The following is a 72,089-nucleotide window of genomic DNA, read 5'->3' as shown; positions in this document are numbered from 1 at the left end:
CACAGTAGTTCAGAAGAACTGCCGGCCGGCCGCGGCTGAACTCCGGCTGCAGCGGAAAGGTGAGTATACATTTTTTTTTACTTTTTACACATTTCTGGATGATTTTCAGGGAAGGGCTTATATTTTTAAGCCCTTCCCGAAAATTCATCCCGCGCTCGCGGGCAGCCCATTGCGTTCAATGGTCAGTGCTCGTTTAATCGAGACAAGTACCGCGTAGTGCTCGTCTCGAGTAACGAGCATCTCGAGCACCCTAATACTCGAACGAGCATCAAACTCGGACGAGTATGCTCGCTCATCTCTAGTCAACATGTAAAAGCTGAAAAAGGCCTAGTTAGACTACTGTAGTTTCTGGCAAGGATGGCTTGAAGGGCAAAAAAAACCTATATATCAACTTACTTTTTTCTATTTGCAATAAATGTAGATGACAATAAAAGCTGATAGATCTCCAGGGTATTGAGTATAATTACAATATAGTCATATACAGCCACAAATAATATTTTCAATATAAAAAAAACCATGTATTACATAAATAAGCATACAATTAGATACAATTTCCAGCAACACCTGAATACATGAACACTGTAACACAGTCTTTGTGGATACTTTAGGTTTTCAGAATTTGCATCTGAGCCTTTAAGGAAGAACTGTCAGGCCTTTCCAAGGAATGATGGTAATAGGAGGAGAACAGTGATTTCGCTGAAAGGCCGTGGGCAAGAACCACCACTAACCTAAGAAGAAAGATGTGATTAAGCAAGAACCTTGTTAACCTAAGTAAGTCTGCAGTAGGGAGAGAATAGTCCTTATTAACCTGATATATACCTCATTTATTTCTACGCTACTTATATGGTATGCAAATGTAATCAAAGTCATGTGAATCCGGAGGCAAACCCTATGTTGTATAATAGCTATAATACTAGTAATTATAATAGGCATGCAGATGAATTACTACAAGAAAGTCTTGATGTACTATAGACCAATAGCGTGCTAAAGGTTACGGCACACGATGTCTATAGACAGCTACGGTTTGATTCGATACTTTAGTCTCCACAATTTTCAGAAACAAGATTCTTACCCTTTAAATGTCTGCCCATTAAAAAACTGCTAGAACAGTGTCTAATTTCAGTTCCAAATGTTCTCTTCTAGTCATATTACACATCTCACGATCTACATCTGCTGGACAGTAATTTGGTGGTACATCTAGATACCAGGTCTGGGCTACATTTAGAAACTTATATGCAAACGCCTGGTAGTTATGAAGATGGATCTTTCTTCCTCTTGGCACTGTTATTTTTTAATCATTTGTATTAACATGGTCTTCTCTGTAAGGCCTTAGTCAGACGGGCGTTTTTAGCTGCGATTTGCGCATGCGTCCGGCGATTTTATAAAACCATTGCTTTGCAATGGTATCGGACACATGAGCGCTTTTTATGCGCTCGTCTGATAAATTATGGAACAAAAAAATCGCAGATCGCACCTATCTGCGATCTGCGATTCCTGTTCTCTTCTGTATATGCGCTCAATGGGGCCGGCGGCAGCAGCGCCGACCCCATTGAGAACATATAGAAGACAAATCATTCTTCTCTGCCACAGCTGTAACAGCTGTGGCAGAGAAGAACGATGTTTGCCCATTGAATTCAATGGAGCCGGCAATACAGCCGCTCCATTGAAAGCAATGGGCTGCCGGCGTGCGCGGGGTGAATTGTCGGGAAGGGGTTAAATATATAAGCCCTTCCCTGCAATTCATCCTAAAATGTGTTAAAATAAAAATAAATTGTATACTCACCTTTCCGCTGCAGCCGGAGTCCAGCCGCGGCTGCTGTCAGTTCTCCTGAACTGCTTCTCGGCACTATTCAGCCGGCGGGGCTTTAAAATCCCCGCCTGCTGAATGATCTGCCTCTGATTGGTCACAGCCCTGACCAATCAGAGGCCGGTTTCACTCACACACCCATTCATGAATTCATGAATGGGTGAGTGACTGCTGCCTCTCAGCGCTGAGCCAATCAGGGGCAGGTCTGACTCACATCCATTCATGAATTCATGAATGGGTGTGAGTGAGGCATGCCTTTGATTGGCTCAGCGCTGAGCCAATCAGGGGGCAGGTCTGACTCACACCCCCTTCACACCCACTGCAGGATGGCCGCGCGGAGCTCCGGCTGCCGGGAGAAGGTGAGTATACAATTTTTTTTTATTTTAACACATTTTAGGATGAATTGCAGGGAAGGGCTTATATATTTAAGCCCTTACCGACAATTCATCCCGGGCTCGCCCGCAGCGCATTGCTTTAAATGGAGGCGGCTCTATTGCCGTCTCCATTGAATGCAATGCGCTGGACAGCTCCGGCCCGTTTCTAATGAAACGCGGCTAGGAGCAGATTTTCGGGCGATTTGCGGGCGACTTGCGCGCACCCGTCACGCGATTTGCGGATGCGCATCCGTCATGCGATCTGCAAATCGCGCGAAAAAACGCCCGTCTGACTAAGGCCTTACACTGTGTTACAATTATTTTTTTTTCTGGACAAATTTTTTGTGTTTTTTTTTTTACAGAGTTTTGGGTGCTGATTCCAAATTTGTGCTCAGATTTTGATGGTTGGGAACAGATTTACAGACAATTAGCCTTAAAGGGGTTGTCTCGTGAAATCAAGTGCAGTTATACACTTCTGTATGGCCATATTAATGCACTTTGTAATATACATCGTGCATTAATTATGAGCCATACAGAAGTTATTCACTTCTGCGGTGCATCGTGGGTGAAGATCCCGGCGGCCATCTCGGTAAAGGAAGAAAGAAGTTGCCGCAGTGCGGGGATTCGGGTAAGTAATAAACTTTTTTTTTTTTAACCCATCCCTTGGGTTTGTCTCGCGCCGAGACAACCCCTTTAAGGTCTCATGTCCACAGCTGTGACGGACTCCGCCAGCAGAATATCGCAGCGGAGTCTGCCACGGCACCCCTCTAAAACCCACATCTCGGATCCGCTGCATGAATTCAGTCTGCTGGTCTGGCACGCATGCGCAGTACAACGCATGTCATGCCGGCAGTGGCCGATGATGCGGCCAGCGGTGGGCAGAGATGCCTATTCACGCGATACTTCCGCTGCGCTCACAGCAGAAGTATAGCGTGACGGCTGGCATTCATTGACGACAATGGAAGCAGGCTGCATGTATTCCGGCGACAAATAGAGCATGCCGCGGTTTATTTCGGGCTGCAGAATTCCATGGTGGAATTCCAAAACATGAACATTGAGCTATTAGGTTCAATAGAACCTAATAGCTAAGGGGTAACGCTGTGGATTTCCGCCACGTAACAAGCAGCAGAAATCCATCCGTGGGCTTTAGCCCTAACTTGTAGAATAAAGAAGTGTAGATATAATTGCAACTAAATGTTCTATAACTGTACTTATAAACAGTAAAACCTGAATAGGGTAACATACAGTTATAAGCAGGACACAAGATCACCAGGTGGCAGATGTGTAATGACAAAGAACCTCCTTAAGGGCTCAGTCACACGGGCGTTTTTCCGCATGTAAGAAAAGACCACACTAGATTGAACCAATGCTTTTCAATGTGGTCACCTGTGCCAGTTTTACATGCGGAAAAACGCTGGCGGCAAAATTTCTAGGACACAGATTCAAAGAACGCATGTAACTGCGGCAAACCAGTGTTTTGTGTATGTGAAACCCCTGGATGCGAATTCATGAATGGGTGAGTGCTGCCTCTGATTGGCTGAGCGCGGGGACCAATTACAGGCATGTCATTCAATAGGCAGCTGCAGAGAGGTGAGTATACTTTTTTTTTTCTTTTTTTACACATTTTTGATTGATTTTCAGGGAAGGGCTTATATTTTAAGCCCTTCCCCGGAAATCACTGCAGGGCTTGCCGGCAGCCCATTGCTTTCAATGGAGCCGGCTGTATTGCCGGCTCCATTGAATTCAATGGGAGAACATCGTGCTCCTCTGCTACAGCTATGGAACAGCTGTCACAGCTGTGGCAGAGGATCGCAATCTTCACTATATGTTCTCAATAGGGTCGGCGCTGCTGCCGCAGGCCCCACTGACCACACGGTAAAACCCCTGGATGTAACAGCATCCAGGGGTTTCACATCCAAGGAATCCCCTGCTGCAGCTGTCACAGCCGCAGCAGGGGATAGCGGACTGCGCTCTTTTTGAGCGGATGAACGGTGCTAGGTGCGTTTTTTCCGCCTTGACGTCCGCTTCGGTCACACGAATTTTTGAACGCATCAGTTATGCGTACAAAAATTCACGCATCAAAACGCCCGTGTGATTGAGCCCTCAGAGGCTTGACAATATGGGAAGTTAGATGCAGTGTTTGCAAAAGTCACTTATTTCTTTTATGTAATCAGCCGGCGTTGCAGGCATCTACTTTTCCTTCATACTGGTTTTCTATTGCATGTATGGCCTGGTAAAATCTTTCACCATGCTCATCTGATAAGGCTGCTTGTCCACGGCCATGATGGAATATTGCTAGCGATATTCCGCTGCGGGGGAGGAGAGGGGAGCACTGTAAGGTCTCCGCGATGAGCCTATCTAATTGATAGGCTCACCGCAGAGAATCGCGGCATGCTGCCATTTTAATCACGCAATTGGAGAATCGCTATGATTCTCCACTCATGCACTCTTACTATATGCCCGAGAATCCTATTTGGTGTGCAGCCGATGGTTTCGGCAAGTGTCAGAGGTTTTTTCATTCGTTTTCTGTTTACTTCCTGCTTTAGGAGCGGAAAAGCCAAGTTCCGGCGTCTGATGATGTTTAGTGTCATTTTGGTTGACGCAACTTCCGCTTACTTTGGTGAAGCAAACCAGAAGTGATGGACCAGAAGGGACGCAGTCAACTTTGAATGCATTGTCTGCTGTTTTATTTTTAAGATTTATTCATTCATTCATTCATTCATTCAGCCCTTGTCTTTACCCAGCATTTTGCTGGGGTTAAGGGATTATATACCTTTGTAAAACTAATAATATGGATTAGGCAAAGGTCATATCTCGGAAGAGGCAGAGCTAAGACCTGTTTAGAGCCTATACTCCCATGTTGCCGTCTCCTTGTGATCTATCGATTAGTCTAGACTGTTTCCCCTATGTCCATATAGAGATAAACATTCCTTCCAAGAGGTGTCAGCCGGGGGCCCTGGTAACCATGAATCTGTGGGTAGAAAGGTAGTCTCAAAGAACAGATACCTTAGGTGCAGACAATTCAACATACCCCTCCAGGACTGTATGAATGCTCCTTATGCAGAGGGCGTCACATACGGGAACCAACTGGAGAACCCACAATTGAGAATGTTATATGGATGAAAGTTTTCTCCAAGAGTCAATGCAGGAGCTCAATGACTTCCATATGTCCAAGATGCAAGAAAAGATCTTTACCCAGATCTTTGTCTAATGAGGAGTTCCAGACACTGGACAAGACATATTCTTCTGCCTCTTAGAAAGATGAAGACATTGAGGGAAAATTATACTTTCCAGTGGACAAGATCCACAAACCTCTGAGATCCAACCAATCAAGGAACCTGAATATTGATTTGGAGGAAGCTTCGGAGTCCACCTCTAGGGGACCTAGGGTCTTCAAAGTGGAGGGTGCTTTAAACAAAGCAATGATTGCAGAATGGAAGCACCCAGAGAAGAGTCTGGTCCTTTCAAAACTTTATTCCCAATTAAGGGGGAGCAAATCAAAAGCTGGGGCCCACTCCCAAGGTAGACTTGGCAATTGCGAAGCTATCACATGCTACTGTGGTCCCAGTAGAGAAAGGATCAAAAAAGCCTGCAAGATCCAATGGATAGTCAGCCAAATTGTACCCTGAAAGGGTGCTATTCGGCATCATCTGCTTAGTGCACTGTAGCCTCCAATGAGGTAGCTCATTCCTTAAGAAGGACCTGGCTCAGGCCCAGTCCAATATAGATAAGGGGTATCCAGAGATGATATTCTCTCTGCCTTTAAAGCACCTACCCCTATGGATAAGTTTCTTTGTAATGCATGAGTGCATCAAAGCTTGCTGCCAAATATATGGGCCTTGCCACGGCGGTTAGGTGGGCTTTGTGGCTCCGGCCTTGGACGGCATATAACGCCTCAAAATATTACCTTTGTGGCCTAGCGTATGAATCGGGCAAGTTATGTACACATTTATTCCAGCTCCTCGTCACAGAGGATGTTGGTTATACTCTCATTATGATGGTATTTCTGATCTTGTTGGCAGCTTCTTGTCCAGTCCTGCATCACAGTTAGGATCAGTCTGTCTGGCTTTTCACTTGTTTTCTGGGTTGTTGAAACATATATTCACCTGAACATCTGTGATTTCTATACCCTTGTAGCATCTAACCTTTGCCAACCCCAGGTTCCTGACATGAGGTCGCTCTCAGTAGGGCGAATGCTCCGCTTTTTGGTAGGTTCTTTTCGCATCAGTGGGTTAGGGTCAGATTCCCCATTTTTATGTTTCTCTTTACTATTTTGTGGTATCCACAATTGTACTTTGTATTTTCTCGCCCTTTTAGGACATTATGATTGCGTTTGGGTCGGATGCAACACCTGCCCTCTAATGCATTCAATTCCTGACACTCCTTTTCTAAAAACAATGCTAATTAGTCTTCACTGAGTGAAGTTTTCCATTACCGTGTTTGTATATTGTTTCATTGACATGTATTTTCACAGCCCCATGAAGAAGTGCAGAATGTTTGACATTTGTTTTGCCTCCATGGACGCCTTTGCTACTCTCTAACGATGTGAGAATTCAAGAATGATTTCTTGGATATAAATCTGCCATTATTATGCTCCCATTTTTATGAAAAAGTCATTAGCAAGAGCCACATGTGTTCTCAAAGAAGTATGTATCGTAGAGGGAGCCAATGTAGCTATTAGGGGCCAACCTCAGATTGGCCCTTTTACCCTTTCTTATGGGCTGTGTAAACATCCTCTTTGCTAGATTGTTGAAATGTGATGACATGAACCAGCAGGGGGCGCTTCTACTCTGTGTATTCCCCTGGCTCTAATTAGATTGGCCATAGAACAGATGCATTTGGTGCATACTGCTCACATCCCATCACAGCTTGTATAATCTCACCTGTCAGGTCAAAATGTGCAGAGCGGTGTAGGTGCGACAACAGAAACAATCAATGCAGTGTCCTGTCATGGATATCACTTGCAATTTTCAGCCATTTATGCTGCACACTGAGCTGCAGCGCTTGTCTTGTAGTTATAGACATAAGTATAGTTATAAGAGTTATGGCGGTCTGCGGGTCAGCTCAGGTGCAGGTTTCTAGAGCGTCTCTATGGGTCACCTTTGTGCATAAGATCTGATATATAATTGCATTTCAAGTCATTTAAACTTAACCAGATATTCGGGGAGTATCCTTGACCGTGCTGTAGGGGCCGTTTGAATTCTCATTACACCCCTGCTTGTAACCTTTTACTTTTACCCCTGCATTTACTTTGTAGATTCTGTCATTTCCTTTTGACAAGTGTTAAAAGGAGCTATCCCACTAAATACATTTATTAAAGGGGTTTTCCCACAACTTAAAGGGGTTGTCCCGCGGCAGCAAGTGGGTCTATACACTTCTGTATGGCCATATTAATGCACTTTGTAATATACATTGTGCATTAATTATGAGCCATACAGAAGTTATAAGAAGTTTTTCACTTACCTGCTCCGTTGCTAGCATCCTTGTTTCCATGGAGCCGACTAATTTTCGGTGTCTAATGGCCAAATTAGCCACGCTTGCGCAGTCCGGGTCTTCTTCTTTTCTCAATGGGGCTCCGTGTAGCTCCGCCCCGTCACGTGCCGATTCCAGCCAATCAGGAGGCTGGAATCGGCAATGGACCGCACAGAAGCCCTGCGGTCCACCGAGGGAGAAGAATCCGGCGGCCATCTTCAACCGGTAAGTAAGAAGTCACCGGAGAGCGGGGATTCAGGTAAGCGCTGTGCGGTTTTTTTTTTAAGTCCCTGCATCGGGGTTGTCTCGCGCCGAACGGGGGGGGGGGGGGGGGTTGAAAAAAAAAAAACCAGTTTCGGCGCGGGACAACCCCTTTAAAATTGCTTCATATTCCTTCCGCCCTTCCTGGTTGCGGATGACCAGGACATGTGACTGCTGCAGCCAATCACTGCCTACAGCAGCGGCCTTCTAGAGCCGGTTATTGGCTGCAGCAGCCACATGTCCTGGTCAGCAGCAACCAGGAAGGGCCGAGTGCTTGTGAAGTAAATTTAAGTCATGGGAAAACTCATTTAACTATACAAAGGATAGGGAACAAATGTACGATTGCTGGGCAGGGATGTTTTAATGCCTGAGTGGGACCAGTGCATAAGAAGTAATATTTACCCCCCATCCGCCATTGCCCCGCCCCTTTCCATCATTTTTTTAGCAAAAAGGTAAAATAAACATTATCCAGCAGGCTACACTCTTTGTGCGGGTTCAGGAGACTGCAGGAACCTGAAGGAAGTGTGAAGTCAGAGTTGGAGTCATGAGTCAGTCAGTAGAAATGTACATATATAAAAATATATATATATTGAATTCATTATATTATATAATGGGGTCATTATTATTTCAATGCATCATTTGTCTCAGATTTTCTTTCATAGGAACTTTGGAAAGTTTTGAAATGTCCTATAAATATATATTCTTTTCATCTAAGCCCCTCAAAAACATTATTTTATCATAAGGGCTCAGTCAGACGAGCGTTTTTTCTGTGAAAACTAAATGCAAAACACATATATAAAAAACGTGCAAAGTGGCAGACGCATTTTTTATTCGCACTTGTTGTGTGGTCACACAATCCTAAAATCATTGAAAGCAATGGGAGCGGATCGCTATTCCCTGCTGCGGCTGTGACAGCTGCAGCAGGGGATTCCTTAAATGTAAAGCCCCTGGATGCTGTCACATCCAGGGGTTTCACCTTGCTATCAATTGGACTGGCAGCAGCAGAGCTGGCCCCATTGAAAACATAGGGAGAAGATTGTGCTCCTCTGCCACAGCTATGACAGCTGTGTCAGAGGATCGCGATGCTATCCCATTGCTTTCCATGGGGCCGGCGCTGCTGCCCGATTGAAAGCAATGGGATGAAGGGAACCCGGCAGGGATTTTTTTGTGGGGGGCTTGAAATATAAGCCCTACTCTGAAAATAAGCCCTAGCTGCTTGATAAAAAAAAACAAAAAAACATCACCTAGTAGTTGTGTCTGGGGCTCCGCTGCATCTTCCCCCTGGGTCCCCGGAACAGTTCTTTTTCATTTTCTTCTGGCCGGGGATTGAAAAATCCCTGCCTCCTGGAAGCGCTCCTCCTAATTGGCTGAGTGCTTTGACCAATCCCCGGCCAAAAGAAAATGAAGAAGAACACTGCAGCCGACCTGGGAAAAAGAAGTGCCAGACACCACTTCTAGGTGATGTATTTTTATTTTTTTTCCAGCATCTAGGGTTTATTTAAGAGCTTTGACAGTAGGATTTCCTACTGTCAAAGTTGCATCGATTGGCATGAAAACTGCGTTTTTGTGCAAATTGCAAAATGCTGTCCTATTTTTTGCAGACATGTGAACGCTTTCATTGGAAAGCATTGGTTCTAATAAAGCTGTTTTTTTGCACCTATACATGCGGAGGGGGGGGGGGAGGGGGGAACACTCGTCTGACTGAGCCCTAATGGTGATGAAAAGTCCAATGTTACCATTTGAATACAGTAAATATATCACTTAAAAACATGAGTCACATATGAAGGAGTCGGAGGCTGGGGAAATGGAGTAGTCAGAGATTTGGCTTGCCAACCTGACTGCCCTGGTCACATGGGATCTGCACGCTGTGACCCCCAGGGAGCACTAGAATGATGATACACAAGTTCCCCTTGTGAATGAGGTGGTAGTTCCCTAATTGGAAAAGTTGGCTTTTACCTCATTGAGTTTTTTTGCCTTCCTCTGGATCAACATTGGGGGTTAATAGGCTGAACTGGATTTCTTTTTTTTGGCCCTATATACTATGGTACATGTGCATGACCACAGTTTCATTAACTTCTGTAGGACTGATAGAGACAGCCGAGCACTGCACTCTACTATCCCCATAGGCAGTGAATGTAGCATTGGTCACACATGCACACCGCTAGTCCACTCACTAGGGTTACACAGGGGGCACTATTCTCGTGTTGAGCAATCAGGCCCCCAATGTTCATACATTTATGTCCCATGTTGTGGATAGGTGATCAATGTATCCAGTGGGGAAAAAAAAAACAATGAAAGCAGAAGAATCAGGATTAGAACTTTTGCGCAAGAAGACATTTAGCATCTTCCTCCTTTTACTGAGATCTGTTCCCAGTTTTAAACATACAGAAGGGAAGGCGGATCCTAAAATATGCTTCCCCATAAGAGAATAGTGGGAACACAAGAGAGTTCTAAAGTGCACGCTGACACCTGAGCATTGGCCCCCGGACAGAAAGAAGTCATCGCTACATTGCATGGAGCCGAGCAGCAGAACAAGGAGGGGAGGAGGAGATGTGCAGACTGTCAGGGAAAGAGAGGAACATTTAATGTGTCTTCTGAGCCGCGGGCAGGAGACGTCCACACGAGGGATAAATGAAGAGGCAGGAATGGTAGAGACAGAACGCGCCGCGTATACACATCACACACTTCATTATACGCCCATTTACCAAAGGCTCGGCCACCCGGTCTCTGCAATGAGCATCCCCGTCACACCGATTTCTAAGGCACGGCTCTACAGATGCGGAGGCTATCCAAGTGTGCACTTCTTATACAACAGCATTTCTCACAGTACTAGAAAGAATGTAGAACAGCAGATCTCATATCCAGCCTCAGCGACCCCGGCAGCTCATTGCATTAGGTGCAACTTATTTCATTGCTTTCATTGCATCAATAATTACAGCTACGAAATCCTCAAACTACGACCTGTTGGGGGTGTTGTTTATACCCTGTTTCCCTGAAAATAAGACCTACCCCAAAAATAAGCCCTAACATGATTTTTCAGGATGCTGAATGATTTTCTGGATTTTTGAGGATTCTTGAAATATAAGCCCTCCTCCAAAATTAAGCCCTAGTTAGAGTTAATAAAAAAGTCAATTTAAATAGTGTCCAGGCAGCTATACATGTAAAAATGTGAAATATTTTGGAGCAAAAAATTAATATAAGACACTGTCTTATTTTCGGAGAAACAAGTACTATAGTGTGTTGGAGACCACTCTACTGTCTGAGGGTGGTAATAATTCAGGCACTCTGAGGTTATATAGACATGTCACCTGTGTACGGTATGGTGGTATTATTTTTGTCCAGTATGGCAGATTTGCCTATGTATACTGTATGGTAACGTTACTGATTCACTCTTAGGTCCGACTCACATGAGCATAAGTGCAAAAATGCATGTGATAGCGCAACTTTTTGCATAGTGAAGGTCGTGGTATGGTGCTTTTGGTGCGCAAATTTATGCACCGAAATAGAGCATGCTGCGTCTTTTTTGGCACATGCGAAATGTGCATGCAAAAGCAAGAGTGTGGCCGCACCCATTGAAAACAAAGGGAAACAATGGGTTTTATTCTCTGTGCACAGCATGCACAAACATACCCCTAGGTCTTCTTCACACGAATGGTAGGTCACGTTATCGCACCCTTTACTGTATATTTTGCGCTGCCAGGGACTGTTCACATTGGTGCAGGAGACGCCTGCTCCCTGATTTTAATTAGTCCTGGGGGTGCTGTTTTCCCTGCAAAATTGCACAGTTCATTGCGCAATTGTACGGGTATCAGGTGCGCGAATTGAGAGAAAATAGAGCATGCCACAGTTTTTTTGCGGAAGCAAAAATGAGAATGAGCTCATTGAAAGCCATTTTTGCGCACTGCATGCACAAATCTGTGCACACGAACCGTCTCGTGAGAAGAAGCCCTGATACTGAGGACAATCACATAAGGGGACAGGATTTGGGTGGAGAATTGGTCACAGCTTTACGAAAACCTCGTTCATGAATGTAAGAGTAAAATACAGGCACTTATTAGATGATCAAGCAAACCATTTTATCCCAGAAGCAAAAGGCCGACCGGAGGCCCCACCCTTGGGCAGAGCCACCTTATGGGTATCCGTTTATCAATATCCACTGGGCGCTTACTGTGACTACAATGAAACATACTGTGAAGAAGACAACACAAAGAACCAACCCTGCACTGTGCATGTCCATGATGCAAGATTCCCAGACATGCGCAGTGCATACTTAGCCCATCCGCAGTCTCTGCTAGCTCTCTGCCGGCAGAGCATATGGGCTATGTATGTGTTAAATGCCAAGGGAAGCCTGCTGCGTTTTACACATACGCCTATGGACATAAGCTCTAACGCTGCTTTCATACCTGCGTTAGGCTGGGCTCAAATGAACAAGTCAGATTCCACATGTGGGAGGCCCCTAGCGGTTCCCTGCCAATCTGATATATCACACACCTATCTTCGTATTGGAAAAAATAGAGTTAAGTCCAAGATGGGGGGATTCAAAATGGCCGTCATTTTGGTGACATGGCCGAACAGGTTTCCCCCTTACACCACAGCTTGTATGCGAAGTTGGATCACGGTTTGCAAAACCGTTTTCATTCTATTGAGACATTCTGTACAATGAATTCAATATTTTCAATCAAGAAGTACTGATGGAAACTAAGAACGGATGTCAAATTGTTTGAGATTTCATGGTTTCCATTGTAGTCATATGTCATACATACATGATAATAATCATCTAGAGCAGAGGCATAACTTGAAGCTCCAGGGCCCCGATGCAAAACTTGTAACAGGGCCCCCAACTATAATGCTTTACTCATAGTACTGGGTTCCCTATATGGAGAAGAGAGGCCTTATGGGCCCCCTACGGCTCCTGGGCCCGGGTGCAACCGCATCCCCTGCATCCTCTATAGTTACGCCCCTGATCTAGAGGACTGCAGATCCCCGGTCACTCGTACTGATACATCCAATGTTCCTGCTGTGTTACTATGGTGTTACTGATAGGTTGGTGATAATGATAAGTAATAGGAGGGGGACGTGTAATAAATGTTAAGAAATAGAATATCAATATATTCCTACGCAGTAGGTGAGCGGGGGCTACTCTATGGTTACTTGTTGGAAGCAGATTAAATTGGACTGGTCCAGATGACAAGACGGAATTCACATCCTCATATCAGACTTGTGTAATGAAGTGTTAGCAGAAAACATCTGGAGCAAATCTATTTATAAATGGCGCAAAGGATTTCTGGTTGCGCACGATTCCAAATAAAGTAACTTACTAATATCTGAAATTGTGATTTTACTTCCAATTTTTTGAACCCATGGTCCTCGCTTTACAATAATTCTAGGGCTATTTACTGTATATAAGTATACATAGAGCTGGGCAGGGTCTGCTCCTCAATCCAATGATAGTTGGGTAGATTAACGAGGATCCATCCGTTCTACTCACTTGTCCGTTTTTAGTGGATTTAGAAATATTGAGACTAACAAAAAATGCAATGAGAAATATTTTCAGGCATTAAAGGGTGAAATCATTAAAAAGGTTTTCCAACATAAAGTTACATTGGTGGCGGCAGGGGAAACACATGGATATTAAAAACATGGTTGTTTCCCAATAGGAGCCAATGGAGGACATCATCAGTAACGTCCTGTAAATCGGGCCGATGCTTCATATGGGTCCACATGACATGTTTACGGGGCATCACCAACTAGAAGACCCAGTGATGACACCTGGCAGTCTGGCACTATCGTAACTACATTAATTAATGATAGTTTGGGGCAGCAAATTTGCTCGGACAACCCCTTTAGCCCAACCATCAACCCTTTCAACAAACTAGACCAGCAAGGAGTATTACAATTTAGGGCGGTTTCAGACGGCCATATGCCGTGCCCGCTAGCATAGTTGTGCATGAACAAGGTTGGGGTTCTTTTTGCCAGATGTTCACCATCCACGCTATAGCGCAGGAGTTTGGAAAAATAGCGGGAAGATAGGTCCTGCACGTAGTAGTAACCCTTTCCAATCCAATTTTGGTTTCAAGGTTTCCTAAAAGGCTTTCTCTTTTTGCTGTTATACAACGCTGCCATCTGCTGGCTAAAGCCAGTGTGTGTGTGCCAAAGAGGCTCCGACAGCGGAGTGGCTGGCAATAGATGGTAAGAATACCCTGTTGGACGTCTTCTGACATTGGAGCTGTACAAGCTTCAATCAGAATGTAGAAAGACGTCAGACAGTGGATTGGAAAGGGTTAAGGGCAAGTCCTATATTTTGTCACCTGTACCATTAACAGGCAAGAGTCCCAATAGTGAAAATGAAACCAATGAAATCAACTGAAATCAGTAGTTTCATTTTGTCCCATTATACACGCATAATGGGACTTAGGGCTTATTCAGAAGTCCGTATATCGGCCGGGTATTCACGCTGGCCGATATACGGCGTCTCTCTCTGCAGAGGGAGGAGGCTGGAAGAGCCAGGAGCAGTGCTCTGAGCTCCCGCCCCCTCTCTGCCTCCTCTCCACCCCCTCTCCGCCCCTCTGCACTATTTGCAATGAGGGGAGGCGGCAAGGGGGCGGAGCTAATTCACGGAACTTAGTTCCACCCCCGTCCCCTCATTGCAAATAGTGGAGAGGAGTCAAAGAGGGGGTGGGAGCTCAGAGCACTGCTCCCGCCTCTTCCAGCCTCCTCCCCCTGCAGAGAGAGATGCCGTATATCGGCTGGCGTGAATACCCAGGCGATATACGGACGTCTGAATAAGCCCTAAAACACATTCATGTGTTTAAGCTCTTAAACCGGACGCCACCCTAGATCAGTATGGGTATCACCAGTAATTCCTCCACCAACTTAGACCATTAGGAATAAAATGTATTAACCTCTAAATCACTATAAAGTGCAAGGAATAGCAATAATGCATGAACCGCGCTAGACCACCATGGATATGGTTAAAGGAGCAATGTATGTTAGCAACATGTGGGCAGTATATGACAGAGGTTTTGGGTGCAGAATGGTACTATTACCTCTATATAAAGTATAAATGGAGTAGTTTTAGGGGGGTGCATTAGTAATATCCCATGCCTTGACTATCGCGAAAAACAGGTTGGTGACCACTCCTAGACCATTTACATTAGTGAGCCCTTGGCTGCGAAAGGGGTTGGGGATTCAAATTGTCTTCTCATGAGATATGGAATTTCTATTGATGGCCATGGATTCCCCCAATCATAAGAACCAGTCTTGTAGTATGAAGTAGTAGGGATTCCATATGTCACCAGATATTGTCCAGATATTGCAGCCCAAATGTGCCCATATTATTGCCATCTGAAAGCAGCCTTAGCCTATATAGCTCAACTATATCAGCTATTCGCTTTATATTCCCATACAGAAAGGGTCGCGGTCCCAGGGCAGAAGGCATCCTTTGTATAATGTGAAGAGATTCAGGGAAGATATTGAAGAATAGTATGGCAGTGCGTGAATAGTCAATATATGAGGAGGGGGCATCAACTATTTTTATACCTCCGCTGATTGTTCCGTCCTTCAATAATATTAACATAAGGAAAAGTGATTAAAAATAAATGAAACATTCATGATATTAAGACTTCAATCTCAATAGCCCATGGATGAAGGTTTCATAGGGTGATACAGTTCTCTGTACCTGATGCAAGGAATATGAATAGCAACTGGCAAGAATAAATGACCACGAGGACATCGTCTACGTGTTCCGAAGGTCACAATGTACACTTATTATGCACCAAATCATTAGAAAATTATGGTGATTTCAGTTTTCCTGTTGAGATTTAGATTAATGTGTACTTGTAAATGATGTGCTGCAAGCAGTGGGGTGAATATAATGAGTCAACCTGATGCAGATGCAGAAATATAGGAGGGTGATGAGTTAGTTTAGGAAGAACATAACCCGTCAAGCCTAGATAGAAGAGGTTGCCGGACACTGGGTCCATGAAGAATCATCCTGTGGACCCTCGAAGATTAAGAGTTGTTCTAAGGTATGTTGCATTACCGATGGCACATATGGATATACTCAAAAGGGGCTTCTAGCACCTATATAGCAATGATTGCAGTCAAAACTGCTGACAGGTTCCCTCTGAATTCTATAGCAAGATATTGTAAAGTCCACATACACAGCAGTTTGGTTTTTAGTGTTTTTGTCACATTTTTAGGTCTCCTTCACATGCTCGTGTTTGCGTCAGTATTTGCACACGCCAGACACAGAGAATAGATCCCATTGATTTCAATGAGCAAGTTTTGTGTGCAAGAAAAGAAAAAGTCAGACCTGCTCTATTTTTCTGCATTTTGTGCAGCAAAACTCCCATAGAAGTCTATGGGAGGTGCGCAAATACACAAGCGGGAAGGCAGGGAAAAGAACACATCTGGACCTCATTAGGCTTAAATAGAAATTAAATCCTCTTTAAACCTTGTTCATGCACAAATATGCTGCGCTCCTTCACATGAGCTTGAAGTGATTGGGCTCTGAATGGAGCGCTATCATTTTCTCTGGTGAGTATAACTACAATTCTTGCTGTACTTTTTTCCACTGCCAGGCCTGTTCACGTTGGTGCGGGACACAACCACGCCATATTTGAACAGGCAAGGCAGCCTACTTAGTAGGCGGGGCAGTCTAATTAGTCACTGCTAAATCACACAGTTCAGTGCGCTATTTAGTTTGGGACAAATGCGCATTGGCGCACCCCATAGACGTCTATGGGGCCTCGAGTGTATGCAAAAATAGAGCAGGTCTCGTATTTTTTTTTCGAGACCGAATTTCCGGCGCAAAAATGCTCCATGTGAGGGAACCCATTGAAATCAATGGGTTTTAATGGATGCGGTTTGCATGAAAATTCGCCCATGTGAAGGAACTCTTAGGGTCGGTATCTGACGAAGGGGAAGAATTTCTCCTCATTCAGGCACAACTACTCTCCGTACCGGTGAGCGTAGTTACGCCGACGCTCATCTGATTTCAATGTGCTTAACCTGTAGAAGCTGATTGGCTAAAAGCCACAAAACCGCAGCATTTTAACGTAAAACGCACACAGTTTTCAGCAGCATTTTTGATGTGCAGATAACATAGAAATCACAAACCCTTACAAATAGGGTGACCAAACGTCCCAACTTAGGCGTAACAGTCCTGCTGTGAGATCCTGTGTCCCGCTTTCCAGCAGGACCACAGTGGGATAGCAATTTGTCCCATTCTAGTGATTATGAGCCAGGGTGACGCAGCTCCCTATCCGGTAATCACTCTGCAGTGCCGCGGGCCAGATGCACACACTGCCGGCAGTATGTGCATCCGGGATCTTTATCCCCTCCTCTCCTCACGTCTCCTTTTTGGTTCTGCAAGAGAGGAGAGGAGGGGAAGGAGGCGCTACTGCAGGAGCACACACTTCCACTCGCCAGCAGCAGCACTGAGAGGAGCGTCGCGCTGTGAAGACCAGGAAGAGGTAAGTATATGGGTCTTAGGGGGAGTGCTAATACTATGGGGCTTCTGTGGAGTATCACTATTATTGTTGGGGCTTTTGTGGGGGGGGTCACTACAATTGCTGATGCTACTGTGGGGTGTCACTACTATGGTTGGGGCTTCTCTGGGGGGTCACTACTATTGCTGGGGCTATACTGAGGTATCAATACTATTGCTGGGGCTACAGTAGGGTATCACTATTATTGCTGGGACTGCTGTCGGAGGTCACTATTACTGCTGGGACTACAGTAGGGTGTCACTATTATTGCTGGGACTGCTGTCGGAGGTCACTATTACTGCTGGGACTACAGTAGGGTGTCACTATTATTGCTGGGGTTGCTGTCGGAGGTCACTATTACTGCTGGGGCTCAATGGGGTGTCACTATTATTGCTGGCTGGGGCTACCGTGGGGGGTCACTATTATTGCTGGGGCTGGTATAGGAGACACTATTACTAGTGAAGCCACTCTGCATGTGGCAGCGTACCTCCAGCTGACTTAGGGTATGTTTACACCTGGTGGAAATGCAGGGGAATGTCTGCAGCGTAAATTTTCGCAGCAAATTATGCATCTAAAAAAACAGGCAAAATCTGTACAGATTTTTGATGCAGATTTTGACAGGACATGAGCTACGTACCGGCAGCTGATGTCATACTATGCGGCGCTCCCCCTCACCTCCTCCGAGGGCTTAATGTAAGGGAAACTCACTTGGTGCCAAGCAGGGTGTGCAATGTTTGAGGTCCCCACTTGCACCCGAGATCCTGGTGGACTCAGCAAATATTTCTTGGACTCCACAAATGATCCATGCAACATGGAGAGCAGCACATAGGAATGCCCGAAATTTGAAAATGGGGAAGTACAGATCAGAAAGATACAAAAAAAAGTCCTTATGCGTTCTTGTTGTGGTGCACGTGGTAACGAAACATTAGGATCTAAAGGAACCACCAGTATGACCGGGGGGTGATCAGTGAGTGCAGGACTCTGAGGTGTCGGTAGTGGTCCCTGTTGTATGGGTTGAAGAGTGTATGTATCAGAGCTGTGTGTGTGACGTACGATGCTGGTCAGAGGAGGCCACTACAGGCCACTGAGAACGGAAGCCGGAGTGTGCTGACAGCGGGAAGCCTACAGAGGAGGTGAGGGGGAGCGCTGCAGAGTATGACATCAGCATCAATGCCACTTATTTTGAATGTGTTTTGGGTGCAGAAATGCTGCAGAATTTGCTCCCTGCCTTTTTTGTACCTTTTATACTGACTGAGGTAAAATCATACATTGTGATTAGCCCCGCCCCTGACCACACCTCTTTGTCCCGCTTTGACCCTGGGAAAATCTGGTCACTTTACTTACAAAGCCCCATAAAAACACTGTAAAATGCAAAAGAACCCCCAGCTTCTGTATAGTTTCCACAGGGGTGGTCACACATCTTTCCAGGAGCCCTGGCAACTCCCCAGATAAAAGAGACGGCTTCCTGTTCGCCACTTCTGGCGTAAATCCTTGTAAGTACCATAATATCAGCCACGTTTGTTGTCTTCCAAATAAGGAGAAACTGGTAACAATGTAGCAAATAAAGTTTTGTTATGGCTCCTTCAGATGAGCGAATGAATTTTTGCGCAGGCCTCAGCACAACATATTTGCGCTTTGTACTAGTTTTTTTGCTCATATATCGGCACGTTTACTGTCATATTACCGCACACAGGGTATGCTCATTTGCACACGGCAGACAAACACACCCTGATTTAAATGCCTAGTTAGCCTAATGAGTTCCAGATGTGTTCTTTTTTTCACGGAATTGCAAAGCGTATTTCACATTTGTGCGTACATTTTGTTCGCACCTCCCGTAATGAGGACCTTTGGTGTGCAAATATGCACAAAAATAGAGCAGATATCACTTTTTTGCGCACATGAGAAATGCGCGTGCAAAAATTGGGAATCAGTGGGTTCTATTTTCTACGGATTGCACACACAACGTTTACTTGTACTAATGCTTGTGCAATTACACCAGTGTGAAGGAGCCCTTATTCAATACAAAGGTGGCTTCACTCATAGTATTTTTAGAAAATGTGCAACTTTTTCATAGTTTTTTTGACACTTTTTTCCCAAAAAAGGCTGCACCCAGGTATTTTCCCATAAATTTCTCTATAGGTAAAAAACTTGGAAAAACACATGATTATATAAAAAATGATATCTTTTAAATAACATGTTTTTTTCCTACAAGTAAAAAAAAAGCTGCAAATGATTGTAGAAGCAGAATTCAAAAAGTGGTACAAGTGGCCCAAAGAAGAGACAAGGGGTTTAAAGTGTGCAAGATATTATGGAGGTAGCTTGGAGCAACGCTCCAGGAGTGCTCAGATACTAAAAACAACTAGGTTCAAACTTCTCCTTTATTTGGTAACATAAGTAACCAGTATTGGAAAACACGTTTTGAGCCAAAACCCCTTCATCAGTTCAGCTGGATTATATACAGTCAGAGACCTGAGGAGCGTGAGGTCCCAACTGACAGGGGGTACCCCAGAACACAAAACGTATTTTCCAATGCTGGTTACTTATCAAACTACTAATGACCACTTGTCTGTTTGTATGTATGTAAGTATGTGTGCGAGTGAGTCTCATAGCTCGGCTCCCTGGCGACATCATAGCCCCGCCCATGGCAATGTCATAGCCCCGCCCCGGTCCTTATTAGCTCCACCCCCTGGTGCCTTTATGGCAGGTCCTAACACACTGAGAATACAACTAAGCCATTATTATGCCAGACACAACTCAGCAGTCATGACAGGAGACACTGACCTACCGTCACCACAAAGAGCCGGCGAGCTGAAGGACCTGTGGTGACTTCACTGCTGTGGGAGGAGCCATTCTGGAGTTTGGTAGCACTGCATACTGGATAAGCTGATAGAAAGTATAGGACCTGTGATGATGTCATCACCTGTGTTGGCGGTGTCAGGGATCACATGACATGGGGCTCATCGCGGTATCCAAGAGCTGTGTGTGTCATGTGTGCAGTCAGCATAAATGTTGTAAAGCTGCGAGTGGCTGTTTGTCTAATGTGCTGTGCGTGTAATGTGTATAGTCAGCATGCATGTAGCAGAGCTAAGTTTGCAACATGCACATATACTGTGGCACAGCTATGTCTGTCATATGTATATAACGTAGCAGACCTGTGTTTGTACCATGCGCGTGTCATGTCTGTCAGGCGCATGTCATGTACCAAAGCTGTGCCTGTGACGCACATGTCATGTAGTAGAGCTGAGTTTGTATTATGCGCATGTACTGTGGCACAGCTGTGTCTGTCACGCGTATATAATGTAGCAGACCTGTGTTTGTACCATGCGCATTTCATGTCTCTCAGACACATGTCATGTACCAAAGCCGTGCCTGTGATGCACATGTCAAGTAGCAGAGCTGAGTTTGTAACATGTGCATGTACTATGGCCCAGCTGTGTCAGTCACGCCCATATAATGTAGCAGACTTGTGTTTGTACCATGCTCATGTCATGTCTGTCAGAGGCATGTCATGTACCAAAGCTGTGTCTGTGACATGCATGCCATGTAGCAGAGCTGAGTTTGTAACATATGCATGTACTGTGGCACAACTATGTCAGTCACACGCATATAATGTAGCAGACCTGTGTTTGTATCATAGGCATGTCAAACTACTAACGACCACTTGTCAGTGAGTATGTATATGAGTGCTTCTCATGCTCCACCCCTGGTGGCTTCATCTCTCTGCCCCCTGGTGATGTCATCAAAGGTCCTACAACATATGTAAAACACAGAGCCTGACTGACAGAAGAACAACACAGTTAGGACTCTTGAAAAGGGGTTCTTTCTTGAAAAGGGGTGTTTGCCTTGTGTGGGAATCAAGATAGATGTAGTAGAGTTGTGTGTGTGATGTGTGGGGATCATAATGGATGTACCATGTAGCACAGTTGTGTAGCCATTTTACTCCAAGAGCAGACACTCCAGACAGGATAGCACAAGTCAGAATTTATCTTTGTCTATTATTTAGATAGATTATATCTGTGAGACAAATCATTACAAAATGTCAGACTTTGGAATCAAAACCAAATGCATTTGTGTAGTTACATATCATCTGATGGCACCGAGGAGATGGATGGCAATGGAAACAACATGTACAAACATTCAGTACATTATAAACTGCATTTACTGATTGAATACTCGTAGGAATTGCAAAATTGAAATGCAGACTAGAAAAGAATGTTGTAATAGTCATTTCATTTATTGATATAACCTTGTGGAGCTCACTGCACATATTAATGTCGGAGGGCCCACATTTAATAATATCACCTGTAAATATCTGTCCTTGTGTTGTCCTCTCCTCCTGAGTGGGTAATAATTCTATTTTGCGGTTCCTTTGTTATGCCTTTAAGTCTCGGCTTTTCAGATGTAGCAACTAGTATGACCAATATCACAGCTATAGGCATGGACATCCAGTCTTCTCAGACTCCTGAAGGGCCAATATGGCCTAGTTTTGCTGTGATCTTAAGAGGGTCAGTTTAGACAAAGAGTAGTCCTGGGCAAGTCCCAAATGCTAAAATATAGTACCAATAACACAGTCACATCCAGTCATACAGAGCCGCTGGTGACTTACCCTTAGGATAAGTTACCAATTGTTGATTGGCTGGAGTCTGCCATTTGGGACTCCAGCTGATTGGCTGATCAGGCACTGACTTAGCGCTGCAATACACAGGGGTCAGAGAGAAAGTTGCTGCTCTAAGCCCTATGTAGTGACTGGTGCTTGTAATTGTAGGCACACCTGTCATTAATTTTAATGGGAGGATAGGTCATTATTAAGCCTTTCCAATGCAATTTATATCCCGGTTTTCCTAGGGGGCTTACTCTTTTTCTGCCATTATACAACGGCGCTATCTGCTGGCTAAAGCCAGTACTGCATGAGGTGACACATTGGATAGGCTCCGACAGCAGAGAGGCTGGTAATATACAGTAAGAGAACCCCGACGGATGTCTTCCAACATCGGAGCTGTACAGCCTTAAATCATAATGTCTTCAGAGGTCAGACAGTGGATTGGAAAGGGTTAATAGTACAGTATTTTGCATGGAAAATCCCTTTATGCTTTACCTTCATACACACTATACAATGACCAACATTGCCAACAGTACAACTGTGCAAGGCCCAATTAATACCATCAGACCATGACCACTACCATTACATAGTGACTGAATAATATGACCATACTGTTACTGAATAAAACACACTGTAAAAAGACCAATATGACTTACATACAGTGACCATATAGTGGTAGACAGTCCTATGCAGGTAATCTGCAGACCATATAAATGAATATAGTACAATCACATCCAGTGTTTCACAGTTGATGTGGAGTCATTCACTTTTTCCACCTTTTCCATCAGGCCCAGACTGCCATGAAGACTTCTTCCAGCCACGACCTCTCTGTAGAGTTTGCTGCCCAGACATCTTACTTAACCTACAGCAACCCCCCCCCCCCCCATACTGTTGATATCCCTGATTCTGTGCGTGTTACTGCTCTATTTGTCCCTATTACTGTACCTGCTGTGTTGCAAATACTGTGCTTTAAATATAATGGTGTCACAACTATAGTTTCCCCTCAAAAAAATAGTACCAAGCAAATGGTTCCCTTAAAAAACAGTAGTGGCAGATACCCTGTTTGCCAGAAAATAAGACCTACCCCCAAAATAAACCGTAGTCTGATTTTTTAGGATTTTTGATGAGGCTTGAAATATAAGCCCTACCCCAAAAATAAACCCTAACTGCATTACATAAAAGGAAAAAAAATAGGAATACGTTACCTAGCAGGCTCGGTCCAGGTCCCTCCTGCTGCTCTCCACAGTTCCGGCGCGGCTCCCACAGTCCTCGACCACCCATACAAGATCACTGGTTACAGAATTCAGATGAAGAGATGGCTGTGATTGGTTCTTCGGGTGCTGTTCAGCCAATCAATGCAACGCTCGATGAACCAATCGCGTTGTGGAGGTGGGATTTATTTATTGGCTGAACCGCGGCATAATAAATCCTGCATTATATATGATGATCTGCCACAGCTCAGTGAATTCACAAATCCTGCCTCCACATCGTGATGATTGTGATTGGTTCATCGAGCACTGCATTGGTTGGCTGAGCAGCACCCGAAGAACCAATCACATCCATTGCTTTGTGGAGGCGGGATTTATCAATCCTGTAACCAGGAACCACACCGGAGCTGTGTAAAGCAGCGGGAGGGACCTGGACTGAGCCTTCTAGGCAAGTAAAATAAGACATCCCCTGAAAATAAAACCTAGCACCTTTTGGGGGGCAAAAATTTATATAAGCCAGTGTCCCCAAAATAATAACGTCAAACAGATTGTGCCCCATCTTATGCCACACACGGTAGTGTTCACAGCATGCTGAGCCATTTTTTGAAAATAAAGTCCCAAGACACCCCCTTTAAAATATGTTAACCAATGCAGTTAGAAAATAGGAGGAGGGTGGCCACAAATAGGGGCTTATTACTATGGGGCAACCAATAAGGGCTTACAACTGTGAGGACACAAATGGAAGCTACAAAGTGGGAATTATTACTGTGTGTGGGGTCACTGAGCGGAGCATTAGGAGTAGTCACAGGAATCAGAGACTATGTAGAGATAAGTTATGGCTGGAAGAAGTCTTCATGGCGATCTGGTCCCAGATGGAAAAGAAAAGGGAAAACAGAGGACTCCAATCAGACAAGATATCACCTATGATCATTGGAGGTAATTATATTGTACTGTAACTATCACAGGGTAGAGCTGGTGTCTGACGATTATATGGTGACTATATTGTTTAGAGATATATTAGAGCTGAGCGGCTATATTTAAGCCTGGCATGCTATAAAAATTGTCTTGCGCTGTAGCCAATGAAGTTTTTTTTTCTGTGGCTGTATGTAAAGCATATATCTTGTGGTTTTTGTCCTTGATCTTTAGGACTCTGCAACTAGTGTGGAATCTGTGATGGTCTCATGTAGGCAATCCCCATTGCTCACTGTTTATGGGTGATGTCAGGCTTGGTTGACATAAATCTAGCCAGTATTGGGAAACAGGGATGAGTATGGACAAAATAAATACACTAACACGAAAGCTATACGGCCAGCACCACTAACATGGAAGCATTGCAATTCTTCTTTAAAACCAAGAATGGATCCATTAGGAGCACTCCAGTGTCGAAAATGACACCACAAAATGTAAATAGTGGAATTACACAGGAAGTTTTAATGCAGATTATTTTTAATTTTAGGTAGAAATGATGTTAAAGGCCCATTTAGACACTGATTATCGCCCAAAATTCGCTCAAAAACCATCTTTTGAGCGATAATCGCTGCGTCTAAATGCGCGCCCATCGTGCACTTTTGGTGCACTATTCATTCATCGCTCACTTGAAAACTGTCATTCCTGTTTATCAGGACCGCATGCTGAATTCTCCGCAGGGAGCGTTCATAGCATTCTTTCAGCAGCTGTTCCACTAGAGAACAATGAAGCTAAATGCAGATAACAGACCTCCAGCTGTTATCTGCATTCAGCGAAAGGCTTTATTTGCACACTAATAAGCTACTAAGTAGCTGCTTAGTAGTTTATGCAAAATGATCGCTCAAAGCTGTCACTCAAACTGTCGTTTGGGCGATTTTTGAGTGAACACATTTGCGTCTAAATGGGCCTTAAAGGGGTTGTCCCGCGGCAGCAAGTGGGTCTATACACTTCTGTATGGCCATATTAATGCACTTTGTAATGTACATTGTGCATTAATTATGAGCCATACAGAAGTTATAAAAAGTTTTTCACTTACCTGCTCCGTTGCTAGCGTCCTCGTTCCCATGGAGCCGACTAATTTTCGCCGTCTGATGGCCAAATTAGCCGCGCTTGCGCAGTCCAGGTCTTCTGCTTTTCTCAATGGGGCCGCTCGTGCAGGATGCCGGCTCCGTGTAGCTCCGCCCCGTCACGTGCCGATTCCAGCCAATCAGGAGGCTGGAATCGGCAATGGACCGCACAGAAGCCCTGCGGTCCACCGAGGGAGAAGATGCCGGCGGCCATCTTCAGCCGGTAAGTACGAAGTCACCGGAGCGCGGGGATTCAGGTAAGCGCTGTCCGGTTTTTTCTTTAGGTCCCTGCATCGGGGTTGTCTCGCGCCGAACGGGGGGGGGGTTGAAAAAAAAAAAAACCCGTTTCGGCGCGGGACAACCCCTTTAAGGAAGTTCACCTTTCACTGGATTCTATTATTCATTTTTACATTCTACACTCTGACATGCCAAAAATCATGGGATAGCAGTATGTAAATTGATTAAGAAGTGGCATCACCTCAGCTGATGCTTGGGAACGCTCACACCTATATGAGTTGTGAGGTATTGTCTTGTGAGCAAGGTGGAACCTTGCCCAGCATGCTCATAGCAAGGGGACGTGAGTTAGCGGAGTTTAAACGAGACACAATAGTGGGTGCCAGATGGATGGAACATTCTATTTCTGAAGTTGAGCGGGCATTTAACACTCGTCAATCCACAGTGTCTTGTATCAGGAATACATCATTGAAGACATTACCGCCGCACAGAGGTGCTTAGTGCTCATGATCAGTGGCATGTGGCTTAAATTGTCCGTGTGAACAGACAAGCGACTCTAGCAGAACTCACATCCACATTCAATTCATGAGGCCAACATGCATATCCCACAGGTCACTACAGCATTCTTTAGCTTCCATGGGGTATGGCAGCAGAAGACCCACTAGAGTGCCTCTGATATCACCACAACACTAGATACAGTGCCTCATTTGGGCTCATGTGGTTGCTAACGGAACCTTAGAGGACTGAGCAACATGTGGCGTGGTCTAATAAGTCACAGTACCAATTGTTTCGGACTGATGGTAGGGTTTGTGTATAGTATAGACCCTATGAAGCCATGGACCCCAGTTGTCAACCAAACTCTCTGTGGGCTGGTAGTGGTCCTATATTGGTGTGAGGTTTGTTCTTATGGGATGAGTTGGGTTCACTGGTCCGCATAAACACATCATTGTTTGGTAACCATATGCAGCTCTTCTTTAACTTAATGTACCCCCTACAATAATAGGATATACCAGCAGGATAATGCATTTGCTGTCAAGCCCAAGTTGTCCCGAATTGGTCTGAGAAGCATTCTAGAGAGTCCATGCGAATGGTGTGGTCCCAATGAAGCATTTATAGGATATGGTGGAAAAGTCCAGTTGCACACAAGAACCTACAAACGCCACTAAGCTATGGATGGCTATCTAGGCGATATGTCTCAACCTTCCTCCAGACGTCTCTTGTCCCTTAGTGGAATCAATGCCACGTCAAGTTGTTGTACTTTGCCGGGCTATAGGGGGTTCTACACAATATTAGTTCCATGACTTTTGGAATGTCAGTGTATGTAAAAGATGTTGCAATGTAAAAAATTTCATCATGAACAGAGAAAGTGTCTTTGGAAGTAATATTCAATAGTAACTCCTGCAGTAGAAAGAGGCCAGTTGTAATGGCTTTCCCCTTATGCCGCTTCTTAAAACTTCCCTTGGGCTCTGTAAAGAAATGATTAAAAGACAACAGTTCCCATAAAGTGGCTTCTATAAATTTGTTGAACAAGAAGTAGTATCTACACTTCATCTGTACCTTTATAAATCACTGAGCTATGGATAATACACTGTCATGACATGAGTGAGCAAATAGCAACGGCACGTGATACGACTACAAGGCTTGAACACCTCTTACAAAAATTGTGATGACTGAAGGGAGCCCAGAAATCAGCAGCAGCTGCCGTCTCGGGGTATCTAGCCCTGAGTTCACTGACATTGCCTGTATGTTAAAATCTCAATAGTTGGTATAAAAAAAAAAGTATGGAGTAACCATACAGAATTAGAATGAGCCATCTGTCCTATTCCTGTTGTTTTTCTCATGAAAATACAATGCAAAATCAAAAATTGTCAAACTGTCAGTAAAACACAGCGAAGTGTCAGAGTTTTATGGACAATAATAAAAGCGAATGCGCTACATTATACAGCTACATTGTACTTACATGCGTCATGTAAATATGTCACTGGGGGATCCAGAAAATGTATCAGGAAGTGTAAAGAATGGCACGTATGGCCCCAATTTGTATGCATGTCATACCACAACTAGTAAAGCCACATGATCAGCAGTGGAGACTTAAATGAACCTTTACCTCTAGGTTAGAGAATTGCCTATACAAGGCTTCTATACATGGCCCCATCTTCTGAATCACTCCCTTTGTGAGAATTTGACGAATGGTATATTTATACGTAGCAGAAATGGTGAATTTTTTTCTGCAGTGGAAAATGTGCACCAAAATCTGCATCATTTCCGCATCAAAAACGGTGTCAAAATCCACACCATTGGTGCATATTTGCAGCAGTATATTGAAAGGGTCAAAATCGGCTGCGGAACTAAACCAAAATCCTCACAAGTAATGCAAATTTTGACACGCTTTTTAATGAGGAAATGATGTGGATTTTGGTAAAATCCACACCATTTTGCTACATGTGAAGTATTAGGCTGGGTTCACACGGGCGCAATTGCCGCGGAATTTTTGTGCAGAAGGTCCGCACAGCAATTCCGTCCGCGGCTCTTAATTCCGGGATTAGCCAGCAAAGGGGACGTCCACACGCTGCGACCAATCCATTATGGCCAGGCCGCATGAACACAGACATGCGGTGCGGAATTCAATTCAGCAGCATGTCAATTCTTTTCTCTTTTCCGCAGCAGCCTCTCTCCTCTATATGGGGAGAGAAAGCCGCAGCGGAATGCCGACGGCAAAACTGCTCCAAAATACGCTTCTACAGGCTGCAGGTTTTGAAGTTGCGCTTTCCCAGCGGAATTCTCGCGTTTTTTTTGGTGTGGGAATTCCACTGAAATTCCGTCCCGTGTGACCCCAGCCTTATGGTGGAAAGCAGGAGTGTCAAAGCCAAACTTCCAACGTCTGCTTCCCAACCTCTGGTAGTATCAAGAGAATTCCATCAATATTTACATTCAATTGTGGGATACTAGGTTACTGTTAAATAAGCAATTCCCTAGAAAAATAAACAAAAACCTGAATTTCAACTAAACTTAAACCTTTGTTTTCGCCTTTGTGTTTCAAAGTTAACAATATGCATTAAGTATTCCTGCAGTCCTAGATAAAGGAACATCATAGTAGAAGGCTCATCTGTGCAAAAGGACAGCTTAAACTCTGCTACATCAATATGTACAAAACACAAACACTAAACTACTCTATACACACCCGCACGCACATAACAACGACTGCCTGAAAACCTGTCTGGAAAAGTTTGAAAGAAGAAAAAAGGATAGGCAAAAACCCTGAGAAGGGACCTACAATGATGTACAGATACAGTCCTGAGTCAGTGCCGGACCTGAGGAATAAGAGACGCTCTTCACAGACCATGAAGAGACAAAAAATATAGAAAATACTATGTTGGTCAAATAGGAATAGGAAAAAAGCAGCCAGTTCTGTAAATTCCAGCGCACAGATAACATGGGTAAGAGCAAAACCCCCGGCACAAGAAGAAGCGTACACGGCGCCCCCATACATAATGCAAAAGGCAAAGAACTAATATGTCAAAAAAGCTTTCGAAGAGCAGGAGGATAAGATGTTTGGATGAGCAGAGGCTGCAAGTAGACTGACTGTCTGTGACACCCAGCCAGGGACAGGCACTGCTCATGTAACTGTGAGTGATATAGAGCTCCCCTCTCTGGCTCTGTCCTTGATTCTGTCCTTTCTTTCATGCCTCTCTTCATACTCTTGATACCTGTCTCGTTTCTCCTCCCCGCTGACTCTTTCCTTGCTCTCCCATCTTACCTACCTCCCATATCTCACTCTCTCTCCCCTTCTCCCCATCACTGTATCCCACTCTTCTCACTCCTTCTCTCATCCTTATTCCCCCTCCTCTCTCTTCCCCTCACCCTGTCCCACCTCCTCCCTCTCCCCATCCTCTCACTCTTTGCATTTTCCTTGTTGCTCTGATCCTTCTTTCTCCTTATAGTTTATCAGTTGTCTTTTCTGTAGTTCTGTCTCCTTCCCAATCCCCTTCCCTGTGTTTAGATGTGTCTCCTGTGCTCCGTTATCCTTGCAGTTGGCTCTGCGAGCTCCGCTCTGTATAACATTCTTCTGGCATCATCCTGTGCGGCTCCTGGCTCAGGGCAGGTGAGGGATGAACATTACCTGGCTGGGACAGATGTTACTGATGATTGAGCTATTGCTGTCTTCCATTGCTTCTTTTTTTTTTCTCTCATTCCTTATTTACCAACCTTTATCATTTCCATCCTCCAATTGTCTTTTTTTTTTTCTTTCAACCTTTATTCTATGGGACATCAGGTTGCTGAGATGAAAGAGTTAAAGCAGCTGTGCATCTTAAGACTAATCTCTGAATTTGCCAATATTTCTGTGCATCTAAGAAGCCGAAGGAGCCATATGCCATATTTCTACTGTGCCCACTGCATTATGCCATGCCCCCAAGCCAATGCATGGCACTTTGCCACATTCCAGCAGAATCAACATCCTTTTTACCACATTCCATCGGAGTCCGTATAATTGAGCTGTGCGTCTGAGGCACCTAGATTATTATGCCAGGCTCCAAAGTAGCTTGAAGCTCTATGCCACCTGCAGAGAGGCTGACATTGTGCCATAGTCCTCTGAAGATTCTCTGTGGGTAGATTTGTCTTATGGTGAATCGCTTTCGGACCGGACTTAGTTCTCAACCATCTTCACTTTGTGCTTGGCTCTGATGTTGCCTTATTTGCGTTGATGCGTTGTAAGGTCTTCTGCATTGACACAGTAGGCCTACTTCAGGGTCATGATATTTCTCGGTCCTTTGGAAAGTTCTCTTGTGCTACAGTTTATCCATCTTCTGGTCTAGATAGGGATTGCTCCATCATTCCCAACTCAAAGACTGTACATCGGATGTAAATTCATACTGATATGTCCAGGTGGAAATTGAGCATTAAGAAGTATGTAGTAATCTTCCAGGCTTTTCAGGAAAAAGTTCATGTAGACAATGTGTCCAGTATGTGTGGTTCAGGTTTTGGCTCAGTTGTGACTCTATTTGAGTTTCAGATCTGGTTCTGGTTTTGTGGCATGATCTCAATATGACGTCTGCAGCTCAGACAGGAGTCTCAGGATCAGCTGCCACATCCACCCATGAATAATTCAAGGGATAACTAAAAATACATTGTAGTACTTTGTGTGTGTCCCATTGTCCTCCCTCATCTTGTCTCACGGCATGCACCCTCCCTCATTAGACTACGTTCCTACAACCTTCTCTCAAATGCCCACCTGGCCTATTCTTCACACAATGCTGTCTTAGTCTTTGTAATGTTACATAGTAACATAGTATGTTAGGCTGAAGGGAAACAATATCCATCTAGTTACTCCATACATAGTACCTAAAACTTCATGCCACTCTACGATTGGATAAAATCGGATGACGGTCTTATTTTACACTCTTCATTCCTCCTACATTATTTTATGCCTCTCGTAAACCTTATCCTGATCCTATCCTAACTAGCAAACCCTTACACGACTATTGTGTCCTCATATCAGCACTACAACGACCCTCTTAAGAAGTCTTCATTATGAGTATATCAAGAAATGTCTAATAACCCTATACATATAATGATATATCTTTTTGAATTGCAGGTTCCACCTTTGCCATGTCCATTGCCCAGTCGCTGGGATGGCTTTTCCTTGGTGCTCTTGGTTGTGGTGCTGTAGTAATGGAAACATTGCTTCCCCGAGCTGGAGGACCTGTGGTGAATGTTGCTCTGGTATTTGGTGGGTCATTTCCACAGATGGAGTTGGTAGGACCCCTGATTCCAGAGGGATCTTTAAGTCTACCTCTTGACATTCACACAGTTACTGTGCTGGTTAATGACAGCGGCCCAGGACCACTCTTGCGCCAACTGTGCCTGGCATTAAAAGGAGCACATGCAGTTGTATTTCAGGACAACATTGGGACAGAGGCTGTGGCCCAAATCTTAGATTTCATCTCTTCTCAGACACTTGTACCAATCATTAGCATCAGTGGAGGATCTGCTGTGGTATTGACTCCAAAGGTAAGCGCCTATGATGATGATGATGATGATGATGATGATGATGATGATGATGATGATGAAATCCTCCACTGGAAATTGCGAGAAAAATAATTTCTTGATTGTTGTCTGTAATACATGTTGATTGTTTCTACCGTGTTTCCCTGAAAATAAGACAGTGTCTTATATTAATTTTTGTTCAAAAAGGTTTAACTTTTTTACATGTATAGCTGCTTGGACACTATTTAAATTGACTTTTTTAATTAACTGTTAGCAGGGCTTAATTTTGGAGTAGGGCTTATATTTCAAGCATCCTCAAAAAGCCTGAAAAATCATTTTGCATCCTCAAAAAGTCTGGAAAATCATGCTATGTCTTATTTTCAGGGTATGTCTTATTTTCAGGGAAACAGGGTAGTAATTGTTTAGGCAAAGAACTGTACTGTAAAAAAGTAGCTTTACGCTTTCTAGCATAATTAGGCATACAGATGTAGCAGAGCTCAGTTTGTCATTTTGTACACTCATTTTGATACTCTGATGTAGCATCTCTCGTTTTACACAGAATTGCAGGTCAGTTTGCTGATTTATCCAAACTATCACAGGGCACAAAAGAAAAAGTTCAATGACAGAGTCACCTCTGCTACATCTGTATGTTCCAATGATGACCAAACGCATCATCGGCTTACTCGTTGATGTTATTCAACAGTTTTGCATTCATTCAGTTGGCACATTGCTTGCTCTCTATATCTAACAGGGTCGTAGTTATACTTTACTGTCCTTATATGTATTGCTGTGCGACATCAGCAGCATGTTATTCTGTAGCAATGATGGAAAAACCTTTTTCTGCCTCATCCGTAACATTTGCAGCAAGCTGTGCTGCCCTGCGGACATCATGTCATGATCACATCACAACCAGTTAATGGATGCAATGCGATGCCATTGTCAGAATTTGAACAGGCTCAATTGATCATCTAGGCTAAAGACATAGCCTATTATTAACACTGACAACTGGAAAAAGGAAAAAATAGATTGTTTGCATTTTTTTTGTTCTGTACCACCATTTGGCCACCACCACCGAATTAGCACTATGAACACAAAGTTGATTTAGTTACATTTATTTAACTAAAGTTGCTTTAAGAAAAAAAATGGAAGCACTCCATGGAATGCCAATGAAGGTGGGGTAAGGGTGGGTTTACACTGGACGACTATTGTTCAGGTAGCCGCTGGAAGTAGTCACTGCAGCAAGATGTTAGCATACGAACGGCTGTTGTTCCTGGAGGTGAATGTAGTAGTTCACGTTTGCAGTCGCCGGTCCATATACCTTCTTGCAAAGTTTATCGCTTGGTTGTTGAAAGACAGACAATTGCCTGTTTACACGAGACAATAAGTAATCAACCAGGGACTATTTTTAGGTGAGCTGAAACGAAATGACTAGTGAACAAATTACCGCTCATCACTGTGCTGGTGGCTTTGTTTACATGGAATAACTATCGCTCACTTTCACTCGATTGAGTGACTACCCTGTTTCCCTGAAAATAAGACATACCCTGAAAATAAGACATAGCATGATTTTCCAGAATTTCTGAGGATGCAAAATGATTTTTCAGGCTTTTTGAGGATGCTTGAAATATAAGCCCTACTCCAAAATGAAGCCCTGCTAACAGTTAATTAAAAAAGTCAATTTAAATAATGTCCAGGCAGCTATACATGTAAAAAAGTTAAACCTTTTTGAACAAAAATTAATATAAGACACTGTCTTATTTTCGAGGAAACGGTATTCAGACAATTGTTCCAGGTAAAGTCACCCTAAGTGAGAAGATTGGCATCAACTAGTAATAACATTGGAGGTACATTTTAAAAGGAGTTGATTTCACATGATAAGATCTTATCTGGAGCATTTGCCTTAGAAACTAGCATAGAAGGGCATATATACCATAGAGACCACCGTTGGGTCTACTATGCAGCCCTTGGAGAAAAGGGACATTGTCCTGGTCAGTCCTTTTTTCGTTGCCACTAGGTATTGGGGGTGGGGAGGCGGGGTAGTTATACAATATTACCTTCTCCTAAGAAACTGCATTTTTAGGGGGTGGAATATTGACCCAAGGGTCCTTGAAAGTGAATGGAGGGAATCAATTACCAGGTTCTGGGTGGCAGAACTCAGCACCATATAAGGAAGGCTGGGATTGATATGTGATAGAGGGTCCACTTTTATGTGTCTGCTAGTATGGGTTATGGCTGGTGGGCCCCCACTGAGACTTTATGCCTGGTCACCCACTAGTCAACTATTTTTCAATATATATTCAGGGTCACTTAAATGCAGAAAACTGTTACCTCCATTGCTTTCATAAAACAGCCTTGCTTGCTGTCCTTAACAGTGAACACACAAGAACCTTATCTCTTGTCAATGTGAAAAGAAAAAAGTTTGGTACCATGTTAGTCAGTAGAGTAAAAAGGGATTGTTCTCAGTAAGAGAAACAAAATAACCTTGTAGATATGATAGCTTTTAATGGCTAACAAAAAAGAATTGTGTACATCTAGGGGTGACTTACAATCCACAGCTGGAGGTTCTAAGGAGAACAGCAAGGGAATTCCATCATACTCTACACAAGGATGGCCCCTGGAAACCATATTCCCGGACCCTCCCCTTCTGTGTTACAGGGAACCTCCAAATCTGATTAACTTTATAATCAGGAGTGCATTGATCTCTGACCCACAAAAGGAACTTATCCCTGTAATGTAAGGAGCTGCAAGACCTGCTCACATATAATGACCACTGAAGAGATATGGATCCACAACACACAGCAGGACTAGAAGATCCCGGGGACATTCACATGTTCCACGTCCAATGTTGTATACCTGATTCAGTGAGCTCAATGTCCTGTTGGGGGGATTTATGTTGGAGAAACAGGACAAAAACTTAAAACAAGGATGAGATCTCATCGTCACGCAATTAAAGAAAGAACGACCAAGTTACCTGTGGCCCAGCATTTTTGTAGCCAAAGACACAGCATAAAACATATGAAGGTTACTATATTAAAGGGCAACTTCAAAAGACAGAAAGTGCCGGAATACAAATTTATGGCCACCTTTGATACTCTGAACACAGGTCTGAAAATCTGGCTATAACATCTGAGAGACCTGGACAAGAGAGTGAGAGCATCAAGACTCTGGACAGACATCCATTTACAGGCCATAAAACTCACACATCCTTATCTGTGGACTAATTAAGGATTTCTTTCCCTCCCATCCTGCTTTGCTATTGTTTTAAATGCAAAAAAAATCACACTATGCCTCTGTCCTTTTATGTGCATGTACATGGGGGAGGACAAAAATATGGAAATGCCAAATAAAATGCATGGGATTTTAATCATTAGCACTGAGCTGCCTTTCAACCCCTGTTTAGCTGAGAACCTTCTCGCCAAATTTGTGTTTACTTCACCTCTTGCCTTGCTCTGGGTGGTAAACCCCTCACCAATGGAACCTTGTTGCTCAGGCAGATGTTCACTTCTGCCCGGCAGCATCTGTGTCATATTACCTCCACTTATAAATCATATTTCAATAAGACATGTAGAGACTGATTTTAAGGCATGCATTTCATACAGTGTTTCCATATTTTTGTCCACCCCATGTGTGTATGTGTATATATATATATATATATATATATATATATATATATGCTTTTTCAGATATATATTGGTAAAAGGCAGACAAAGAAGGCATCATATGTACAAAACTACTTCGTTTGGATGCTTTTAATCAAAACGACTATCTTTCAAGCAAGTGAAAGTGAACAATAATCGTTCGGTCTAAACGCGGGCCAACGACTGAACGAGAATCATTCACTTTTCATTTGCCATTCAGTTTACAGAGACATAAAAACCATTGTTGGCTTGTTTGCTTACCCTTTGGTTTAAACAGCAGTCATTCAATCCCTCTCATTCACTTATAGAGGGACTGAACGATTCTCTTTTGAACGAGCCAACAATGATCTGGCTGTCTAAACAGGCTGCACGAGTGCGAGCGAGTTAGCGGTGACGTCACTTGCTCATTCACTTGAGAATCGCTCGTCTTAAAGGACCCTTTCTCTCACTGAGGACAGTAACATTTTTCATCAATGTCATATACAGTTTGCAGATACTTTGATTCCCGTGGCAGATGTGATTTTCCTTACTACTTTGGGTACTTGGCTACTACCCAAATATTCTTACCAGACGTGAATACCACATTTTCGGTTTTTGGATGCCTGCACTACACAACCCTATACCTGTGCGTCAGTGATGTTTATGATGCTGGATTTAATCTGGGTTTGTTTTTAATTAGTGAGTTTATTTCTGCATACGACGGAGAGCAGCAGCTTTGAAGGAATCAAAAAAAAAAAAACAAGTAGTTTCACAGTTGATGACGCATCTGCTTCTATCTTTCAGCATTCTTAATTTTCTTTCCAGATCACGGAAATAAGGGTTACTTGGTGGCAAAAGTCATATAATTGTTTCCCTGACTTTGACAAATGTCTGCTATGCTCCTTTGTATAATTTGTGGCATTAGTTTTTTTAATGAAATTGCACTTAAAGTAAGAGATGTCACAATCTCAGCACTTTTCCTAGTCTGTTATTTGAAATCTCAAAACTTGAAATTGTCATTATCTTTCCAGGAGCCGAGATCTTCCTTCCTGCAGATGGCGGCCTCGGTGGAACAGCAGCTCATTGTCATCTTTAAAGTGTTGGAGGAGTATGACCTTGGTCCATTCTCTGTGATTACCAGTCATTATCCTGGTCACCGGTTATTTCTGAAGACAGTCAGAGCTTTGTGTGAAGCTGTTCAGCCAGGTTGGGGCCCTCAAGATGAACTAATATTAGAGCCAGGAATTGGTCCAAGGGGGACCCAGAGAGCTCTTAGACAAATTTCGGCTCCTGTGCTCCTACTCTTTTGCTCCAGAGAAGAGGCTGAGGAGTTGTTCCCAATCGCCGGTGAAGCTGGGCTACTTGGACCAGACTACATTTGGATTGTTCCAAGTTTTACAATTGGTTCTCCAGAACACCCTGCCGAGTTCTTTCCTGTTGGGCTTGTTAGCGTGGTGACTGATGGCTGGCGGAGGAGCCTACGGCAAAAGGTTCAGGATGGAATTGCAGTAATTGCTGCAGCAGCTAGGAATTATTTGCAGAAATATGGTGAGCTGCCCAATCCTGGAGGAACCTGTTTGACACCAGGACAAATGCAAGGAAATGACACTTTGTATAGGTACATGCTAAAGAAATGTAATAGTTAACAAGACAAGTTGAATCCGCTCTCTTACAGTGTTTTATCGGAATTCTTTGATCTGTCAGGAGGTCTTATTTCACTTTTCCATTTTTTCATGCCTCTTATTGTCCTTTTATTGTTTGCAGTCTCATTTTGCTCCACTTCAAATTGTTTCCATCTCTTAGGCATATGCTCAATATTGTGTGGCAGGAGAGGGACCTGTCCTTCAATACCCAAGGATTTCTACTAAATCCATCCATGCTGGTCATTACATTGACACCTCAACGCATATGGGAGGAGGTAAGCCTTTTTGTACATGTCTCTTGCGTTACCTGGGTAGTAGTTGCAAGAAATGTGCACAGCCAAAGAAATATGTCCTCCCTTTCTAGGTTGGCAGGTGGGAACGTGGTATTATTCGTATGAAGTACCCAGTATGGCCAAGATATGGCAGTGGTCAACAGCTTGTGTCAGATACTCGTCACCTAACTGTGGCCACCTTAGAAGAGAGACCATTTGTTATTGTTGAGAACACAGATCCAGTCACAGGAGACTGCGTACGGAATACAGTGCCTTGCCGCAAACAGAGCAACCTGACATTGAGGTAAAGAAGATTAGTCAAGAGCAGGGGAGCTTAATTTTTTCTGGTCTGAGAGCCACATAGCCATACTCCCAAGGGCCGCAAGAGTATTCCCACCTGAGATATTGATGGTATATACTAAATATATTCCAGAATAAATTGAAGTAAGTTCCACTTCCAGGACTCCCACGTATTGTGAGAATGGAGGTCACCTTCCCCCCAATTAGTACTCCAGTGAGGAGGAGACGCTGCATGTGGCTTTCTGCATTGTAGATGATGGATATCAAGGTAATGGTCTGACATTTCATGAATCCTATAAACTACAATGGAGAGAGCTGCATGTATCTACAATGCCTCTAACTCATATACTCATTTCTGGAGTGCCAAACAGGTCAAGAGACTTTATTCTTCTACTATATAGGGGCCCCAGACATTACTACACAGTGCAACCTTAGTACTTGTCCTAAAATATTGGTGACCAGACATGGCTACACAGCGCACCCTTAGTACTTGTCCTAATATATAGGTGACCAGACATGGCTGCACAGTGCACCTTTAGTACTTGTCCTAATATATAGGGACCCAGATATGACTACACAGTGCACCCTTAGTACTTGTCCTAATATATAGGGACCCAGACATGACTACACAGGGCACCCTTAGTACTTGTCCTAATATATAGGGGAACTAGACATGGCTACACAGTGCACCCTTAGTACTTGTCCTAATATATAGTGGACCAGACATGACTACACAGGGCACCCTTAGTACGTGTCCTAACATATAGGGGACCCGGACATGGCTACACAGTGCAACCTTAGTACTTGTCCTAACATTTAGGGGACACGGACATGGCTACACAGTGCACCCTTAGTACGTGTCCTAACATATAGGGGGCCCAGACATGACTACACAGTGCACCCTTAGTACTTGTCCTAATATATAGGGGGCCCAGACATGGCTACACAGTGCACCCTTACTACTTGTCCTAATATATAGGGTACCCGGACATGACTACCGAGTGCACCCTTAGCATTTGTACTAATATATAGGGAGCCCAGATATCGCTATACAGGGCACCCTTAGACTAGTCCTAATATATAGGGGACCCAGACATGGCTACACAGTGCACCCTTAGTACTTGTCTGTTCCTCTTGCCCTGGTCATGTGCCACTCCTCCTCACCCTGACATGGAAACTACATGTGAGCAGCCATGCATAGGTATTTCTGTGTCCAGATGATTGAGGCTGCACAGAGTGGCATTGTGAGCCGCATGTGGCCCCCAAGCCACATGTTGAGTATGGCTGGTCAAGAGCATGCTATACTGAGGAAAAATAGAACAATGACTTAAAGCATACCTACTCATTTGCTGCTGCATCGCACCCTTTTTCATGCTTTTAAGCTCTGATTTTCAGGTGGTCTTCCGTGTTTTTTTGCTACCCTAGTGTTTGCAATTCACTTACAGGCAGGGGGTGTTTTAAAGCCTAGTATTCTGCCTGTAGTTCACTGTCCTGTACTTTCTTTCTCTCACTTCCCATGCTGCATTGCTCTGTCTCTGGTCCAATCAGCTAGGAAGCAGTATCTTAATGATCACCCCTCTGCTGTCCCAGGACAATTGTAGAAGTTGGGCATTCAAAGACATTCTGGCTAAATAGTAAACCCAATATAATGTACGTACACATACATGTTTGTTGTAACAGCAGGTGAGGCAGAGATTGTAGACATTGCAGATACTGTGTAAACAGTATATCAGCTTGTGAATGCAGGGGGCAGCCTGTAAATATAGACCCTCCCACACAGCTAAGAAAACATCGTAGTTACTACAGAAACTCGATGCCTAACGACAGGCAGTGGATTGCAGAGGGACTAGAAGGCAGCCACTTCACACTTGATTTACAGTGGTAAAACAACGCAACTTTTAATGAAAGTATATTGCAAGATTGATGAGACATACACAGGTTATTACATGAGCATAACTTGTCTGAAAAGTTAGTGCCCCTTTAATGGGATAATTATTCCTAAAACGAAACAGATTTTGTATTTTATTAACTCTATGCTTCTCTGTTTGTAAAACTTGACCTCACTCACATAGTTCTTACTATTATACCCCAGCAGTTCCGGTGAACCTTACTCCAAACTGTGCTGTAAAGGCTTCTGTATTGACATCTTAAAGAAGCTGGCTCGTACAGTTAAGTTCTCATATGATCTTTACCTTGTGACAAATGGAAAGCATGGGAAACTTGTACGAGGCGTGTGGAATGGAATGATTGGAGAGGTGAGCAGGCGAGCACATTTACTTCTTATGTTCTCCTTACTTACTATATCTTTACTATTAACTATGCCATTACCCATACTTAACCACTTTCCTGACTATTTTCTTTTTCTCTTCATGCCTACCCAGGTTTATTACCAGCGAGCTCACCTTGCTATTGGGTCTCTCACTATAAATGAGGAGCGTTCGGAGATTGTGGACTTCTCGGTTCCCTTTGTAGAAACTGGAATCAGTGTCCTAGTATCACGAAGCAATGGAACGGTGTCTCCCTCAGCTTTTCTAGGTTAGCGCATCACTAAAGCATGATTTGGGACAGAAGCGGTGTCGTGTCTCCTTAAGGAGAGCCCCCAAAAAGTGTGTGGAGACACCTGGGGATGAGTGGGTCAGGGGATGGTATAGTCTCTCCCCAAGGAGAGCACCCAGAAGGAGTGTAAGGATACCTAAAAGATGAGTAAGGAGACTTATAAGGTCATGCTAGCTCTTCTGGGAAATTTATGCAAATAAGATGGAAAAATAGATGGCACTGTAGAGGTATTTTTCCATCTTTCTTATTTGCATAAAGCATGATTATTATGTAATGGACTTTGGGAAATTAAAGCTTAACAGATTTAAGTTGCCTTCTGTAATACTTATTTGCCCCTTTTATATTAGTCAGTTTGGGCCTATATAGAACTGACCCTTATATTGACCTTATTTCACTAGGTGAGCCAACCATAAAGTCCATCTAATTCTCACCTTTACTTCTCTCTACAGAACCATATAGCCCAGCGGTCTGGATGATGATGTTTGTCATGTGTCTATCTGTTGTAGCAGTGACGGTATTCATCTTCGAGTATTTCAGTCCAATGGGATATGATCAGGATCTAAGCAATGGAAAACGTGAGAGGAAAACCATTGTCAAAAAATAATAGTTGATCTTAGAGTTTTATTAGATACCGCGAAAACAGCAAAAGAAAATGTATCTGTTAGGTAGGAAGCATGAATGGCACGTGTAACTGTTTGATCATAAGGAATGATTGTTCTGCATTACAGACAAATAGACATTTTATTATCTTCTTCTCTAATGAGTCTCAGCACTGCCTTTTATATCCTAATTTGGCTCTCAAACCAAATACGGTTCTAGTGAGATCATGTACAGCATAATGGAACAAGACCTGATGTTAATTGAGTTCAAGAAGTGTTTATAGAGGAGCAAGTGTAGGAAAACCTGTTAGGAAGAACTGAATGGTTTGCCTTAAATAGCCCAGTACTGTACATGACACTTGTATACATTCAGTAGTATCCAAATTGGTAATTTCCACTTCCAGAATAAGGCCATTTTCAAGGCATCTGTTTGTTATGTTCTTGGTCTTCCAATATAAATAGCTGAATTACTAATATGAATAATTAAACCCAGACTCAATTGAATAGAGTCACCGAGTCTCATTTGAATACTCGCCAAGGATGACTACATTTCTAATAGCTACTCAACATTGTCCTTCGGAAAAGTCTGAAAATTAGAATTTCAGAAGAACTTCAGAACTTCAGGCATGAAATTCTTCAAGCCTCAATAAGACATAGGGAGAAGCAGATAATTATATATATTACTGTGCAAAAGTTCTAGGCAGGTGTGGAAAAATTACTGCAAAGTAAGTATTCTTTCAGAAAAAAAACCAAAATAGAAGAGTTAATAGTTTTTTGGTCAATTAACAGAATGCAAAGTGAGAGAACAACAAAGAAAGGTAAATCACATCAATATTTGGTGTGACCACCTCTTGCCTTGGCAGGGAGGTTATTCCAAACATCTTCGAGACTAACCTTAGACCTTCTGTGGATGTAACTTGCTCAAGTCCTTCTGTCTCTTCATGCAATCCCAGACAGACTTGATGAAGTTGAGATCAGGGCTCATATATATCCATCTATATATATATATATATATATATATATATATATATATATATATATATATATATATATATATATATAGTCAATCAACAATGTAGAGTCAATTAACAAAAGAGAGAACAAAATCAAATTCATATTTGGTGCGGTCACCCTTTTCCTCAAAACTGCAGGAATTCTTGTAGGTATTCTCGCACAAAGTCAGTAGGATTATAGTCAGGTTTATAATTAGCAAATTATACCAAACAGATGATAATGATCATCATTTTCACATGTAGGTTGAAAACACAATCATTAAGTGAAATAGAAACAGCTTTATAGTAAAAATGGGTGAGGAACAGCCAAACTCTGCTACAAAGATGAGGTTGTGGAAGACAGTTTCATTTCACAGGTTTCATGTCACCTCACTAAGATGGGCACAGCAACAAGACACAAGGTAGTTATACTGCATCAGCAAGCTCTTTCCCAGGCAAAGTTTTCAAAGCATGCTGGGGTTTCAAGATGTGCTGTACAAGCGATTTTGAAGAAGCACAAAAGGGCAATGTTGAGGACAGCAGACAGTTGTCAGCCAAGGAAACGTAGTATAGCAGATGAAAGACACATCCTACTTACTTCCCTTCAGAATCGGAAGTTGTCCAGTAGTGCCATTAGCTCAGAACTGGCAGAAACTAGTGGGACCCAGGTACACCCATCTACATTCAGAGAAGTATGGCCAGAAGTACTCCTCATAGTAGAACTGCAGCAAAAAAGCCATTCCTTCAACAATGCCAAGCGACTTAACTATGCACGAAAACAGGAACTGAAGTGCAGACAAATGGCAGCAGGTGCCCTGGACTGATGGGTCAAAATTTGAAATATTTGATTTGAATATTGAATGTCTGCAGGCAACAATGAAGCATGTTGGAGGTTCCCTGCAAGTTTGCGGCTGCATTTCAGCAAATCGTGTTTAGGATATGGTCAGGATTACGGGTGTCCTCAATACTGAGAAATACAGACAGATACTTATCCATGACGCAGCACCATCAGGGAGGTGTTCGATTGGCTCTAAATTTATTCAGCAGCAGCACAACCACCCCAAACATTCAGCCAATGTCATTAAGAACTATCTTCAGCGTAAAGAAGAACAGGGAGTCCTGGAAGTGATGATATGGCCTCGCAGAGTCCTGATCTCAGCATCATCAAGACTGTCTGGGATTACAAGAAGAGACAGAAAGATCTGAGCGAGCCAACATCCACATAAGATCTGTGGGTAGTTCTCCAAGATGTCTGGAGCAACCTCTCCGCCAAGTTCCTTCAAAAAGAATTGTTGGTGCTTTGAAGACAAAGTGTGGTCACACCAAATATTGATTTGATTTAAACTTTTCTTTTGCTCATGCAGTTTGCATCTTGTTGATTCTTCAAAAGTAAATTATTAGGACTTCTATTTTGAAAGCACTCTTAGGGCTTATTCACATGAGCATATATTGTCCGGCATTTTCACGGCCGGCCGATATAGGCAACTATTTAATGCACAGGCTCGGCGTATATGTCGTCGGGTGGGGGGAGACACCGTAGCTCTGCTACACTGTCTCCTCCTTCCCTTCCTCTCGCCGACTCACGTTCTCTCTCCTCCCCTGTGGCTGTTTGCAATGGGAGGTGGCGGCCCAGAGATAAGCTCCCGCCCCTTGTCTGCAGCCAGCTCCACCCCCTCCCATTGCAAACAGCCGGAGGGGAGGAGAGAGGAGGAGAGAAGGGGGAGGGAGTTTAGGACTCACGCTCCCAAACTCCCTCCCACCTCCCTTCTCCGGCCGCTGTCATTGGCTCCCACAGGAGTCTATGGCAGCGGCCGTAGCCTGGCCAGGAAGATTGTTCTAGGGCTATCTCTCCTGCCCGGTGTAAAAGCGCCCTCTTGTGCGGTTTTACACCGTGGGAATACGCCTGTGTGATCTGATGCATTGGAATCCAATTCATCAGATCATAGCGTATATCGGCCGGTTGTGAAAACAGCGGCTAATATAAGCTTGTGTGAATAAGCCCTTACTTTTTACTTACATTACTTGCATTTTGCCACACCTGACTAAAACTTTTAAACAGTATAGTATATATATATAGACTAGAACTTTTGAACAGTATTGTGTGTGTATATATATATAATATACACTATATGGACAAAAGTATTTGGACACTGCATGTTTTTCACATAAAAGTGCTTTATTCTTCTATTTAGTAAGGTGTCGGCCCTCCTGTTGCTTGTATTACAGTGCCAACGCGTCGAGGTGTACTTTCCACAAGTTCTCTCTAGGTCTGGGCAGGAATAGCTCGCCATTCCTTGTGCCAGGCTGTGAGAAGAGATTGTTGTGGAGATGGGCGTGGGTGGCAGTGTCGTACCCTTCGCTCCAATTCGTCCCACAAGCGCTCCATCGGATGAATGAATAGTTATTACAAAACGAGCAGCTTTTTATTTTACCCATGCCCCTCCCAGCAGACCGTGCGGCAAACTCGGTATTTGCATATTTGCTGACTTTCTCCAGTGTCCAAATACTTTTGTCCATATAGTATATATATATATGAAAGCAATATCTGCATTGGGAGTGGGCACGATCTCTCACACAGTCCACATAAAGGACATCCAGATTTCTTTTATGCCAGCAACAGAAGTACAGTGGAGAAACAGCCACTTGCAGCACATAAAGTGCAAATACATGCTATGTATATATATATATGGGTTGAGAGTTGAAATCATTGGCGAGATATATGAGTAGAGTGAGTAATGACAACTACAAAGATCAATTATTCTGAAGTGCAGCAAAGGACAGGAGCTGATGAGAAAAAATGATAAGAAATGGACAGGAATGAAAGGGAATGAGAGATAACATTCTTACTTGTCTTTTCAGGTTTAGGAGGTCCAAGTTTCACTATCGGGAAATCGTTATGGCTGCTGTGGGCACTGGTGTTTAATAATTCAGTTCCTATCCAGAATCCCCGTGGCACTACCAGCAAGATCATGGTGCTGGTGTGGGCGTTCTTCGCTGTAATATTTCTGGCTAGTTATACAGCCAATCTCGCTGCATTCATGATTCAGGAGCAATACATAGACACGGTGTCTGGCCTGAGTGATCGGAAGGTGAGTGGCGTTTCAATCTGTTCTTGGTAGATATGTTGCTTATTAACTTGCTCCTCTTTTTTTTTTTTAAATCACTGAAATCGTTAGATTTAAAAAAAATCTAAATGATTGCAAAATTCCGTGCTGATTATTTTAATCACAAATATATATATATATAGTTAAAGGGGTATTCCCATCTCAGACTTTTATGTCATAAAGGTCTGATAGGTGCGAGTACCACCTCTCGGATGTAAACCTATCTTTATTTAGGACCCCTGACCACCCTGAATGAGGTGGGCGGATTAACTGAAATAGCAAAGCACCTTGCTCTACATGGTTTCCATAACTCCTGTAGAAGTCAATGGAAGTTACGCAAACAGTATAGCACAGTGAGCTATATTGTTACCATAACTCAAGAGCTGCTTATTGTACTTTGCTATTGACTTCTATGTGAGTTATAGAAACAGTGTAGCCTAGCCAAGCTCAGCTGTTTCTGTCATCCCGGTCACCTCAAAATCATGTTTGACCAAGACGGGAACATCCCTTTAAATGATATAATTGTGTCTGCGTGTATCCACCGCTCGGAGAATCTTTTTGTTTAAAGATTTACACAACTCCCATAGAATTCAATAAATCCATCTTCATTTATCTTCACCTACGATGGCGGCAGACAGCCATAATTTTATGATTTATCTCTATTGTGTCAAGAGAAACGGGGTTTAGAGCTCTGTAACATTTTCACAAAGAGGTAAGTATAAACCTGGATGCTGGAACTATCATTGATATAGCCCTGATACTGAAATATTAGAGAAGGACCTTGATAAGTTGGCAGCCGGGGATGGTGAATGGCAGATGAAATTTAATGTTGATAGATGTAAAGTTATGCACCAAGGCCACAGTCATAGTAATACCGCGCACACCTAATGCAATGTAGCAGAGCACTAGGATTAGAGCTGCAAAGTGCATGAAAACCATAAAAAACAGGGCTCAGATATTATTCTGCGCTTTTACAACTCCTTTGTAAGACCTGTAAATGGGATTGGACGTCTCTTTTAAAAATGATGAACTGAGAAAATTGGGCTTCTTAGGTTTGCAAACCTTAGAAGTAGTCTAATATGGATAAATATACTGTGTTTCTCCAAAAATAAGACCTTGTCTTATATTAGTTTTTGTCCCAAAAGAGGCACAGAGTCTTATTTTTGGGGGATATCTTATCGTACTTACCTAGCAGGTGCCATCCGGGTACATCCCACTGTTCTCCGCAATTCCGGCAGGCTTCCTTGCAGTTCTCAGTGCAGACAGGAGATTGCTTGATAGTAACGGGGTTTGTAAACCTCACCTCCAGCAAGCGATTGCTCTGATTGGTTCTCAGCCAACCACTGCAGCGCTCAATGAACCAATTACAGCTGTATAATGCGATGGCTTTCATGTAGTGTAGCTTGGACTTATTTTTGGGGTAGGGCTTATATTTCAAGCCCCCCTGAAAATCAGGGTAGGGCTTATTTTAGGGGTAGGTTTTATTTTCGGGGAAAACATACCCTGTTTCCCTGAAAATAAGACTTACCCTGAAAATAAGACATAGCATGGTTTTCCAGAATTTTTGAGGATGCAAAATGATTTTTCGGGCTTTTTGAGGATGCTTAAAATATAAGCCCTACTCCAAAATTAAGCCCTGCTAACAGTTAGTTTAAAAAAAGTCAATTTAAATAGTGTCCAGGCAGCTATATATGTAAAAGAATTAAAGGGGTTGTCTCGCGGCAGCAAGTGGGGTTATACACTTCTGTATGGCCATATTAATGCACTTTGTAATATACATCGTGCATTAAATATGAGCCATACAGAAGTTATACACTTGCCTGCTCCGTTGCTGGCGTCCTCGTCTCCATGGTGCCGTCTAACGCTGTCTTCTCCTTCCATTTAGACGCGCTTGCGCTGTGCAGTCTTCTGCTGTGTTCAATGGAGCCGCTCAGGCGTGCTCGCGCCACCGAGGTCTTCTGCGCATGGGCAGACCAGCTCTCCGGCGCTCTCCATGTCTCCTATGACATTATATAAGACCTCTGGGGGTCATTAGCATTGCCTTTTTTTTTTATTTCACGCTTTTTCACTGTATCTGGGGTATCCCTAGGAGCAGCATCAATAGGATCCCCTGTTACAGAGGAAAAGATCCACTATAGTGACACTAGTCACTAACAGAGTTGATCTGGGTCTGTTAGGGCCCTGTAGCTCTGCCTTAGCAGGGGCATCTGCCAGTCATGTGGTCGCCATGTCGAATAGTGGAAGTAACACTTCATTACATTGAGTGGTATGTGGCCTGTAAAAGATAAGGCAGAAGCAGTTAATAACTGTTTTACCTTCTCCTCCGGGTCCTCGGCTGTGACTAATAGCTGAGGACCTGACCTGCTCCTGCTGCATTACAGGAGGTGTGTACAGTTCCCAGAGAGTACCACTGAGTGTTCAGGTTTGGACAACAGTGTCACTTTATGCCAAATTAGGCTAGGCTCACACAACCGTATCAGAATATGTTGCGTAAAAATCCTTGCGTTTCACCTGTGTATGGAATTGCGTATCCCTGCGTATTGTCACATATGCGTGCATTTTTTGCGCACATATGCCTGCATATGTACAGTGTATTTTACACAAGCAAAAACGAATGCATGCAGGGAATGATCCACTGCTCTCTGTACATCTGGGATGCCCGCTCATCACATGCCCTGGTAATCTGAGCGATTGGTGTCCTAAATTATGGGAAAGTCCTGCAATACGTCTGCTCATGGCTTGCATGTAACGGCCTCCAACAGGTTGGGTGAGTGTGATGGTCCCTAGACGCCGTCCTGCACGGTCTACCTACAGTTTACTGGTTTCTTTTTTTTTTAACTTGCTTCTCATGTCTCCGAGTACGCTAGCTCATCTCTATTCCTTATGTTTCCTTACTTAAAGGGGTTTTCCAGGGAGAATACTACTGATGGCCTATCCTCAGGATAGGTCATCAATAGTTTATTGGTTGGGGTCCGTCGCTCGGAATCCTGACCGATCAGCTGTGCAGTTGCATGCTGTCAGCATCGCAAATACACGGGAAAGTCTCCGGGCCAACCTCTGTGCAGTGGCGGCGCTTGTAACTGCAGGCATGGCTCTCATGGATTTCAATTGGACCCCATCCTGCAGTTACTAGCGCCGGCCACTACACAGAGGTTGACCCGGAGACTTCTGTTGCTTCTACTCCGACTCTGACAACGAGCGCACAATCAGCTGATCGGTCGGGATCCCGAGCGACGGACCCCAGCCGATCAACTATTGATGACCTATCCTAAGGATAGGTCATCAACAGTATTCTCCCTGGAAAACCCCTTTAACTAATTCCTATACCCCATATATCCAGAGATGTATGGTGAAAGATGTTAAAGAGACATGTAAAACAAATGTATACATTGTCGGCCAGACGTCATCCAGAGTTTCCTACATTTTTTAAAAAGTATACAGCTTTCCAACCAAATGCCATAAGATTGCATTGAACTGATATATGACACATTGTATAACAGAACAGTTGAGGGTTGACACATCTGTACATTATCCACATGCAGTGGTGGATACCAGGAACATTCCCTTTTGCCCCGATTCATGGATTTCATCTACAATTGTAATTTCAGTCTTCGTGTTGCTTTTGCTTTATGGATTGTGATGAATGAAGACGATTATCGTTCAGATCTCAACCAGGTGTATTAATTGGTGCTATGAAGATCAATAGGATGAGAGAGGCAGAACAGGATAAACACAGAAACACAAAGGAAATGGACATAGAAAGCGAAACCGTGAAGGAGACAAAGGGAAACATGAGCAAGATGGAAATAAAAGGCAGGTTGCAACGTTACTGGGAGGGGTAAAGAAAGGCAGACATTCCTCATTATGTTTGTGATTAAGCTCTCGTTAACACATGTTGTTAATGGTCAAAGCAGGGCAGGCTGCTATTATCCTGCCGGCTGCTGCAGGACTGTGAGCATTAATATAGGAGTGTGCAGATTGTGTGATGATGGAATTATAAATGGAATACAGGATCCATGAAGGAGGCTTCAATCAGTAAGGAGAGCTGTAAAATTGGCTTTATGGAATCGGGAACAAGATATGACATTGTAAAATGGGATTACTTTAGCGTACTGCAAAGTAAGGTTACTGTTAACACATGCCGTGTAATAGGGCCGGGACAAGCACTCAGTGCCCTAGGCAAGGCTTTTGGACTGTGCCCTTTTCCCACCCTTGTTAAGTCAATGATTGCCCACCTGACAGCATGATAGCTGTCAGATGGGCAATTATTGACTTAATTGGTCCCTGTTGTCCCCTTTTCCCACTAATCCTTAGCATTCTGACCATTTGCTATATCCCTTTCATATATGTGCCAGCTGACCACCCCACCACTTTCGTACGTACAGTCTACAGGTTCCTTTAGTTCTTCTCCTGGCTCCATCTCTAAGCTATCCCATATATAATATAACAAGGAACTGCTGATTGCACATGCCTGCCTAGAACAACCCTACTATCTTATTATTATCCCTTTTTCGGCCAGCCCATGCCTAGACCAGCATCAAGGTCCTATAGGGTCAAAGGGAGACATTAGAAATAAGAGCATTCTCAGAATACCAGTAACCCTCAACATGTTCCCGGTTGTTTCGTTTTTAAGAGACTGATATTTTCTGTGTCTGCAGTTCCAGAAGCCACAAGAGCATTACCCTCCTTTTAGATTTGGCACTGTCCCAAATGGCAGCACTGAGCGTAACATCCGTACCAACTATCCGGACATGCACAGCTACATGGTGAGATACAACCAGCGATCAGTGGAAGATGCTCTTGCCAGCCTGAAGTCTGGGTGAGAACTATTCTAGACATTAAAAATTGATTTAATTCATTCAAGTGAGAAGAATATTTTTGTACTTATGCTCTTATACACGTAAAGATTAGAGATGAGCGAACACGTTCGGCCCCGCCCCTTTTTCGCCCGAACACCGAAAAAGTTCGGGGGCCGCCGTGGCAGCGCGGGGGGGTGCGGCGGGGAGTGGGGGGGAGAGGGAGAGAGAGAGGGCTCCCCCCTGTTCCCCGCTACTGCCGCCCGCGCCGTCGCGCATCTCCCCGCCCCCCGGCGGCACCCGGACACTTACGCGCGAACACTCCAGTGTTCGCTAAAGCCGGTGTCCGGGTGCGGATGTGTCCGTTACGGACACGTTCGCTCATCTCTAGTAAAGATTATCGCTCAAAATTTGTTCGAATGACCGAAAACGAACACTAATCATTACGTGTAAACGCAGGCATCGCGCACTTTTTGCTTAAACGATGATTTTAAAGTGAACTTAAAATCCATCCTTCAGACACTGAGAGATAAAGTGTCTCTCAATAGACCACATGCTGTTATCTCCACGGGAGCTGGGGGTGTGATAAATCACAAGCTTGGCTCTGCAAACAACTTCTTGGAGAGCCTTTTACATAGAAATGAGGTTGATAAAGTGTTAATGGCCATTAATGGCCATTAACACTTTATGCAAATAGATCACAAAATCTTTTAATCTTTCAATTGTTTGAAAGATTATCTTTGTCTTAAATGGACCTTAAATCCCTCAGGTCAGCTCGCCTGCTAGCTCTCTGCACAGATCTCGTGTGTGAGCGATCTCCAGCAATGAAAATAGAGAAAGTACAGATCCAGCACAAAGCAATAACGTTTAAAAGACCTTCAGTTTATTGGGAACCATGCAAGATGGCATGGTTCCCATGTCTTGCTCAGAGGAGTGCTATGAAGCCTGAAATAGCTGTAAATAAGTTGTAGTAAATACTTCTATACTGTAGCCTGTACTCTGTATAGCGCTATATTCCGCCTTCTCCTCTTTATTAGCCTCTTGTAATGCACAGTATTGCTAGTGGTCCTCATCTTGGGTCTTGTGTTTTCACGCAGAAAGTTGGATGCCTTCATCTACGATGCAGCAGTGCTGAATTATATGGCAGGCAAAGATGAAGGGTGCAAGCTGGTGACCATTGGAAGTGGGAAAGTCTTTGCTACAACAGGGTATGGTATAGCTTTACAGAAGAACTCCCGGTGGAAGCGACCCATTGACCTGGGACTACTACAGTTTCTAGGAGATGGTATGTGTCGTTTGATGATGCCACTTTGAGGTGTTTCTTGCATAATATGGCATAAAAAGTTAAATGATGAACAAATTTAGTAGAAATTAAAAGGTTTCACAGAACATTGAAGAAAAAACGTCCATTACAATGTAAATGTACTAGATTTAGGCAAATGCAGGTTTTTGCCTTTCTCTGGATCAACACTGTAGGACATTCGGTTGAATTGGATACATTTATGTCTTTATCCAACTTACTATGTTACCGCGTTTCCCCGAAAATAAGACAGTGTCTTATATTAATTTTTCATGCTATGTCTTATTTTCAGGGAAACAGGGTATTTGTTGGGATTCTCCTAAGTCTTCTACAAATATGTAGTCCGAGTAAAGGGACTACATTACCATATTTTTATGAATTAAAACCAGATAGAGAAACATTTTCCATTTTTCCAATCTGTTTGAATTTTCTAATTGTAGAATTTTTTATTTTGTTGTTTATACATGATTATCGGGGCGGCCATCTTTCCTGAGCTACATTTAACAGCAATTAGAGCTATTAGAGATGCTTTACAACAACCTAATGGGCCATTCACACAATGGACAGGAGGAGACCCATTGACTTCTATAGGAGAATACTCTAGACATGCTCTGTGATGTGTGCAGATATCATTTTGCAGGGAGGGGGGTAGATAGCCAAAGCTTATACCTATTGTAAATGGCAGATCCTGTGTCATCTACATATAGGTATTACCTCTCTATGTAATGCTATCTGTGCTGTTAGTGAGAAGACTGCTGCAAAGCTTCCTCTACAGATCAAGAAGTATCAGCTCACCCCCGCCGCCCCCCCGAGCCTGCTCGGACCAGTAAGCAGTTACTCGAGAAGAGCGATGCTCGCTCGAGTAACTGCTTTTTCCGAGCGTGCTCGCTCATCTCTAATTGCAACCAAAAATGTAAAAAAGGTCCAAGCATTCTAAAAAAAATGTGTAACTCGAAAATTTGATTTATATTGTAGGTCATTTTGTGATGACACATTCCCTTTAAAGATTAAAGGGATTGTACCAAGCCTGCAAAGTATTCTCTATGATAACTTGCTCATCGGTAGGGGTCTCGCTGATGAGAACTAGACTCCCATGTCCCACTTTGCCTGTTACTGCGGTGGTCACTACCCCCACCCCCCACAGTGACGGCTCACTAGCCCCCCAAACATATTATTTAGGTATATTGCCTCAACAGTGTAAGCGCATCGCTAGATATATTGGCTGTATAGCGGCACGTGAAGTTATATTGGATACCTTATGGCAGCTGCATAAGATTTTATTGGTGTTGCTCATTTCACTGGCGCTGATGCATGGTATTGTTGTATTGTATTCTACATCATATTTTGCTTAAATACTTTACGGTGGTTGACTATAACGGGGTCCGTTGATTATAATGGCGTCCGTCCACTTTCTGCCCAACTGGACAGCTTTTGAATGGAAGGAAGCGCTGCATGCAGTGCTTTTTCTTCTGGTATTTTGAGCCAAATCTGCAACTGAAGCTCCAATTTCTAATGCAGATTTGTAACCGGACTTACCCACAGTTAGGGCTAATTCACATGACCGTGATAACGACATGTAGTACGGCTGCGATACACAGCCATGTGAGACACAGTGAGGCGCAGAGCGCTAAGGCAGCAGAATACAGCCCTAAGCTCTCGCTCATGACCTGAAGGTTGTGAGTTCAAGCCCCATAGTACTATGTAGCGTGAGCCCTATACTTTTCTATGGAAAGCGTATGCAAAATCGTCCATGCACAATACATTGCGTATGGGAAGTGATTCATCCGCAACCTCGCTACGAAACAGAGCGTGGAATTAAAAAACAAAGGCGCGCTGTGCGTGATCGTGTGCGTGAGATACGCAGTCATGCGCAGTGCGCTCGCTGCTATACGCTGTCTCTGACGACTCGCACAGATCGGTACAATCACGGTGGGGATGTGTCTCTGGCCCTGCGAGTGCATAAAGTGCAGGAATATGCACAAAAACACACGCAGAAGCACATTGCTCATGGTGCAGTTGCATTAGGCTCGCACGAGCGTTTTTACTCGTACGCTCATGTGAAGGGCCTTAGACTGAGATCTAGGTTTGACGCCACAATAAACTATATATGATGAAATGTGGGCAATTCACAAAAATTGTATATTGTTTTATCAACTTTTTGCTGCCTGATAAATCTAATAACCCCCCGCAGTCCTGATTACAGGTGCGGTGTACTGCAGCCATCTGTTAATAGGACACTCAGGCCGGTTGCTGAGATGTGCAGACAGGCTGCATCTTAATGTGAATGTCCTCCAGCCTGATAATCAGATTTGTTCCAGCGCTGTAGAAATGATTTATTAGGATATAATAGCACGTTATACCGTGTGACGCCTCATGTCCACGGGCGGGGCGGGTATATCCGCATGCAGGAACCCGCAGCGGAATCTGACCATGCCCACGGGCGGAGACAGTGCTGGCCTGTCTGGGTCTTTACTGTGGATGTGTGCGGAAGTGCTGGATGACGCACTTGCGCAGTAGAGATTTTTAAAAGAAAATCTCCTGCCTTCCCGCGGAAACCGCTGCCCTTCCGCAATTCCAGTGACTGCAATGGATGCCGTCCCACAGCAAAATGGAGCATGCTGCGATTTGTTTTCCGGACCAGAAGGTCTGCAAAACTAATCCGCATGCTTTAATTAAGCTGTGGACACCCATGTCTCCCTATGGGTGGCTTGAATTGCGGATCGTCCGCAATTCAAATTTGCCCGTTGACATTGGGCCTAAAAGTACTGTACATGTATATCCTTGTGCCACCATACAGGATGAGTATATCCCTGTGCCAACGTAAAGGATGACTATATTCCTGTGCCAACATACAAGATGAGTATATCCCTGTGCCACCATACAGGATGACTATATCCCTGTGCCAACATACAGGATGAGTATATCCCTGTGCCAACATATAGGATGAGTATATCCCTGTGCCAACGTAAAGGATGACTATATCCCTGTGCCAACATACAAGATGAGTATATCCCTGGGCCACCATACAGGATGACTATATCCCTGTGCCAACATACAGGATGAGTATATCCCTGTGCCAACATATAGGATGAGTATATCCCGGTGCCACCATAAATGATGAGTATATCCCTGTGCCAACATACAGGATGAGTATATCCCTGTGCCAAAGTACAGGATGACTATATCCCTGTGCCACCATAAAGGATGACTATATCCATGTGCCACCATACAGGATCAGTATATCCCTGTGCCAACATACAGGGTAAGTATATCCCTGTGCCACCATACTGGATGAGTATATCCCTGTGCCAACGTACAGGATGACGATATCCCTGTGCCAACGTACAGGATGAGTATATACCTGTGCCAACGTAAAGGATGAGTATATCCCTGTGCCAACATAAAGGATGAGTATATCCCTGTGCCAACGTAAAGGATAACTATATCCCTGTGCCAACATACAAGATGAGTATATCCCTGTGCCAACATACAGGATGAGTACATCCCTGTGCCAACATACAGGATGACTATATCTCTGTGCCACCATACAGGATAAGTATATCCTTGTGCCACCATACAGGATGAGTATATCCCTGTGCCAACATACAGGATAAGTATATCCCTGTGCCACCATACGTAATGAGTATATCCCTGTGCCAACGTACAGGATGAGTATATCCCTGTGCCAACGTACAGGATGAGTATATCCCTGTGCCAACGTACAGGATGAGTATATCCCTGTGCCAATGTAAAGGATGACTATATCCCTGTGCCAACATACAAGATGAGAATATCCCTGTGCCAACATACAGGATGAGTATATCCCTGTGCCAACATACAGGATGAATATATCCCTGTGCCAACGTACAGGATAAGTATATCCCTGTGCCACCATACAGGATAAGTATATGCCACTTTAGGGGACCTAAATTTGATGTTTTTTCACCTACTTTATCGGCAGGCTTTAAGGCAGTGAACAAAGTACTGTCCTGTAATCTCCATTTCCATGCATATGAAGTATCCAGGATCCCATTTAGTAAAAACAGCACAACAAAAAGAGCTACATTATTTTTGCTGTACAATTTGAATTCCCTTGACATCATGTATATAGATCTTGAAGCTCGGACAATCGATCACAGGTCCACACTAGAGTTCATTTATATAGTAGACGGCATATGGAACTTTTAGTAGAGCAATTTTTAAGAGGTTTTTGACAAACTGCACAAAATCAATCTAGTATGGATAAGGCAATTCTTCAAAATTGCAAAATGAAACCGCTTGCATTCAGCCTCATTTTAAAAACAAATAAGATCCATTTCTCACTTTTTATAGGCACTTTCTTTCTGTTCAGATGTAATTCCATTGCTATATTGTTTTATAGTCCATTAGTTTGTACAGTAGCCCTCCATGATCCATCTGTGGTGGCCAGTGTTGCATTTTATATTGGCATTGTATGGTGATCAGTACACACTTACTGCTTTGTGCCAGTGTTGCCTTAATGCATTGCCCACCACAGAGTCCTGTGCAGTCCTGTATGGTGGTCCGCAGAGTGCCCTGTCCTGTCAGGAAGCAGGAGACAATCACTCTTATTTATTTTTGGGATTTATATAGTTTGGTGTAGTTTCTATAATTTATATATGGCCAAGTCTCTCAGATCTTGTGAGGGTAGGCATATGTACTCCAGGCGGAGGCTCTACTTGATGAACTATCCAGCCCTTCGGATAGCTCCCCTGTATGACCTTGTCCTTGGTTTTTGCTCGTGATCAAGTTTCCTATTTGGCTTCACCCTGTTCTCCCAAATTGAATGTCCTACAAAAGCCTGGCCTGCCACTTCCTTCTTGCGTGATTATTGTGCTCCAGACCTATAGCGAAGCTCCACCACCTGCCTGCTCCTTTGCACTACAACCGATACTACCCATGAACCGATCTCTGTCTTTCCCCGACTACACTACCTGCCTGTTCCTTTGTACCACAACCGATACTACCCGTGCACCGACCCCTGGTTTCCCCTGACCACGCTCTGCCTGCGTTGGTTACAATACTAAGGCTTCGAACCCGAATGGGAGTGTTACACTTGGAGAACACAATGGCATGGTACTAGTAAGGCTGTCTTCACACACAGTGGAAATGCTGCAGAATTTCTGCTGCTGGGATTGCATTGGAAATTCCGTGCCATTTACTGTACAAGGCATGCGAAGGAGCGACATTTCAAAAATGTTGTGGATTCTAAATCCATAACATGTCTATTTATGCTGTGAAATGCTTGCTTGTTCTCTGCATCCAGCTGTTCCCCGCTCTGGGTGCCCGGCTGTTAAACAGCCGAGTGCTGGGAGCGGAGGAAGCAAAAGACAAGCAGGGTGGCCCCGCTTGTCTTCTGCATCCAGATGTTTTCTGCACGGAGCGCCCGGCTGTTATACAGCCGAGCGCTCTGAGCAGGGTATGGAGAACACAGGTGAACAGCTGCGTTCTTCATACCCAGCCTGTCATCAGGGAGCGGGATAGAGCTGAAACAATAGTATCAGCTGTATCCTGCTGTAAATCCCTGATAACTGATTGCTAATCTTTCAGCACGCTGAAAGAGAACGATCAGCGACGGCATAACGAAAACTGCACAATGTCAGTGCAGTTAGACACAATAATTATTGCTCAAAAGATGGCTTTGAGCGATTTTTGAGCAATAATCGTTGTGTCTAAATGGACCTTTAGCCAGAAAAATCTCAGTAATTTTAAATACTCTTGTATGAAAAAAAAACCCAAAAGATAGAGGTCCATCATCTATGGTCAAGTTCTGCGGTAAATCCAGATCTGCTCAGACAGAAAACAACAACTGTCATCTCTGAGGAACACTTTCCTACAACAGGGATACCAACCACTGATGGCCACATCCACTGAGCCACAAGGATTCCACAGAGCAGCCTCAATATGAACAGAAAGGAGAGAACAGCAGGGCGCCCCTAGTGGTCACATACAACCCCCAGGTGAACATCCAGTGAAAAATCACTGCTGATCTCCAACCCATACTCGTCAAAAACAATAGACTTCAGGAAATATTCACAGATTTACCTCTTCACTTGTACAAACAGTCACCAAACTTAAAGGGGTTGTCCCGAGGCAGCAAGTGGGTCTATACACTTCTGTATGGCCATAATAATGCACTTTGTAATGTACATTGTGCATTAATTATGAGCCATACAGAAGTTATAAAAAGTTTTTTACTTACCTGCTCCGTTGCTGGCGTCCTCGTTCCCATGGAGCCGACTAATTTTTGGCCTCCGATGGCCAAATTAGCCGCGCTTGCGCAGTCCGGGTCTTCAGCAGTCTTCTATGGAGCCGCTCGTGCCAGAGAGCGGCTCCGTGTAGCTCCGCCCCGTCATGTGCCGATTCCAGCCAATCAGGAGGCTGGAATCGGCAGTGGACCGCACAGAAGAGCTGCGGTCCACGAAGGTAGAAGATCCCGGCGGCCATCTTCAGCGGTAAGTATTGAAGTCACCGGACCGCCGGGATTCAGGTAAGCGCTGTGCGGGTGGTTTTTTTAACCCCTGCATCGGGGTTGTCTCGCGCCGAACGGGGGGGGGGGTTTAAAAAAAAAAAAACCCCGTTTCGGCGCGGGACATCTCCTTTAAGAAATCTCCTCATCAGAATTTTGCTCTCATCACCATCAGACGGGCACGTTCCCTTGTAACAACAGAAAATGCAAAACCTGTACCCAGCAATACAGCGCAGTGCTTCCGCTCTTGTTCTCCCATCGTGCACTGCTCACAGGAAGTTGGCGGCTATTGACAGGGAAGGAAGTAGCAAATGCAGGCAAGATGTCAGAGGAAGTGGAGATATTTTTCAGGCGGAAGGTCACGTGACATAGAAAATGCAGAAAGTAGCTAGACCTGGTACAATGAGCCTGTTACAAAATGACTTATTATAATGATGTTCATTAGATGTTAGTCTATACTCAGACTACCCATTTAACCCTTTCCAATCCACTGTCTGACGTCATTATGATTTAAGGCTGTACAGCTCCGATGTTGGAAGACATCCATCGGGGTTCTCTTACTGTATATTACCAATCTCTCTGCTGTTGGAGCCTATCCAACGTGTCACCTCATGCAGTACTGGCTTTAGCAAGCAGATAGCGCCGTTATATAATGACAAAAAAAGAGTAAGCCCCCTAGGAAAACCAGGATACAAATTGGATTGGAAAGGGTTAAACTAATGAGGACTTTCCAGATATTACCACGTGGGTTTAATTGGTCCTCGGGGTATATTTCATGCTACCTGGACATTTTACACCCATAAACTTTTTCTGTGATTTTCCAATTATCACCTCTCCCCTTTCATCTTATACACAATCCATAGTCCTATAACTTTAGCTTGTCGTAATGTAAATGCTGTGCTCTTCCTCCCATTTGTTATCCTGCCTGTAAATAACCCAATTGTCTCTGTTCTGTATAAATGTTTCCTCTGTTATAAGCTGACTATTGCTTGATGAAGGGGCATTAAATAGCCCTGAAAACCTTAAAGGGGTTGTCCCGCGCCGAAACGGGTTTTTTTTTTCTCAACCCCCCCCCCCCCCCCCCCCCCCCCGTTCGGCGCGAGACAACCCCGATGCAGGGACGTACAGAAAGCTTACCGGAGCGCTTACCTTAATCCCCGCGCTCCGGTGACTTCTATACTTACCTGTGAAGATGGCCGCCGGAATCCTCTTCCTCCGTGGACCGCAGCTCTTCTGTGCGGTCCATTGCCGATTCCAGCCTCCTGATTGGCTGGAATCGGCACGTGACGGGGCGGAGCTACACGGAGCCTGCATTCTGCACGAGCGGCTCCATTGAAGAGAGCAGAAGACCAGGACTGCGCAAGCGCGGCTAATTTGGCCATCGGAGGGCGAAAATTAGTCGGCACCATGGAGACGAGGACGCCAGCAACGGAGCAGGTAAGTAAAAAACTTTTTATAACTTCTGTATGGCTCATAATTAATGCACAATGTATATTACAAAGTGCATTAATATGGCCATACAGAAGTGTATAGACCCACTTGCTGCCGCGGGACAACCCCTTTAACATTACTTTTATTAATCAGGAAAGTCTTGAAATCCAGATTAAGCAGCTTCATCAATCAGGAAAGCAATTCTGAATTTCCCCAACTACTGGAGCCTTCTTATTCTTTATGACCATGTGTAGATTGTAACATTACTCAACAGGTCTTAGCCAGTTGATAGGAGTCCCAAATGAGATAGTCGGTGGGCGCTCAATCATTTTTTTTATCCATAGGACTTCAGTAATTGTCTAATTTTCTTCAAGGTGACACTCAGAGGCTGGAGACAGTGTGGTTATCAGGCATTTGTCAAAATGAGAAGAATGAGGCGGTGAGCAGTAAACTGGACATTGACAACATGGCTGGAGTCTTCTATATGCTGCTGGTGGCTATGGGGTTGAGTCTTCTAGTCTTCTCTTGGGAACATCTTGTGTACTGGAGGATGAGACACTGTGTACCCAGCTCTTGTGTGGAACAGAGTCTACTGGGGATCAGTCGGGTAAGATGGATGTGGAATTAGGATACAAATCAGGGTAGCTATATGAAAGTGCTAATCGTCGCTTCTGGTGATGCTCAAATGGAAGAGCAACATATCTCATGGTGTCCCAAATCTTTTTGAGGATATATTTATCTTCAAGTACACATGACAACGTGTGTCACGGTAACAACAAAAGAGCAGGTTCTGCTCCAAAAAACGTTTTCAAAAAGATCTGACACTTATCAGATGTTCTCCTCCAGCATCAAAAGTGAAAGTCCTTCCATTGGACAGCAGCTTCATACATATATTTATGTTCTTATACTAAAGGATATAAATTACACAAAACAGAACATGTGGTTGCGATAGGACCCTTAGAGAGAGGATCCCAGCCTTGATTAGTCCCAACTTCTTTGTCGTTGGGATTGGGTGGCAAGAACTTGTAAATTACTCTATTTTCTTGTTGGTGGGGAATTATTTCAAATTCTTGTGAAGAGGGTGCAAGAAGAAAAGAAACACTAGGTTCTTCTGTCCAGCATGGCAAAATCTTGTAGTGTAATGGGGGAAAGGGCATAATTTGATTTCAGCAATAGAACACTGGCGTAACTATAGGAGATGCAGGGGATGCGGTTGCAACTCAGCCCAGGAGCCTTAGGGGCCCATAAGGTCTCTCTTCTCTCTTCTCCATATATGGAGCCCAGTACTATGAACAAAGCATATAACTAATCTCTTTCTGCCTGTGCGTAGTTGAGATGGACATTTAACTGCCATAGATTCAGAAAGAGACTCCTAACTACTCCGCAGGACTTTCTGTGCAGATATGGATATTTTTAGTTTAAGCTACTTACAAAATGTATTTACCAATGTAACAGAAACAAAATTATTATTTACCAAATCAACTTTCTCACTTCTGTTCTTAAATCTATAGGGGATATATAGTTGTTTTCGTGGTGTCCAGAGTCCATCCCGTGGTCCTGCATGCCCTGACCCAGACGTAACAGGGACTCCAGTACCAGCCAATGTTTTGAGGGTACTCCAAACAGCAAGGGATTTGGTTTCTTCTTCCGGCGTTGGGGGTTCCCTGGAGACTGCATCTCACGCTCTACGCACATGGAGACAGCGAAGCGCAAGTCTTCAAGCTGCTTTCTCGGTGCAAGGATCACAGCCGCCAACTCAAAGCATTTCTTCTCCTCAGTGTGGCGTCATCACCAAACCGGTGGCAACTGTAAACCATGCTGCAAGTGGACCGGTTCTATCTCCTGTACTTAGATCTTCTCATGGAGCTTGCTTTCCACCAGAGGAGATCGATCCCTCCTCAGCAACAACACATACGTTCCTGTGTCAGGAGAATGTCCCACAGGTGTCCCTCATTTCCCAAAACGGAAACCTACAGGAGTCCAAACTAGGCGTTGGCAGTGTTCCTTGTGATATTTCTCATCTGGCAATAAGCAAAAGACTGGAGCCAAAGCACAGACCACCCACCACTTCCATATTAGCCTCTCCACAATGCAGAGCTTGGTGCCCATCTCCTATTCCAAGGCGAGTATCAAGAAGGCCTTACCTATTGTGTGATTCCCTCCAAAGGGAAGACTGGAGGCTACACCAAAGATGTGGTGGGCCTTTTTACTGTTCTCTTCCTCATACCTCCCAAGTGTGTCCTTTCTGCAGCAACAGCAATAGCTATCCTATGAGGCACAGAGGTGGTAAATGGTGTAACCCCGCTTCCTATAAGTCTTCCCAACATGAGGCATGTTTGCAGGAGACAATCTCCACACACGCCATACCACCCACCTTAACCGACAGAGACACACATACTGTTTTTAGCATGGCTACTCTAGGAAGGACTGTGTGTTACACCCACATGGGAAATAATAGGAATCCTTCCTCTTCATCTTTAGGGACATTTCCAGGTGGCAGAGCAAGAACCCACCATCCTACTGAAGCTTGGAGGAGAATTAGCTGGGAATCAGAAGTGTGACATTTATGGAATACCTGTGTGTATTAAGACAATAAGAACTGTGCCAGATTTAAAGGATCACATTTGACTGCTGACGCTCAGGTGCAGGACATATATATGGAGGTCTGTGAAATTCTTTATACCTATACGCCATAAAAAAGACTTTTGTGGTGGTATCAATGGAATGGATTAGGTATGAATTCGAACTATCATCTTGTCACTTTACATTAAAGGGTATGTCCACATTTGAACACCATTTTACAGCTCATATATAGGGATACTCTGTTTTAATAGTCACCTTTACTTATTTTGTACTGATCCTGAAGTGCAACCTTTATTCATGTTCTTAGTTATGCTACCCTGTTTCCCCGAAAATAAGACAGTGTCTTATATTAATTTTTGCTCCAAAAGATTTCACTTTTTTACATGTATAGCTGCCTGGACACTATTTAAATTTCCTTTTTTTATTAACTGTAACTAGGGCTTAGTTTTGGAGCAGGGCTTATATTTCAAGCATACTCAAAAAGCCCAAAAAATGCAATCGTTATTTTTTGTTCAATTTTTATTCTGCGGTCTCATGGTGTAAAAACTGAATTTCCCAAAATGCAAATCATCGGGGTAAACTTTTACTGACAATAATGGGATTCTGACATCAGATATTTTTATCTTAAGCCGCCACCATAGAGGTTTGAGGGATATTTAATACACTCTGGACATATGTGTGTAAAAACCAGTAGAAAGTGAGTTAAAGCAAAAACTTACTTTTATTTCATGGTGCCCTATATGCAAATTGACCCTTCTGGAGTCATAGAGGTGATGGAGCCCCAAGCATGCTGTCTTCCACTGCTTAACCACCTTCCAGTGTTGCAGATGTCAGCGCAAGCCGCTGACATTTCACCGCAGCTTGCGCTTGCGTCCTCGGTACACTGTCCCTTCCCACTGGGACAGAGAGCCGCACAGCACAAGCGTAGGATTTCACTGCAGCTTGCGTTGACGTCGGCATCAGTGGAAGGTAGCCGAACAGTGGAGTCAGGGTGCATAATGAGTGGACAGCGTGACTCGGGGCTTCAGGGGCCCACCTCCATGGCTTGAGTCAAGTCAACTTCCATGCAGAACGCCATGAACTAAAAGTAAATGTTTACACTAAGGGCAGCTTCAGACTGGCACATGCTATGGAGCACATCAGCAAATAAACCAGTCAAAATTCCCTTTTTTTTAAACTGTGCAAATTGGGCTCCGATAAAAAAAATGCCGGAAGATAGATCCTACCCTACCTTTTCTTGCACATAGAAAAACTATAGGGTAAGTCTTACATTCTCGTTGTAATATTAATATGCAAGAATCTCACTAGTAAAAGTAAAAGCATTGAAATCAATGGTTTGGTTACGTTCGGTGGTCATGATTTTCACGCCCGCAAAACATGCCAAAAACACGCCCATATGTATAAACCCTAAAGCACATGACACGGGGAGGCCAGAATAACCTCCACTGTAACCACCCCACCCAATAAAGACAGACTCCTTCTTTTTGGCTAACATGGCCACAGCAGCCAATTTATTTACAAACCGTACACAAAAACATTAACTAAATACGAGAGGGAGTCCTTGGAGCCACAAAAAATCTTGTGCAACCATATTACTAACTGAAACCTTGCCCCCCGCCGGGCCAACAGGCTCAGGGGCAACACAAGCCGCCTATGGGGTGGCTACTACTACCGTCACTTACAGCCAGAGGGAGTCTACTGCCGCCCCCCTCACCAGCCAAGTCACCTGCACTAGATACCATAAGATTACCACCAAGGAGGGAGTCTTAGCATGTGAGACCATGGTCACCCAACTCTCCCCCCACACACACATAATTTCCACCGACTCCAAGGACCCCCCACCCGCCAAGCTGCCATGACACAAACAATCCCCCAACTCACCTAAATCTCGGGCGGGCGGGATTCACTAGTAGGCTGGGTTCACACGGGGTGGATTGCCGCGGAAATTCCGTGCGGAATTTTGCCGCGGCAAATCCGCATGCGGCCGCTAATCCTGGGATTAGCCAGCCATGTGGACGAGATTTCTCAGAAATCTCGTCCACACGGAACGCCAAATCCGCTGTGGCTAAGCCGGCAGAAGCTGCTGCTGTGGCGCAGCATGTAAAATTTTTTTCCCGCTGCGGCCGCGCTCTCCTCTATGGGAGCGCCAGCTACAGCGGAAGAGGGAGCGGCCGCGCTGCTTCAAAGCCGCCGCAGGTTTTGCAGCGGCGTTTCTCCAGGCGGAAATGTTGCGGTTTTTGGCTGCGGCCAAACCGCGACATTTCCATCGGGAATGTGACCGTGGCCTTACTGTCTCTGAAGATGGCCTGACCTCGCCCTCCCTTCCTTAAAAAACCCCCGTCTTCTTCCCTATCCACCAATCCCCACTATCACCTCCCATTCTCCAGAAAGTTCCCCACTATTCCCTTAACATTTACTCTTCCCTCACTGTAACCGCCCCGGTTATCTGCCCCCCTATGTCGGGCTTCCACTTAAAGTGGGCCCCTGACTCCTTTGCTATAGTCCTATCCTTTCTACTGTTTTTTACACATATGCCCAGAGTGTGTTAAATGTATCCCAAACCACTCTTAAAACTGAAACATCCGATGATAGAATCCCTTTAAGGCAGGAAGGACCGTTGTGAGAGTTCAGCTCTGAAGCTTGCAGGACTATAACACAATGTGTAAATCAGGAGCAGTGCACAATAAATGTATTTCCAGAATTCCTTACTGGTTCTATATGTATGCATACCGTAAAATGGTGTTTAAAGTTCCTCTTTAGAGATTCTAATCACAAATAACAGCAACATAAAACTACTTCTACTCGGCACTCGAGGACCAGGAATGTTATACCAGAAATGTACCTACATCTGCTTAATCTGCCATCTTAATCCAAAAAAAGCTATTAATATGTTGGTGATTTAGTCAGGGACTTCTGTCTATTTACTTTGCTTTTATACTGAGTGATTACCGGATTGTAACTCTGCTTGAAGGAATTTCACATATTTTTTACTGAGATACGATTATCATATTAACATATTTTTATTGAGAAGGAAGAGCGCTGGGAGCAATCTTATGGTGGGCGCTACATAATAATACTATGTCCACCCCTGCAACTATTTGTTATACTGCTCTAATACACCCTCATTAGAGATGAGCGAGTATACTTGCTAAAGGCAATTACTCGAGCGAGCATTGCCTTTAGCGAGTATCTCCCCGCTCGAGACGAAAGATTCGGGTGCCGGCGCGGGGGAGCGGTGAGTAGCGGCAGTCAGCAGAAGGGAGCGGGGGGGGAGAGAGGGAGAGAGAGATCTCCCCTTTGTTTCGCCCTGCTCTCCCCCGCAGCTCCCTGCCTGCCACCGGCACCCGAACCTTTTGTCTCAAGCGGGCAGGTACTCGCTAAAGGCAATCGCTCGAGTAATTGCCTTTAGCGAGTATACTCGCTCATCTCTAACCCTCATCAATAATATCTCACCGATTAGTGTCTACAGCTCCCATGCGGAACTATGTGTCTCCATGGTTACAGACTGCAAACCCTGCCTAGTCCAATCTTGCAGAGCTTCTGCCTTTGATCTGTCCTACATCGAGGTTGGCGTCACACAGGTGTATTTGCGTGCCCAAAAGTTGTGCTTGCAGTAAGCCGAGAATAGAACCTATTGATTTCAATGGGTTCGTTCACATTTCCATATTTTGCGCATGCATTTTGGTTGCGCAAAAAAACGCAACATGCTCTACTTTTCTGCACATTTACGCACCAAAGCTCCCGGTAGAAGTCAATGGGGGTGCAATATGCAAGGAGATGTGTAATACACTGCGTAATTCTGCTGGGTAAAGAACAGATCTGGAACTCATTTAATGAATTAGCCATTTCAAGCGGCGTGGCTTTGTTTGTCACGCGCAAATGTGCATGCCTTGCAGGCGGAAAAAGTACGGTAAAATTTGCAGATAGGCGCACAAAAAAGCCTCAGTCAAGGCGAAAAAAAGTTGCGCTGATGCGTGCGCAAATGTGTGACGCTGGCCTAGGGTTCTTTTCCACAGCGAGGTAAATTGGAAGCAGCATGCAACCAGTGGTGATGTAGTGGTCGTATATAGACGCTTGGCATCCATTTACACGAGTCAATAATTGGGTGATTTCGATCATTCATTCGGACATCACCATGCCGCTAGTCAACCCTTCCGCCACCACTTTCTATACAGCGAATTGTTACGATGCCTGTTTACACGATGCCGCAGACAAACGATAATTTATAGGTTCACATGAAATATCCAATCAGCGATAACTAACTATTTATTGCTGACCATTTGATCTAATGATAGTCGTGCCATGTAAAAGGGCCTTTACTGCTAACCTATTGATAATACAGTATGTTGTCCAGATGTTGGGGATAGATAGAGCAGAGTATGACAGCACAATCCCACTGTGGAAGCTTTGTAATCTATCTAGTTATGTAGTAGTATAACCATGGACATACATAGTCTGCGTAGGAGATGTATAGGCAGGGGTGTAACTATAGAGGATGCAGGGGATGCGGTTGCACCCGGGCCCAGGAGCCTTAGGGGGCCCATAAGGCTTCTCTTCTCCATATAGGGAACCTAGCACTATGAGTAAAGCATTATAGTTGGGGGCCCTGTTACAAGTTTTGCATCGGGGCCCGGGAGCTTCAAGTTACGCCTCTGTGTATAGGCCAAACAAAAGGAGAGTTTCAATCAAGAATATCTACGGAGGTGGTGCATTTTCTGGTTTTAGATGCGTGGAGCAATAAAAGAAATGGTCTGCATAGCATTTAACGTAAGATACTCTGATTACTCAGAAGTCTGGGATTTCGTCATCGGGTTCATGGTGCCCAAATCACAGGGACAGGCTTGCCTGTTGCCCCATTGGGTGTTTTATTCTGAAACACTGTGGCATTTCAGAATTATTACACTTTGCAGTTCGACTCGGAACTGAGCTCCGAGTCACAAAGGTGGGCCACGCCAGCTGCTCCCCGCCCATGGCAGGAAGACTGACAGCTCTCTTCATATACACAAGCAGGGAGAAGAGCTGTCAGTCTTCATGCAGCGGGCGGAGAGAGGCCAGCATGGCCCACCGTCTTGACTTGGAGCTCATCTCCAAAGTCACACTTTGAAAGTATATTTATTCTGAAATGCCACAGTGTTTCAGAATAAAACACCCAAGGGGGCAACAGGCAGCCCTGTCCCCAGTCCATACAGCCTGTAATTTGGTCAGTATGAAACTGATGACAGGATCCCTTTAAGTGAGACTTTACCCCAATTTCAGGAGACACCTGATTAACCACTGACTAAGTCCTATATGCATTAGCTGAGGTGGGAGAATTTATTCTGCTAGGAAATAAATGCATTAATCCAGCCATTTACAGTGCCTTTTATGTTCCAGGCTCACGGAGATATTCACTATTGTGTAGCTCTTACACTCTTCTTCCATAAAAAAAATTACTTTTTCTTTTATGCCAAAGACTAAAAAAAAGCCCACTGTCTAGTCAAGTAGCAATAGAAGGCATTCAAGTCCCGAAGTACAGATGCAGACGAGGCTCATTCATCTATATGTAGATACTTATTTTTATACCTATGATTTAGCACATTTTGTATTTATTTCAAGGCTAAATATCAACAATGTGGTTCAGTATTTGACATGTAGACCTAAAGTATCACAGGCAATAAGAAATAATCATTTCCATTACTCTGGCGTTCAAGGTTTGCCCAATGTTGTCTGTAGAGCAAACTGCGTGCCTGTTATAGGGTGGAGAAGGGAGTCCTGGTTTGTTGTACTTTGCCATTAAAGTGAAACTATCACCTGGTTTATAGTGCCGAACTATAGGCAGCATGAACCCGGGACAGGTATGTATGTTTTGTTTTGTGGCGCTTCAGAATAAAAATGCTTTAAAGTACGCTTCAGAAGGGAGCTGCAACGGAGCTTCGACTTGGAGCTCCGTTGCAACTCCCCACCGAGTCAGACTTCAAAGTATGTTTAATCTGAAACACCACAGCATTTTAGGATAAAACATACCTGTGCCATACATACCTGTCCTGCTTGTGGTTCTGGCAGCATAAACCTAGTGATAGGTTATCTTCCAGGGGCCGAACTCCCAAGGAAGGTCTTCTCCCAAGGAGATGGGGAATTGACTCAAGCATGACGGGTAAAGGTGTAGAGTTGGGAAACAAACACCAATCCCTTCTGTCTTGGTACCAAAGCCTAGCACCATAATGGGAGGCCCATTTTGATTGCTGCTATCGGCCCTCCTCTTTTCTAGCTGGGTTTGTCCAATGGTAATTCCCCCCACCAATTTACAGTACTGGGCACATGATTATGGTGGTGACTATCTGTTCACCTGAGGCCGACTTTCGATCACTTTATGGATCATCATTCACCATGCATTCCTATCTTCGTCCGTCTGTGATCCATAAAGTATTTGGGCAGAAATAGTGGAGTAACCATAGCTTTCTCCACCCCTCCCCATTTATCCAGGCTTGGGACCAGCATGTAGCTAGCTGGCTACACGGCTGGGTTAGGCACATGATACACGGACCATAATCAGACCCACAGAAAATGAGGCCAACCTGACTTGTCTAGTCAATAGTTAAAGGATGAAAGAAATATTAATTACAGAGCGATGTATTTTTATATCGAACCCCTAATCTAATATTTTTCTTACGAGAATTTTCTGTGATGTATTTTAATTGTTGCCCAAAGTGAAGTCAAAGTATCACAAGCAATACATAAAGCAATACTTCCCATTAACCAGAAGCTTCCGGCTTCCTCACTGGTTTATTCAGTATCCCAAATAACGGAGTGAGGAGAGGATTATACATCCACCATAATTATACAGTCACTAATTGGCCAATAATCATGATTAATGCAAGCTTCATGATTATTAGCCGAGGTGAAAATTATGGCCATAAAAATTGATGTGCCATTTATATCACACAGAAATCTTAATAGACGAGCATAAATTCTGTTCATGGAGGATCTTTCATGGTACAATCGAAAAACATCATTACTAGAGATGAGCGAGCGTACTCGGTTTGGGTGTTTTTGCACTCGAGCAGCGCTTTTTCCGAGTAACTGACCACTCGGACGAAAAGATTCGGGGGGCAGCGTGGTGGAGCGGGGGGTAGCAGTGGGGAACAGGGGGAGCTCTCTCTCTCGCCCCCCCCCCTCCCCTCTGCAACCCCCGCTCACCCCCGGCGCCCCCGAATCTTTTCGTCCGAGTAGTCAGTTACTCGGAAAAAGCGGTGCTCGAGTGCAAAAACACCCGAACCGAGTACGCTTGCTCATCTCTAATCATTACCGAGCAGTGACAGAGCCGCTGAGCTGCACATACATGTATGCATGTTAGAAGATGGGGAACTGTATGTGTTACTTTGTGATGGTAGGACACCAAACTGAGTTTTTGGTGCCAAAATCTGAGCTTCGCCCCTGAAGCCTAAAAGCTGTCTTGAGGTATAACGGATGACCGTATGGCTAGAATGATATATGCTACAGCAGAAAACTACATAATACTATATCAGACAACTGTCAAGGATGAAGGCACTTATCTGACACTGAAACAGATCAGCTATTTATCATGGAGGTGATTACTTACCGGTACGACCAATGTTACATTCATTGCTGATACTTACAAAGATAGTCATTCCAATACTCTACGATCAACTGAAACCTGAAGGAAATCTTCCACCTTATAACACCTACAGTAATGCACTAACTTCAATCTACTGTATGTGTAAAGAGTCAAATAGGAGTAGAAATATGCAAATTTGATCTTTATGGCCTTTAGTCCTATGCAAAATAATTAAATGCGGTCTAAAGCACAATCAGGGGCAAAAATGTAGAGCCAAAAGACCAACTCAATGACATCGGCCTCATTCAGATGGGTGTATTGTACTGTGGTTAACTGTCTGCACTCTAGATGTTACACCTGGACCCCCTCATACTTCTACTGGAAAACTTTCTGCACTTTTTATGGTGTTGTCAGTTCATTTCAGTGAACCACAGGTAGCCCAAGTGCAACTTCCAGAGTCTGGAAAGTGAAAGACAGTAAACTTGAGCCATCAAATACAATATTAATAATCTTGGTATTTGTATAATATCTTGCAAATTACCAACAACTTAAAGGAACAGTCTTACTATATGCAAACAAGGGAGATGGAAGTATACCTGGGCAGCGCCACCTAATGGATGGCAGCATTCCAACAAATCAATGTATGACTTTTTAACAAGTCTGTAAAACAATGATTGGGAATAGGAAGCCAAGCCAGAATCCATACACAGACAGCTGTTTCGGGGTGTTTGCCCCTTGTCAGTGCGCAGTAGGATCCTGGCTTGGCTGGTGAGAGGCTTTCGACGTGGGTCCAGAGACAACAGCCCACTGGACACAGTCTATAGAAATGAGAAACATCTTGATATAAATATTATCCGAGTGATGTCACACTTTAAGGAAAAATGCCACATTTTTGCAGCGTTTTTTCCTGGCGTTTTTGCAGGTTTTTTTTTTTTATGCCACAATGAGATGTTAGGTCAATAGGGAGTTACAAAATACACTACAAACGGGGGCTCATTTACAAATTCGTTTACAACAGAATTCTGGTGTAAAAAAGTTGCAAATTTTTGCGAGAGTCCCACTTAAGAAAAAGTTTAGGAATTTTTAGCTTTTTCATTCACGTGAGCGTATGCTGCGCATGCATTTCGTTCGTGCAAACAAATACGCAGCATACCCTACTTTCCTGTGCATTATGGCAGCAAAATAGCACATATTGAACTACTTAACTTGATTGCCCATTTCAATGAACGGGAGCATGGTTGTGTGTTTTTTTACACGTGCAATTAGTACAGTAAAACATACACATGAGCGCGCAAATATGCAATGCCCATTGTGCAAATATGCGGCACAAATGTGCGCATAAATGAGCCTAAGCTTGTGTGACACCGGCATAAATGTAGCAGAAGATAAAGGCTGAACTGCTGTTGGTTGTTACGGGCAACAAGGACAGTTTTGATAAATCTACTACTCAGTAATATATCTATAGTGCCAGTAGTAAATCTACATCCATAGTCGTATTCCCACGAGCGTTAGCGTATTTGGGCGCATATTTGTGATGCTATTTTGCAAATGGGCGTTGCGCATGTGCACACACATCGGTATATTGTACTTTTTGCACATGCAAGCCGTGCACAATTGTGTGCACAAAAAAAACGCACATTGATGCTTTCAGTTCTTGGAATGGCCAATAGTTTCATGAGTTCAAAAAGTTCTATATCTCCGTGCATTGCAGTTTGTCTAAAACTGAGCAGCAGCCAGTTAGTCCCTCATTCACTTGCTAGCCATGCTGACTTTCACACCAGCTGGGCTCTTTGCCGCGTCATGGCTGCAACCCAGACTTGTTTTACGTTGGACTCTACCGTAATAGAGTCTTGCTAGGACTGGGTGGCAGAGCCGATTGACTCATTAATACCTTTAATTACTTTTGACACCTGGCTTATTGGAACATACTTGGGCTGAATTCTGTCATTCCAGGCGGTTTTCCGAAATTGCAGAAAAAAAAACAACATTTTTGCTTAGGTTTTGGAAAAATGCAGCAAACACCATACAGTGGGCATAACTCAGCTGCAATATGACAGCCAACATAGGCCAAATAGCAACATCTTATGGCTGAATTTCAGCAGTTTTGGGATCTGTTTTTTGCTGCACAACTTCAATAGGTGAAGCCATGCAGCCAAAAACCGCATTGCAAAACCATGGCAAGTAGCCTTAAAAACACGTTTGGTTTTGACACACAGTAATTGGCTGCACTGCGAGAATATGATGTCATTGAGCAGATGCAAAAGTATCTTTACACTTGTTAGACTGTTTGAATGTTAGTTCATTATTGAGTTGAGCAGTAGGGTGCTTTAAAGGGGTTTTCTGGGACTAATATATTAATGACCTGTCCTCAGGATAAGTTATCAATATCGTATTGTTGGGGTCCGCCACTCAGGACTCCTGCTGATCGGCTCATTTAAGAGTCAGCAGCACTCGGGTGAGTGTTGTTGCCCTCTTATCAGACCAGTGAAATCATGGTCATCAGTCACACAACCTGAGCGCAGCTCAGTCCCATTCATGGGACTGACCCGCAATATCAGGCAGAGTTTCTGTGCCTCATATGCAGTGAAGTGACAGCGGCTCTCACTGAAATGCTGCGGTCACTGCAAACAGCTGATTGGCGGCAGACCCCCTATGATCAGATATTGATGACCTATCCTGAGGACAAATCATTAATATCTTAGTTCCAGCACTTCAATCTACATAAACTATAATTGCAATAAAAAATAACGTCTTTGGAAGATTTGACTGCATTGGTTTGCCTGCTTGCTGATGGTTTCCAGAAAGCAGCAGACTTTTTTGCAACCATTCACACTTGAAAACTAAGACCTTTATATTACAAAGATGCTAGAGTCAATGCGTTGTGACTACATGGCTAAAGTCACTAGATATTGACCCACAATGTAAAATGTTTTATGCAAATCAACATATAACATAGAGTACAAAAAGCACATATAATGGAGAGCCGCAAATACAGTTTCCGGGCAAACGATTTGATCAAATTGCATTCCTCTCAGAACCAGCATGCAGTGTGTCCATGGGCCATGTCTGGGATTAAAGCTCAAAGCCATTCAAATTAATGGGCAGAGCTGCAGTACCGGATACAGCCAATGCACAAGGGTGGTGCTGTTCTGGGAAGGAAACCTTTAATTCTGGGTTGTAAAGGATAAATCGATCTTCCTGAGTTTTATATGTTCTCTATTACGTTGTGCATGAAGATAAATAACTTTAAGAGTACCTTTACACGGGATGACTATCACTCTGGTGCTTTCACACAGCAGAAATAGTTGTGAGACAGCTAGGGGGTGAGTGGGTCGGGGGAATGGTATAGTCTCCCCCCAAGGTGGCCCAATAGGTGGCGCTTCAGAGGT

At 43.9% G+C, this 72,089-nt stretch overlaps 1 protein-coding gene across 1 annotated transcript; it reads left to right on the top strand.

The window, feature by feature from the left end:
• Positions 1–24,067: 24,067 nt before the first annotated feature.
• GRIN2C (glutamate ionotropic receptor NMDA type subunit 2C) lies at positions 24,068–61,190 on the top strand. The gene is made up of 14 exons (XM_066585970.1): positions 24,068–24,149; positions 31,074–31,489; positions 36,114–36,700; positions 36,886–37,000; positions 37,090–37,301; positions 39,390–39,552; positions 39,679–39,832; positions 40,303–40,428; positions 44,304–44,533; positions 49,207–49,367; positions 50,442–50,629; positions 58,937–59,169; positions 60,074–60,586; positions 61,044–61,190. The coding sequence occupies exons 1-14, from the start codon at positions 24,068–24,070 to the stop codon at positions 61,188–61,190; spliced, it is 3,327 nt and encodes a 1,108-aa protein (XP_066442067.1).
• The last annotated feature ends 10,899 nt before the right edge of the window (positions 61,191–72,089 follow it).

Source organism: Eleutherodactylus coqui, chromosome 13 (assembly GCF_035609145.1).
Source record: "Eleutherodactylus coqui strain aEleCoq1 chromosome 13, aEleCoq1.hap1, whole genome shotgun sequence".
NCBI lineage: Eukaryota > Metazoa > Chordata > Amphibia > Anura > Eleutherodactylidae > Eleutherodactylus > Eleutherodactylus coqui.
This window is presented reverse-complemented; position numbering and strand designations above follow the sequence as displayed.

Bases quoted from the DNA above. Each gene is read 5' to 3' on its own strand.
- GRIN2C (XM_066585970.1), top strand. From the start codon at position 24,068: ATGGCGATCTGGTCCCAGATGGAAAAGAAAAGGGAAAACAGAGGACTC. The intron at 39,833-40,302 runs GTTAGCGCATCA...TTCTCTCTACAG, and splicing joins GTCTCCCTCAGCTTTTCTAG to AACCATATAGCCCAGCGGTC. The intron at 40,429-44,303 runs GTGAGAGGAAAA...TTGTCTTTTCAG, and splicing joins GGATCTAAGCAATGGAAAAC to GTTTAGGAGGTCCAAGTTTC.